The following is a 70,386-nucleotide window of genomic DNA, read 5'->3' on the forward strand; positions in this document are numbered from 1 at the left end:
GAGACGATTGCAGGGCGCGGGCTGCCAAGCCTCGGGGGGCAACCCCAGTGCCCCCTTTCTCACCAACTTCTGTCATTCTGTGACTTGTGACTAGTTGCTTCTCCACTTTATTTCACAGCGGATTAAGGGCAAGACATCTTCTTGTTCCTGAGATGATTTTAAACATTCACTGGCTGAGATTCCTACCCATAAAACTGTTTGAGATCAGCAACACAGTTCAATTTGCAACATGTATGACCATGGACTGATTTCCTTCATATATAGAGTGTCTACAAATCAGTGAGGTCAATAGATCAAAAGAAAGGTGGGCAAATGATTACTCCTAAACAAGTGTCTTAAAGCATGAAAATATTCGAACACAAAAGAAGTGTGCATTTGAATTACAGTGAGATGCCATGTGTCACTCCTAAGATTGGCAAAAATAACACGTAGTAATGAAGGAATGGAGAAGCAAGCACACTTCACCAAGAAGTGTGTACACTGAGACATTCTTTAGAAGGTAATTTGCAATATTCTTCAAAATTAAAAATATGCCTTTTTATAATTCTAGGAATTTACCCTATACACTCAGACATATGCCCCAACCATGTACAAGGCTGTTTGTTGTAGGATCCTTTACACCCAGGGGTTGATCAGTTACAGCCTGTGGGCCAAATCTGGCCGGCTGTGTGGCTTTGTAAATAAAGTTTTATTGGCACACAGCCACGCCCACTCATTCACACATCACCGTGGCTGCTTTTGAACTGCAAGGGCCAGAGTTGTGCGGTTGCAACAGAGACTGCCTGGCCTACAAAGCCTGAAATATTTACTATCTGGCCTTTGACAAAGTCTGTTGATTTATACGAAAAGTCCAGAATAATCTATGTTATCCCTTGATAGGTGCCTGGCAAAATAAATTATGGCACATTCACAGGGCAGAATAGAAGGCAGGTATTAAAAAGAGAGACTGGGGAGGGGTTACCTCTCGGGAGGGAGGGCATATTTTTCCTCTCTATATCCTTTTGTACTCGTTTGTTTTATTCTTTAAGCCATTAAAAAAAACCTGGACTTTCCGAAAGGATGGAGCGGCTGATGGCACAGGGCGAGGCCACCGTACTGTTAGAAACTCAAGTACCAAGAGTGCCCTCTGCGCAGGCATGGTCTCCGGTCTCCTAGCCTCTCAGCTGTTAGGACAGACATGAAGAGGGGCACGGCCTGCCCTCCCTTGTCGGTGTGTCCTGACCTCCAACCGCTGAGTCAAGTCTCTGGACAAGGAGAGGTGCAAAAGGAAGTAAGGGCCAGGCCACCCGTGACACCCTGGGCTGGGCACCTCCGAGGCACCCACGGGCTGCCTCAGGACCTCTGGGACTGTCCTTACTGGGCCAGTTGGCTGAGGGGTGGCACCCCACCCCCCCCTTCGTGCCAGGGCAGCACCGCTGAGCAAGCAGCGCCCCCATCCTTCGACTGCAAGGACTGCCGTGCCCTTGGCTCAGCCACCTCCCAGGGCCCCCGCCCACTCAAGGAGCCCCTATCACCAGCCCCAGGGGTTCAGAAGGAACCTCAGACAGGTGGCGACACTTCCATCTGGAATCGTTTAATGAGTCTACTTCTTACACTCATAATTATAAAAGAATAAGAATCGACAAAAATATTTTCTTTTCATAATGTGTAGAGGTGGTTCGTCTCTGGTGGGGGGTTTTTTTGTTTTGTTTTTTTTTCCTACCCGCCCCTGGCAGAACTCTTGGCGGGAGGGAACGGAAGGAGCAAGGATAACCCTGAGGCGGGGAGGGTTCCACTCCCAGCCCTGGAACCCCGATCTGGGTGGGCGGGCGGGCCAGGCAGAAACGTGTGGCCGGAGGGCTGGGCTGGGGAGGGGCGGCAGCCGCTGAGCAGCAAAGAACGGGGCTGGGCGTGGTTCAGAGCCTGCCTGAAAGCCGGGCTGGACGACTGCCCCGCTTCTGGCTGCCCCGCTTCCCTGTGCACAGCTCACGGCCTGCCGGCACGACTCCCACTGTGGGCTTCGGGTGCTGGCTGGGGTGAACCCTGTGGCCCGGCGGCAGACCCGGAATCTAGATTTAGGCACCCCTTGCTTTCTTTTAAATAATTAAGAAAAATGCCCACCCCCGAAAAGAAAAACAAAACGAAACACAAATATGAAGTGGGTGGGTGGGGAGGAAAGGCCAACCGCATGCTTCTGCGCCGGTGGCCGGGTTGGGCCTGGGGGTCCTCGGGGCAAAGGCCGGCTCCTCCGAGTCTCTTCTGGCCTCCAGTGCCCAGCGGAGTTGAGGCTCCCGCTCCTGGACGACAGGGAGAGGAGGGATGGCTTGAGGAAGTGCCTTGTGGACGTTGGCCTCATCTCTCCATTCTGGCCACGAAAGAAGCAGCAGGCAGAAACCCCAGGAGCATTAACGAAAACAGTAAAAGGCGTTGGGGCGAAGGCGGCAGCTCCCGGGGCGGGCGGTCTGGGGGGGCCGGTGGGAGGAGGCGCTGCACAGGGCCTGCGGGGCCGCTCGGTCCCTCCTGCCTCGTCCCCCACCCCACTCCTGCAACGGAGGCAGGGAAGCCACTCGTGCTGACTGCAGGCCCCGCATGTGGCGGCCCGTGGGCTCAGAGGTATTCCTGTAGAAAGTGCAGCAGTGTGACTTCATAGTGCTCGCCGGACTCGGGGCAGCGGATACTGTGTCTCTCGTTGGGGTAGATCTGGGTGGACAGAGAAAGCAAGGCTGGTGGCACCGAGGCACCCCTGCACCCTGTGCCCCGCTACCCCCGAACCCCTCCACCCCCGGGCTCAGAGCGTCTCTCCTCAGGGCCTCGGTCCCGCCCCCGCCCCCCCACGCCCCCCGGGGAGGGTGCAGAAAGGGAAGAGGTCTTGCTCCGGCACTGAGGGACCCAGGTTCGAATCCCCCCTCCACGGCCAGCTTGCTGTGTTAATTCTGGGCAAGTGACAGCCTGCCTGACGGCAGCCCCCCATGAAAGCTGAGCGAAGAATTCAGACCCTGTAGGGTCTTTGTGGCCTGGGCAAGCTAAGGTCTCAAACACAGAGAACTTGCACATACGAAAGCCTTAAGAAACTGTGCTGCTGCTCTATCCCCCAAACCCAGAGAGCTGCAAGGAACCCAGCTCCGTGGAGTGGCTGGGGCTTCATGTCTCACAGACGTTTGGTGCCTCCACCTGAGCCACGTTCATTTCACCAACAGGCCCCATTGGGGATTATACATGCTAAGGCCCCAGGACAGCCTCTCCACCCCAGGCTGTGCCAGGTGTTTTCCTGGGTCTGCTCACCACCTGCTCATCCCCAGAGAGAAACGGCAGCACGCTGGTGCCAAGGGCCATGCCGAAAGAATCACCCAGTCCCTGAGACCTGGCTGAGCGCATGTCCAGGCCCTTGGGTAGATGGTGACAGGGATGCAAGTCTTGCTTCTGGCTGTGAAATGAGGGCTCCTGCACCCCAACAGTTCTCGAAGGAGCCCTAAGGGCTCATGGGGTAGGCATGAAACCTGCTCCAGACTCTAGGAATGCATTACCCTAGGAATGCATCAAACTGCCCAGAGATCGCCCCTCCTCCACCCTTGCCTTGAGGAATCCATCCTGGATGGATCACAAGTCTGATCATACGGTCCCCAGCTCAGAGGTCCGCAAGGACTTGCCAGCTTGAGATCAAGACCTGGACTCCTGGGTCCTGCTGCCCCTGAGGCCTCACAGGCCCCACTCCCTCCGGGCCCGGGGCAGCGGCACTGCCTGGGACAGACCCCACTGCACCCACCCCTTCATGCCACCCTGGGTCCTGGGTGTCTGGTCACTTCTTCCTCCTTCTGGGCTGTGAGGGCAGGGAGAGGGTCCATCTGGCTCCCCACTGTGCTCCCAGCCCCCAGTCCCAGGCCTGACATCCGACAACAAACGTGATGCACCAACAAGCTGGGGCTGTCAGCCTCCAGGCCAACTGGTGCCCGGTGTCTGAAGAGGAAGGTGGGTGTGCTCCATCTCCCCCACTCACAGCCCCCAAGGGAGCATCTTGTCGCACCTTCAATTTCCCCTGGGGAGGCAGGGGCACAAGCCTCTGGGCCCCCCTTGTGTGCCAAACGCTTCTTCCGAGAGAACTCATTTGACCCCCACAACCTCTGGGAGGCAGGGGTTATCACGCCCATTTCACAGATGAGGAGACAAGGCCCAAGGTTAAAGGACCTGCCACCAATGGCCACACGGGAAGGGAGAGGCTATCCCAGCCGCGAGGCTCAGGGCTTCAGGCTCAGAAGGGACAGGTGAGGATCCATCCTGGCCCTGCCTGACTCCTTTGCTCTGATGTGCAGCTGCCTCTGGCCTGTGTTTGGAGAGCATGTGCAGCTGGGGGCGGGGGGACTGCCAAGCGGCGCCCAACCCAGCTCTTCACCCACAGGGAGCCCCGCCTCCCTCCTGCCCTGTCTGGCAAGCGCATGCCCAGCCACAGGTCCCTGCGGCCTGTCCCTCCTGCCCGGTGACCGTCAGTTTCCCCATTTGTTGAATGGCAACGTCTTCCCCTGACAGCTTAGAGCGCATGGAGGCGTCCAGGAAGCGGAAAGCCTGCGTGGCAGCAGCAGGTAATAAAATCTGTCCATCTCGCCTCCAGCACACCACCCCCCTCCTCCGAATCCACCAGGCCTCTCGCTCCCCACTCCCGACCCCTTTCCTGCCGGGACAACTGACTGTGGCTCATGTCCCACTGGCCCCCATGGGCCTCTGTCTACAGGGCTGCCAGAGGGGAGGCCTGACACCTCGCCTCGCCCTTCGGAACAAAACACAGCCCTCCCCTGAGGCCCACCCCTTACCACTGAAGCCCCGCCCTCTCACGAGGTCCCGCCCCTTACTGCTGAAGCCCCGCCCACCAGAGGCGGCGTCAGGCGGCTTGCCATGCCGGTCACCACACCCCGCTCCCCAGCTGTCCTCCTGCTGGCTCCAGCCACCCTGGTCTCCCGTCCTGGAGCTGCTCCCTCCTACTAATTTCCTGTCTGGTGTCTTCCACAGCCGCCCCCCAGGCCTAGATGAGTCCGCACTTACTCTTTAGCACCCTTAAATGTCACCTCTTCGGGGAATTATTTTCTGACCCCCGTCAAGGGACATCCTCCGCCCCGCCCCCAGATGCTTTCAGCATTCTGTACAGTTCCTTCAAAGCAAGGTGCCTGGCGCGCATGCGCAATCATTTCGGTACCATCAGCCTCCCTCCACCGGGCCCAGTTCCCAGGTGCCGCCAGCAGAGGGCGGCGCGGACCCGGAGCGATCAGCACACGACTGCTGAATGGTGGTTGGGACCCAGGGAGCCGGCTAAGTGTGGAGCCAGGCAGTCAGGTGTGAGGATGGGGGCGGGGCCACGGGTGCCCCGACCCACTGCTAACCACCCTGCGGGCTCCTGGGAGGAGCCACCCACCTGGAGCTGGTAAGGCTTTCCTGCTCGGATCAGCTGGGAGACGAGGAAGTTCGTGTGGAAAAAGTGCACGTTCTCATCCAGGAAGCCGTGCAGGATGAGCAGGCGGTTGGGCCTGGAAGACAAGGAGGGCGTGAGGGTCTGGGGCGAGACCCCCTTCTCCTGCCCATAGGCAGTCGCACCACAGTCCACGCTCAGCCAGGGCTGGGGGCCCAGGGTCCCGCCCCAGCCCCAGGACAGTGAGGGCGGCAGCGGCAGCTCAGCAGCAGAACGTGGCGGAACTCAAAGCCCGTGCACAGTGCACAGCTGGCGGCTCTGGGAGACCCCTCACTTCCTTCCAGGCGAGGAGGGGAGGGGTGTGCGCAGAGGCTGTGCCTGGAATGCCCTGAGCTCGGGGAAGCTTCTGGAGCAGTGCTGCCCACGGGCACTCTGAGTTGATGGAACGTTCTAGACCTGTGCCACCCATCCTCCAGGTGGCTACTGAGTGCCCGACATGTGGTAAGGGTGGTCGAGGAACCTTACTTTTTAAAATTTTGATTTATAAATAAAAATAACTTATTGAAGTGACACTCACACAACCTAAAATTTACTAATTTTAAAGGGATTTAGGGGCATTTGATGCATTCACAGTGTCGTGCAACCATCACATCTATCCTGAGTTCCACACCACTTCCATCACTCTGGAGCAAACCCCCGTGCCCACGAGCAGGCACTCCCCACCCCAGGCAACGACTGGTCATCTGTCTCCATGGTTTTACTGTTCTAGTGAATTGGGATGAATGTGAACGTAAATCGGAGTGGCCGCGGACCAGTGGGTTCTGAGCTTGGCTGCACAATAGCACACGACCGTGGAGCCCAGGCCACCCTCCAGACTAGAGAGCAGCCTTGCGGGGAGAGGGGCCCTGGCGGGGTCAGCCTGTGACGAGAACCCTGGCACTAAAGATGGGGCCCAGGTTCACCAGACAGAGCCACACCAGCAACTGGCCACACCAGTTTCTTTTTGATCGGCGAATCAGAAGCCAATGCCCAAAGCGTGACATGGGACATCAGAGCTGGTCCAACACACCTACACGTTAGAACCACTGTGGACCTGTGTTCTGAACCACGGTGTCAAAACCCACAAGACAGAGGCCGTTCAGGTTCAAAACTGACTCAGGGGGTCCATGGTGGGCTGCGTGTTTGGGCGGTGAGGGGAGCCAGCACATGCAAGGTGCGACTCTAGACCTTCCCTTCTATCTTTCTGGGGGCAGGGCTGGGGGGCTTCCCTCCCTCCTTGCTCCAAGAGAACCCAGGCACCTGCTTGCGGTGAGGAGGGAGGGCTGCGGGAGCAGAGGGGACCAAGGGGCAGGCACAGTGGGAGGTGCGGAAGCCACGCCCAGCCAGCCACAGGCGGGCCAGCTTCATGGACAGCCAGCGCTGGCAACCCTGAAGTCAGGGCGGGTGGGGGCCTTACTCATTGGGCAGCTTCTCCACGTGCAGGGCCACGGAACCCGCCTCGTAGCCAAGCTGGTTGTTTTCTGGGACATCCATGTAGCGTTCTGTGTACCCTGTGTCGTAGGCCATCCAGACTGTGACCGGAGCACCTGCGATGGCCACCTGAGGGCCACAGTGGATGGAGCGGGGGGAGAGAGAGAGAGAGAAAGAGAGAGACACATACACACAAAGGTCAGGTCCTGGGAGCCTGCACTTGGCCGGCTGTCCCGGGGCCTCCCCCGGAGGACGTGAGGAGCGGGCATGCACACGGGGGCTGGCAGGGGAGGGGCCCTCAGACGTGTCTCCCCCGTGGACCGTGCATTGTCTCGGGAGGGTGGGTGAGCTGAACGAGCGCGCCGGGGCCGGGATCGGCCCCTCCCTGGGCCCACTGCCTTCCTGCCGCCTCCGCCTCCTCATCGCCGCCCCGCGGTGCCCTGACAGTGCCGCCGGCCTGGGGGCCCCTCCCCCGACGCTCTTCACACCATGCCCCACCTCTGCCCATCCGAGGCCGGGGTCCCGGGCTCAGCCTCCCACAGAGAGCTGCTGGCGGGGTTTTGTGCAGCCGGACGCCATCCTGGGGTCAGCAGTGGCGGGCAATGAGGAGGGGGGCTCGGCCCCATGGGGCTGCTGCGGGGAGAAACAGCCACGTGGCAAGGCCCCTGCCAAGATGCCTCCCCCGGGGGGGTGGGCTCCAAGGGGCATGGGTGGGCGCTGGCAGACAGGAGGGAGGAGGCGGGGGCAGGACCCACCTTGAACACCTGGGGCCTGTGGATCAGCCCCATGAGCGAGAGGAAGCCTCCGTAGGACCAGCCGTGGATGGCAACCCGGCTCAGGTCAATGAAGCTGTACTTCTCGGCCACGAAGTGCAAGCCCTCCACCTGGTCCTCGATCTCCACCTGGCCCTGGGGGATGAGGCCGGGCACCTCTCAGTGGCCTCCTCCCAGGCACGCACCCTGCTGTCCCACCTCTTCCCTTGCAGGGAGCCCTCTTCCTCTTGGATCAAAAGCAGCTCTCTGGAAGCTACCCCTCCCTCCAGGCCCCATGCAAATCTGCTGTCTGGGGTGGCGGTCAGACAGGCCTGGCACCAACCCTGCCCTGCCATCCCCTGGCTGACTCTGAGAAAGTCATGTCCCTTCTCTGGGCCTCCGTTTCCTCATCCCCCAAACGAGGACGTTAACATGAATAGGACCGAGTCTACAGCGGGTGTGAGGATGAAACGAGATGCTGAGTGTCCTGTACTCTGAGGCCTGGCGCATGCTGAGGCTTGATGAACAGCTGGTGTCATCACCGTCATCACCACCACCAGCATCACCACCGCCATCATCCTCATCACAGTCATCATCCTGATCACCACCATCTCCATCTTCATCACCATTATCATCAGCATCACCACCACCATCACTATCATTATCAGCCTCATCACCATCGTCACCATCAACATCCGCGTCACGATCACTATCGTTATCATCACCATCACCACCATCAGCACCACTTCCACAGCCACCAGTGCCTGTCTTGCCCAACCCTCGGGACTTCCTGCTGATCAGGCCTATACTGACGTGTCCGGCTGCATCTGGGTTTTAGGCACCAGGCGTGGTGTGTGTCTACCTGTCTCCCCACAGGCCCAGCTCAGAGCTGAGCAACAGAGTGGATGTTCCCTCTGGTTCCAAAGGCCGCCCCACTTATGACTGACATCCTGGCCAGGACCGTCCTTGATGAAGGTGCCCCAGGGCCGCCCCCAAGCCCCAGGTCCCCCTTCACCACACAGGAAGGGACTGGGAAGAGATGTTACCATTTGGTTTTTCAGGGCCCCTTCAAATCGGAGCCCTCGCTGACAGGAGCCCCTGCCGTCAATCACGACCACGGCGTAGCCCAGAGATGCCAGAGTGTTAAGCCGCAAATACTTGATTCCTTTGAAGGAGTTATTGACCAGCTGCACCTGTGGGGAAGGTGAGACGAGGCGAGGGTGAGAAATACAAGCAAAACACCGGCAGGATGGGCTAGATGGGCGAGATGCCAGAGGGACGGGACGGGGGCTTACAGCCTGAAGATGGGGCCTGTGCTCTATCGTGAAGGCTATGGATGGCCCTGGGCAGGTTGTGGACGTGGCGGGGAGGGCAAGGTCAGACGGGGGCCCACTGTGCACCAGGCCTTGTGCTTGGGATGTGCTACAGAGAGGAAGGCCCCGGCCAGGCTCCCTTCTCGGCCAGGGCCTCTGCCCCAGGCCCTCCATGGAATTACTCCCTTATTTCTTCAGCCTCTTTCTTTTCTACCCTTCAGTTATCACTAAAAACAGACACAAAAACTGCTGGGGGTGGCGGGCACTGTGTTCCCCAAGTGACGTCACTTACGCTAGTCCCTTATTTAGCACGATGAATGTTCGGGGCCTTACTGTCCTCTGGGGGTAGGGGCATCCCGCTGACTGTAGGGTGTTGACAGCATCCGAGGCCTCTACCCACTAGATGCCAGGAGCATCCCCCACCCCAGCTGCGACAACTACAAATGTCCCCAGACATCGCCAAGTACCACCTGGGGGACAGACCACCTCCAGCAGAGAACCGCTCTCTTAGATGGACCTGCTTGCCAACCTGCCTGCCTGGCCTGTCCCCTTCTCAGAGCGCTGGGCCCAGGGCCCTTGGCCACCTCTGTCCCCAAGCTGGTGACCAGGGGTGAGAGTGGGCCACCGCTGGGCAGGTGGCCCAGACACACACACCGGGTTTAGGGGGGCTTCCCAGAGGGACACGGGAGTATCAGCAGGTGAAAGGGTGGCTGTGCCGGAGGGTGCGGTGTGTGGAGAGCCAGGGGCCCCCAAGGACCCTGCGTGGTCAGTGGGGATGGGGAGGGGCACTGGTGGAGGGAGGAGGGTGTGGGGAGCAGGGCAGTGCCCACCTGCGGGCCTCCATACACGAAAAGGACAGTGGGGTGCTTCTTCCCTGGCTGCACGGCGTGTGGCTTGTAGATCATGCCGTAGAGCTGCACGTCCGAGCGCGTGTGGAAATGGAAGATTTCCGGGGGCACGTAATCCGGGGGGCAGCCTGTGGAGACAGAGCGGCTGTGGCTCCGAGGGCCGGGCTGGGCCAGGGCGGGCCTGGGAAGCCCACCTCGAAGCGGGGCCCACGTCTGGCCGACGCCCACACTTCCCCAGCCCCGGAGGGTGGACCGGAGGCACCCCATCTCCTGCGCTGCCAGACAGTTAAAATCAGAGGCTGAGGGCGGAAGTGACCTTGCACCCTGTGAGCCAGCTCGGGCCAGGCCACAGTCTGGCCGGGACCAACTCCAGAGCCCCGACACTGGCTAATCTAGTACGGAGGTGATGACAGCGCTGGGATCTGATTAACGGCCAGTTTTACGGCGGGGAGGGGGCTCTCACTGATTTTCATGGTTACCTGTATCTTTGCAAAGCAACACTGGTTTTCCAATCCAGTGGTGAAGACAACTCTCCCTTTAAGTTCATTTAGGTTAAACAGGGTGTCGATTTAAGAGGAAAATAAGTAAATAGTGATGTAGGTCAGGGGTCTGCAGATATTTACTGTAAAAGGCTAAGTAGTAAGTATTTTTGGTTTTACACACAGAAGAGCCATCGTGTGTCTCTGGGTTGTAACCACACTCGTCCCTCTGTATCCTCGGGGGATTGGTTCTAGGGCGCTCCTCAGATACCAAAACCTGCCGATGCTCAAGCCCCTCATATGAAATAGCATGGTATTTGCATATAACCTATGCACAGCCTCCCGCGTGCTTTAGCTTTAAGTCACCTCTAGGTTACTTATAATACCTGATACGAAATGTTATGTAAATAGTTGTAAATACGATGCAAGTGCTATGTAAATAGTTGGCACACACAACTCAAGCTTTTCTTTTTGGAATGCTCTGCGGTTGGCTGCATCCATGGATGCGGAACCTATGGCTAGGGAGGGGCTGACTGTACTTGACTCTGCTGCTGCTGCAGCTCCAAAGCCACCACGGGTGATGCCAAAATGACTGGATGTGGCCAGAGCTGGCCCACAGGCCAGCTTGCCAGCTTCTCACAGAGGTGGCCCACAAATACGGCGAGACTGGACTTTTGGGGCAGCGGTGTCCCCGCCTGCCTGCCTGCCTGCATGCCCGGGGCTGGGGATCGGGACACCCGCGCCCCCATTGCTGCCCCACTGGCACCCCACTGGTGCCTTGGCAGGCCCCTCCCTTCCCTCAGTTTCCTCTTCTGTGAACCAGGGCCAGAGTTCCCATGCTGTCACATCCATGGTGACATGGGGAGAGTCAGGGACTGAGCTGTCAGATGGAGGGGGCTGCTTACTTATTCAGCTTTCGGGGGCGGTGATGTGACAAACAGTTTTCCAGCCCATAAAACCCACCCCAAACTCCAGGGATTCCTATTTCCTACAATGTTCTAGAAATCTGCAAGTGGCAGGGCTGGGTTCAGGGAAGGGCGTCCTCTTTAGTGAGCGCTTCCTATGAGCTGGGCGCTACGTGAGCGCTTGGTTTACATCCCACGGGCTGCCACTGGACCGTTCCGTAGATAAGGAAACATTTCAGCGAGATGAGCTGACTTGCCTCTGCTTCCGCAGCCATAATTGGAACACGGGGTCAGCCGGGCAGAGTCCTGGCACCCTGGAGGCTCCTGGGCAAACTGACAAGCTGCCTTGTGCTCCCCGAGGCCCCTCGTGACCTACCCCCGGCTCCTTCCACAAACGAAGGCTTTGGAGCGTCTGCTCTACACAGGCGCCCTTGGAGATGGCCGCCCCTGAGGATGAGGATGGCCCGTGTAGGGACCCCATCCGTCTGGCAGAGTCGGCTCCTGCACTGAGTATGTGCTCCATCCATAACAGCAGCACAGAAACCAGAGACTGTCTCGGGTGGCCCACAGGACAGTTTGGGGCCTGTGGTTACGCTTAACCCACTCTCGGGGCTGCGCCGCTCAATGCCTTGCGCTCGCCCAGATGGCCCCCTCTCACCTGCCTTATTTACCAGGCCTGCGACGAGCAAGCTGGGGCTCCCAAGGGAAAGGACTTGCTCAAGGGCCTGGGGGCCTGGGGCTACTCACTGGCCGCCTCCATCATGCTGGCCCAGAACCGGGGCTGCTTGTGCAGGGGGTCGTCATCGGGGCCGCTCAGCTTGTAGACGTGCACGCAGGGTGGTGTGCCCACGCTGCTGTAGTGGCTGATGAACATGTCGAAGTTCTGCAGGTGGGACGGGGTGCTGAGACCGTGGGGCGCCTCCCCCTCCCCCTCCCTGCTCGCCCGCCACCTGCATCAACCACATGCCATCTTCACCCCGTGTGGTGTGTTCCCCTATCTAACTCTGCTGCTGTTACCACCAGCCCGGCCTTGCAGATAAGCAGACTGAGGCGAGCGAGAGGAGCCTGTCCCCTGGCCAGGGGACCCCAGGCGGAGGCTGCTGGACCCAGCGGGGGTGGGAGTCAGAGCCAGACCTGCCCGACGCCAGAGCGTGCCCATCTTGCTTGTTCTGCAGCCAGCAAACGGCCACCGGCTGCTTGCCCGGGATGGGGGCAGCCCTGTGCTCATGTTCCAGAATGCTGCCTGATGTTCCAGAATGTTCCAAGGGAGGGAGCATCAGGGAGGTGCCCACCTGGCTCATGGAGCAGCTGTGGGAGAAGCCGGGTGTGGTGAGGCGCACGATCTCGCCGGCCGACTCGTAGCTGACCACGTAGAGATGGTGCTCCAGGGGCGTGTCCTTCGTGCCTTGGAAGTACACCAGCTTCGTCTCCTCGTTGACCCAGATCTGCGGGGGCACGGGGGCTCTTGGTGACAGGGCCGCCCTCCCCACCCCCAGGGAGGGTCCAGCGTTCTGTGGACAGGGGACCCGTTCTCCCCGAGCTGGCTTGAGCCCGCCGGCTGGACAGCTGTCTGGGAGACTTCACAGACCCCACTAGGGCTGGGCTAACTGCGTGTTCTCCAGTCTGACTTGCAATCAGAACTCCAGGTCCAGACAGCTCCTTCCAGGCAGACCCAGAGCAGCCACTGAGGGGGGCTGAGGCCCCAGTGCTGGGACAGAGGCTGAGGGAGGGCCTGTCCTGGGCCTGCCAGTCCCCGGCCCTGGTCCCCAGTGGGGACAGCCCACGTCTCTGACCCAGGTGCTCAGGGTTAAGAAGTGGTAACTCCCTGCCCCACCGGTTTCCTGGGGGAACGCCCATCAGACCCCTGGCATGGTTCTTAGGCACTATCCTCAGGAGAAGCAGGAAGGAACCTTGCTCTGGGGCCGGGAACAGGCACTGCCTTGCTGGGGCTGACCGTGCAGCACAGACGCTTAAAGAGGCATTTCAAAAAGGCACATCCTCCGAACCGGCAATTACACCCCTGGGAATTGCTCCTGAGGACTCCACCAGAGAGGTGAGCTCAAAACGAAGGCACAAAGATGCTCCAAGTGTTCTTCAGACTAAAGACAGATGACGCCCCGAATGCCCAAAAGACGGACTGGCTCCATAATTATGGCACAGGTCTCCGTGGCCACATAAAGGGGTACTGTCTAAAAAAACCCTATAAATCCTCTAAAATTATGATGCTCCTGTGGAGATGTGTGAAAATAGGAAAGATTTGCAGTGATTTCCCCCCGTGGTCACCTCTGAGGCGGGGTGGGGAGGTCACAGGGGTCTGGGGTGAGAATGGAAGGGGATTATTGAGAACGATTCAATTTTTACAACAAACACTGATGTGTTTGCTGCCACTGTACTTGAAAACTAAATGCAGGTTTTCTAGAGATGGAGGATGTCGTGGGAAAACCCCGTACCACAGGCAGTGAAGTCGTGTGCTGCTGTCGTCACAAGGACCACGTGAGAAGATATGCAGGCGGGAAGGAGGATCTCCAGGCGGGGGACCCACCGAGGCCCGGGGCCATGGCACAGGCCACATGGAGCACGCGACCGTGGTGGCCGTGGCGGCGGCAGAGGGCTCTCTTTCCCTTTTTAATTCTTAAAATGTTTTTTTTTTAAAGAAAATTTCTGGGTAAAAAGATAAGGCATGCAGAAGGTAAAACTTTCACGTTAAAGAAAGGTTTTGGGTTTTTTTTTTTTGGCCGCACTACACGGCTTGTGGGATCTTAGTTCCCTGAGCAGGGACAGAACCCAGGCCCTCGGCAGTGAAAGCGCCGAGTCCTAACTACTGGACCACCAGGGAAGTCCTTAGAGAAAGGTTATAATACTGTCTTATGTGTCTGCCAGATGCTACGCTGAGGGCGTCGAAGTATTTTAAAGCAGGGTCCTCACCCAGGGCTGTTCTGCCCCCCAGGGACGTTTGGCAGCCTCTGGACACATCTGTGCTTGGCACCCCCAGGGTGGGGGCCAGGGAGGCTGTTCCACACCCACAGTGCCCATCTCTGGCCCCGAGTGTCCACGGCGCCGAGGGATTAACTGCTGTGGAGAGGACCAGCACTATCTGATGGTCCCATCTCACAGGTGAGGAAACTGAGTCTAAGCACCCAGCTAGCGAGGGGCCAAGCGAGGCTATGAGCACAGGGGCCTCCAGTGAGGTTCAACTACAGCAGAGCGACTGAGTAGGGCCAGGTGTGGTCATACGGGAACGGACACGGTTACCTACAGAACCGGAACTCAGCAATGACAACTTTCTCTTGCTCGAATGTTTTCTAACCACTATTTCCCACTATGAAGAGCACAGCAATGTACACTTGCATGTTAACCTCTCGAGTATGCCCTGGGGTGGCCTCGTAAGGTCCACGCCTAGACCTGGGGCTGCCGGGTCAGATGAGACGTGGGTTGACGCTGCAATAGATGCCGCCTCTGCACCCCAGAAAGGCCGAGCCACGTCCCCTGGCCGCGCTGCCCAGGGGTGCCTGGCCCCCTTCTCTTGGCTTGGCAGCCCTGAACAGCACACGGGCGGCCCACCTCTCAACTTTAAAAGGGTTGGCCACATCTCCTCCTGGTTATTTGTATGGTTTAGTTTTTTCTGTCTAAGTCTTTGGTCCAGGAAGCCTTTATGCTGGTGTGAGGTAGGGATCCAGGAGGTCTGATTAAGGGGTCTCTTTGTAAAATCTGGAATTCTGTAGATCTGGACCCCGGTGAAGATACTCTGGTCACATTTTTATGATGGAGCATCTGGGTCGGGGAGTGGAAGGTACACCTCTCAGCCCTGCAGCTGCATCTTTTGTTCCCGAACCTCCCAGGGCAGGCATGGGGGTGGGCCCCTGTTGGAAGCTGCAGGACAGTTCTACGGTGGGCACCACCAGTGTCCCACAGACTCACAGACTGCTGCCCTGGGGACAGGTGGCTTCATGGAGTGGATGGAGGCTAAGTGAATGCTCCAGGTGGCACTGAGAATGGGGCTGGGCCTCACCCACCAGGATCCAACAAAGGATGCTCAGGACAGCCTGCTTCCTGGACCCAGGGTCTCCAGCTGGTGGGAAGCACAGCCCCTGTGGCCCTCAGCGTGCAGAGCAGGAGGGAGTGGCCGGGTGGGGGGGGGAGGTGGGGGGCAGAGAGAGAAGCCACAGGCCCGGGGGGTCTGGAGGGGGCGGGAGCGAGTGTGCATTGTGTCTGTGCACATATGCGTGTACAAGCATTCATGGAGGCTCGGGTACCTTGGAGCCGTGCCTTGCCAAAACCTCCCATTCGCCGCTGGTCAGTGTGATCTCCTCCTTGATGGGGCATTTAAATTCATCTGGAAGAAAGGAAAAGAGGTGAAGGGGGCCCGGGAAGCTATGATGGGGACTCAAAGCACACAACGAATTCTCCACGGAGCCCAGGCAGCCAGGTGACGGGTGGGTACACCGGCTGGGCCCCAGGGATGGTACAGGGACCCGCCACACCACGGCCCAAGGAGCGAGGTGCGGGGTTCCCACCATGTGGATGGGGCGCCAGCATTTCCCCAGAAAAACCAGGGATCTGCATTTTTATCAAAAGCACCCAATTTTCAGGACTTCCCTGGTGGTCCAGTGGTAAAGACTCCGCCCTTCCTCTGCAGGGGGCGCGGGTTCAATGGCTGGTTGGGGAACTAAAATCCCGTATGCCATGCAGCCAAAAAAAAAAAAAAAAAAGCACCCAATTTTAGAATCTTGCAGGTCAAACCACCACCTTCCATGCCCTGGACCTGTGACCGCTTAGGCCACGTAACCAGATCTTGATTAAACTCTGGGGCTGAGCAAAGGCTCAGTGGAGTTACAGGAGGTTTTTTTGGTGGGTAGGTCTTGCTTTTGAATTTTTACCAGGTAAATAACAATACGGAATGTGTCTTGCCACATATTAGAAATTATTAAGACAGTCTATGAGCACTGGCTAAAATTGTTTTCTTTCCTTATCTTTTTTTTAAAAAAATATTTATGTATTTATTTATTGGCTACGTTGGGTCTTCGTTGCTGCACATGGGCTTTCTCTACTTGCGGCAAGCAGGGGCTACTCTTCGTTGCGGTGCGCGGGCTTCTCATTGCGGTGGCTTCTCTTTGTCGCGGAGCATGCGCTGTAGGTGCGCGGGCTCAGTAGTTGTGGTGCACGGACTTAGCTGCTCCGCGGCACGTGGGACCTTCCCAGACCAGGGCTCGAACCTGTGTCCCCTGCATTGGCAGGCAGATTCTTAACCACTGCGCCACGAGGGAAGTCCCTAAAATTGTTTTCTATCCTCTTGGATTTGATGCAAACTACTGCCCACGTCACCTAGGGAGGGACAGATGTCCCCGCACAGATCCACAGGGCTGCATAGTTAGGAACTTCCAGTGCAGAGACCTGGGCCGAGTGACTTGTCACAAGAAGACCCGGGAGGGAGGGCTGTTCCTCCGCCCCTCACTCACCGGGGGCCAGACGCGCCACTTCCTGCCCACTCACACCTTTGCTGACACCCACTCTGCTGGGCCCAGGCAGGGAGCCCAGTCGCACAGGCCTCCTCTGGGGCCGGCCCTGCCGACACGCCTGCTCCCGGTCCACAGTCGCTGTGCCCTCAATTCTCCTACTGCTCCCAGGAGGCCCCCAGGAGGCCTGGGCAATGGCTCAAGCTGCTGGTCCCCCTGCCTTGCTCCCACTCGCTCTGACAGTCCTCAGTTGCCTTCTGGGCTCAAGCCCACGCTGCTCACGGCCCAGAGGGTCCTGCCGACCATGCCAGGCCCCTCCCTCCTCCCTTCCTGGTGAGCCACCTGTGTCACCTGGACACACTCCTCCTGACCGGGTCCCCGAGCCTCCTGACCGCCCTCCCACTCGGCTGGGACGCCCTTAAGGAACCCACTCCTTTGGCCTCGCCTTCTGGACCGTTCAGTCGCCTGCAGCAGGTGGAGGCCTTGAGGCAGGGCGGGGGAGAGGATGCAGTCGGGGCGCCACAGGGCGGAGGGGAAACCAGCAGGGCCCACCTCAAAGGCAGGGGTCCCCTGGGGGCACCTGCCGTGAGCTCCACTCAACAACCACCAGGCAGAACGAGAGCTCTTGGCTGCCCATTTCAAGAGGGAGGATGAGGATTTCTCCAGTGAAATCTCCAAGGCGAGGGGGTTTCCAAACAGAAAAGCAAACGCTGAAGAGCATCTCTGAGATGGCTCAGCTGGCCTATGACAGCCGTGCTCAACCCTGAAGGACCACAACGCCCAGACGGTGGTCACTCCTTGGTCCCCATCTCACCTGACGCCCCGGCAGCTTGTGGCTTCGTCTGTTCCTGACCCTCGAGCTCCTGCGGCGCCTGAGCCCCTCGGATACCCCCTCCCTCGGGTGACCATCTCCACACCGTGGCGGCCTCAGGCTCCTTAGCGGGCATGGCCTCGAAGCCCTGTGGCTCATCCAGGACAGTCCCACCCCCAGGGGACACTGGGTGGTGTCTGGGGTCATCTGTGGTTGTCACGACGGGGGCGCTCCTGGCATCGAGTGGGTGGTGGCAGGGATGCTGTTCCACACCCCACAGGGCCCAGGACACCCCCCAGAGAGTGACCCGGCCCTGATGTCCGCAGTGACGGGGAGACCCTGCTCCAAGCTCTGAGAGCCCTGGCTTGGCACTCAGACCACAGCCTCCCTACCCAGGCTCCGCCCTTGGTGCCCCAGCCTGTCCCCAAGCTGAGATGCCATCCGTGTGTGAGGACGCCCATGTTCCCACCGCAGATTCACCCTGGTACCCGGAACCTGCACGGAGCTTCAACTTGAACACGTCCAAAACCCAACTCAATAGTTCTCTCCTGAACTGTCCCCTCAGAGTCTTTCCGTCTCAGACTGGAACTCCAAAACCCTTTCAGACATCCACGCCGTCCCTCTCTCTCTCTCTCAGACCCCAGTGCAATCCACCATGTCAGCTCAGCAGTCAAGTACTTTCAGAATCGGGCCCACCTGGATCTACAGCAGAGTCAGCTCAGCCCCACTGCCTGACCCCAACTTTGTCACCTCCCCCTTCCCTCAGGCTCTGCTCCATGAACAGCCACAAGAATCATTCTAAACCAGCCAAAGGTCAATGGTAAAAGCCCTAGTCCTCCCCGCGGCCCACGAGGGCCTGTGCCACCTGCCCCGTCCCCTCCCCTCCCTCCCCTCCTCCTTCCCTCCCCATCGCTCACTCTGCTCCAGCCACACGGGCCTCCTGGCTGTCCCTCCAATAAGCCAGGCCCAGCCCTGCCCTGCTGCAGGGCCTTTGCACGGGCTGTCCCTTGGCCTGGAGCGCCGTGTTGTGGCTGCTTCTGCCTCCACCCAGTCTCTGCTCTGTGGCACGTTATCCACTGCTGTGCCCCTGGCCTCCTGGCCTCTTTCACTGTATTTGGATGATGCCTGCCTCCTCCACCAGAGCAGAGATCTTTGTTTTTCTCTTCCTACAGTGATACCCACCCCCCACACCTAGGGCGGGGCAGCTTTTCCTATAAAGAGCCAGACAGCACAGACTTGGTGTGCAAAGGGCCTGGCATGTAGTCGGTGCTCAAGAAATATTGCCGCCTGAATAAGCCGGGAGCTGGCTGTGATAACCCTGCCAGGCCAGGAATGGCACTGGGAAAGGCCAGCCTCTTAGTCATTGGCACCCACTCCCTCTGGGGCGGGACCAGGGAACAAACCACAGGCTTGAACCACAGGCGATGAGCAAGGTGTTAGTCAGGGTCGCTCACCTTCCCTGGGGCTGAAGGGCTGGGTCCAGTCGTAGCCGCGGGGCTTCAAAACAGCAGTGACTTTGTACAAGTGGCAGAAGCCGGTCTTGCACTCGTTGGCGCGGATGAAGCAGAGTTCGTCCTCTCCCTCTGGTTGGGGGAAGGGATAGAAGATGTCGTGAACCTGTCCAGGCAGAGAGAGAGAGAGAGAGAGAGAGAGAGAGAGAGAGAGAGAGAGAGAGAGAGAGAGGACGTGTCAGAGGCGGGGGCTGGGGTGGGGGGGGGACACATCCCTTTGAGAAAGGGGAGGCTCTGACACATCCTGGCTAGAGGTCAGACCCCACCGACTCTCCCTCCGGAGCTGGCTTCTCCACATCGCCAGCCTCCGCCCAGCTGGGGACCTGGGGGCGGGGACGCGGACCCCGGGGGCCCGGGCTGGGCACACACGCCCTTACATTGATCCACACGTCGGTGACCTCCTCGTACACCACGTGCGGCTGGGCGCTCCTGGGCACAGCTCTGGCGAAGGCTGCCCGCTGCTCCTCGTTCTCGGTGGTGGGGATGAACAGGGCCGGGGGCAGGAGGACGAGCTGAAGCTGCTGCTGCGGCCGGTCCAGGAACATGGCCCAGGCACTGGGGGGCAAGGCAAGAGAGGACCGCACCTCAGGGGCCAGCGGAGGCCAGCCAGGGCCCGACGGCCCCCTTTCCACACTTGTGTTTGATCAGAACGGCACCTCCTTTTCCGACCTCACTGACACCTGAGCAGGTGACTCTGCAGCACGCAAAGGGTCCCCGGCCGGCACGCCCGCTCAGGGGGAGACGGGGGCGCTGGCAGAACTGTGCAATCCAGCTTGCTCTGAAAACACCGCACGTCATTTGTAAACGTGGCCGACTTCTGCCAAATCCTCAGCCTTTATTTATCCTTTGTTTCATATTTTACTCAAAGTAGACAGTTTCTTTTTCTTTTTTTTTGTTTCCCCCAGTCGTGCTGCGTGGCCTGTGGGACCTTAGTTCCCCAACCAGGGATCGAACCCACACCCCCTGCAGTGGAAGCACAGAGACCTCACCACTGCACCACCAGGGAAGTCCCCAAAATACTCTTCTTTGGATCTCTCCCCCTGCATCACTGAAAAACAGACAAGCCATTCTTGGCTTGTGGGGTGTACGGTAACGGGCAGCGGGCTGGATTCAGCCCCCGGGTGGTGGTTTGGGGCCCTGGTTTAGAGGTGTCTGCCCCAACTTGGGCAGAAGGGTTAGAAAATGACTGCGAAGGGACACCTTCTACTTTGTGAGGGAGACACTCACTATTTGCCATCGCGCGTCCAGCCGGCCCTGGCGATGTACTCCACCTTCGGGAAGAGCGTGCTGAAGGGCTGCACCAGCTCCTTCTCTTGCGTCGACACAATCTAAAGGCAAAGCAGACTCGGGTCACAGTCCGGCCTGCCCATGTGCTGCCCAGGAGGAGAGAGCACATGTGCTGGGGGGGCACTGTGTCCCCCCCGGCTCCACATGTTGGAGCCCTAACTCCTGGTACCTCAGAAGGGGGCCTTATTTGGAAATGGGGTGGTCGCAGGTGTGACCAGTACAGATGAGGTCGTACTGGGGTGGGGGGGCCCCAACCTAACAGGACGGGTTTCCTTATAAAAAGAGACAGAGGCACCACACAGGCAGAGAACGTCTTGTGACGAGACACAGGGAGCAGGCGGCTGTCTCCAAGCCAAGGGAGGCTGCCTGGAACAGATCTTCCCTCAAGGCCTCAGAAAGAGGCAGCCCTGTCGACACCTTGATTTTGGACCTTTAGCCTCCAGAACCGGAAGATGATGAACTTCAGTGGCTTAAACCTCCCAGTGGTACTCTGCTATGACAGCCTGTTGCCTGGAAACCAAGGGCTCTGGCCTGGGCTGTCACTGAAGAGCCGGGTGGCCTTGGGTAAGACACAGCCTCTGGCCGCTGCAGCTTCCTGGAGGTGACATGGGGCTGGCAGGGCATCTCCCCGGGAGGGGCGACGGGAGAGAGGCGGGCAGGGCCTCAGCATGGCCCACACCCAGGCTCGCCACCAACCCCCGCCTGTTCAGTGGACAAAACCCACACCCGCCTCGGGACCTTGTCCATCCGACAAGGCCAGGAACCATTTACAACAGCTGGTGGGGGCTCGGCAAAGCCACTTAGGACAGATTCCTGTAGAATCTGCCGTAATGTTCTGGTCAAGAGTGCAGAAGGGGTTTGGTTAGGGCCTAATCATGCCCAAACCAAAAACCACCCCCCCAATCATGAAAATAGGTGTATTTAATCTCACGCCTTTTTTATGAAACATTACATGAGAAGCCATTTCGGCAAAAATACGCAGGGGCTTCCTGGCTCGTGTGCCTGCTCCAACCTCTGCCGCGAGGGGCGTCGCCCTCTGACATCCCCACGTGGGGTGGGCATCCCTACAGCCCTCCTACCCCTAGCCTCCTCTGCCCTCCTGGCTGTGGGGTCCTGAAGAACGACTCCCTGGGCGATGAGGACCCTTGTCTGTGACGATGACCAGCTGACAGAGGGAAGGGTGCAGAACAGATGGGGCCAGTGAAGTGATATGTGAGGAGCTGCCCAGAGGCTGGGGTGGGGCACCCCTGGCCTGAGGTCGGGGTGCCCCAGGCAACTGCTCCCCACCCCTCTGAGCTCCCTGTTCTGGAAGCTCTGTGAGCCACCGCCCTCGCACGGGCGTCCCCACCCCACGCCTCGGGGCCACCTGGAGGCAGGTGGGGCCAGGCTCACCACTCCCCGTCTCGGGGTCCAGGTTCAGAGTGACCCCGCCCGGAATCCGGAGCTCCAGGCAGAACCTCTTCGGGTTCAGTTGGCCAAGAGAAGCACCTGCCATGCAATGGGGGCGAGCGGCCTCCGGACCCGTCTCCCAGCGCACACCCTGGCCCTCCTCTCCTCATCCAGAAGCTTCTCCCGGGTGCCCAGGCCCCTCTTACCTTTCCCTGACTGTCTGTCTGAAACTCAGCCAGTTTCAAGGCGATCTTGGGATTCTTGCTGCCTGCAGAAACGAAAGCGAGGTGCATCTGGCAGGTGTCGCCAAGAGGGCTGAGAGTAGGTGTTGGGGGCGGCGGCTGGGGGGATGATCCTCACAGGCAGTGACACAGCTGGCGTCAGGGGGAGGGGAGGAGGCGCCAGGTGGCCAAAGGTCTCTCTGTAGGTGCGTCACCCTCTCTGGCCCAGGCACAAAGTCCCCCAGGCAGGACTGTCTGACTTTGGGCCTGGACCTTAGTCCCGACAGTGACGTGGCAACGTCTCTGCTGTTTAAGAACATAGGTCAGGCCTGGGCTGGTGCGAGGGCCCTGAGGGGGACACAAACATGAGGAAGATGCCTCCCTGCCTCTGGAGAGCTTGAATGCTGGCTGCAAAGGCAGCACACGCCCGTAACAAAAGCACCAATGATGCAGAAAGGTGGCCCATGTCCCAGTGACACAGTCAGTCTTCAGCTGTCGGGAGGCAGGTGGCCTATAGGCTGGGGTGACCAAGACATGCCCTCCAGGGTGGGATTTGGTTCAGGCCCCTGTTATTCCTACGACGGATCTCAACTCTGGCCCCCGTGGCTCTAGCACCCCAGCAGGTAATGTCTCGGTGCCTCTGTTTCCTCGTCTCTCCAACAGGGGAAGGGAAGGACCGACTTCCCCATTCACACCAGGGACTGGAAGTTTCCCTAGGAAGGCTCTGCCTAGCATGGCCCACAGTTAGCAAGAACGAGTCTGTCGTAGGCTTCCACAGAGGTCCCAAAGATGCTGAACCTGACCTGCACATGTATTTTGTGTGGCTAAATCTTTTTTTTTTAAATTGGCCGTGCCAGGTGCGGCATGCGGGATCTTAGTTCCCCGACCAGAGATCGAACCCGTGCTCCCTGCAGTGCAAGCGTGGAGTCTTAAGCACTGGACTGCCAGGGAAGTCCTGCTAAGTATTTTTAAATGATTCGAGCCACGTTTAAGAATTGGTAGATTTCTGGGACTTCCCTGTATTTCTGGGCAAACCCTGTATTCTCACAAGGCAGTGAGTGTCTGATGTGCCCCCGGAGGGGGCCCACACCTCCCACTGGGATCCCCAGGGCTCCTACTGTCTCCTGGGCCCCGAGGCAGGACACCAGTCACCACTGACGGTGGTGCTGGCCTGGCTGTTGTTCCCGAGTGCAGCCTGTTTCTCCAGGTCCATCCCTGTCTGGGTCTTGTGGGCCCATCCTGGTTGGTGCCTCACCGTGTTCTATGAGGCTTCAGAGCACTGCCGAGCCGCCCTCATGTGTCCTGGGCCCTCACCTGTCCTGGGCCCTCACCTGTCCTGGGGTACCGGTAGGAGTCCGTCTTCCTCTCCTCTAGAGCGGGAGAGGGCACGTGAATGATCTCCACCTCGGACTCGTCCACTTCCTCGTACAGGATCCGCAGCGTCTTGCAGCCTTCTGAACCTGGGAGGGGGCAGGGCAGCTGCTCAGGGTGCTGGGTGTCTCCTCTGCCGCCCCGCACCCCCCTGCCCACACGGGGACTCTTCTCTACCATGGCAGGGCCCAGACAAGAATGGTCCCTGGGGCCGGAAACCCAGCTCTGCCGTGTACTAGGCCTGAAGCCAGTCACATGTCCTCCTGGGGCCTCGATTTCCTTCCCTGTAAAACCGGAGCAAGAACGGAGCTCTTCCCAGCACAGGAAGGCAAGGGAGATGGCCATGTGGGGACTTACGGGCTGAACCACACGCCCACCCAATTCCTACATTCATGTCTCAACCTTGGACCTCAGATCGGGACTGTATTGGGAGATGGAAGTCTTTAAAGAGGTGATTCGGTTAAAATGCGGCCCTGAGGGTGGCCCTGATACAGTATGACTGCTGTTCCTATAGAAAGAGGTTAGGACACAGACACGCAGAGGGGAGACCACGTGAGGACAGGGGGGAGACGCAGCCGTCTGTAAGCTGAGGAGAGAGGCCTCGGAAGAAGCCAAACCTGCCGACACCTCCATCTCAGATGTCCAGCCTCCAGGCTGTGACGTCTGAGCTGCCCCATCTGTGGGACGTGGTCACGGCCGTCCGAACAGACTAGCACTTGGGGCAAGGCTCAAGAAGGGGTACAGGGAAAGTTGTCATGAGAAGTAAGCGAATCACCGGGAGCTGACAGCCTAGCAAGGGGCGTGGGAACTGGCAATGCCAACATCAAGGGGACGGAGCCCACGGCTGCTCCTTTCTCGGCTGCCGAGAAGGGTCCCCATCTGCTTCCTGTACCCTCGCCTGACTCACTAGGACGGACCAATGAGATCCGCCGACCTCGGCCGAGCCCACCCTGCCTTCAGGTCTCCACATCTGCTCTATGGGGCGCTGGTGGCCACAGGGCTGAGGCCGCGGAAGTGCTGCAGCTCAGACTCAGTGCTAAGGGCTCCTATGTCTGTCCACAGGGCATGGGTTGTTCCGGGGCCCTGAGTTTCCTGGCCAGGAAAGACCCTCTTGGGTTGCTATGGTCACGTAGCTCTACGGGCGCATGCCATGAGTGGGGCTACGGCAAGCGGGGTAAACGTCCCTTGGCCTCAGCATTCAGGGGCTCTATCTGAGGGGTTCTGAGCTGTTAAGAATAGCAGAGTGAGTATCTTGATGTCATTGAGACCAGTGGACGGCAACCAGGGGCCATTCTGTGTCCCCAGGGGCCATGTGGCAATGTCTGGGGACATTTGTGGCTGTCACAACTCAGGTGACACACTGAGTCACCACGGCCCCCCACAGAGAATGACCCAGCCTCCGTGTCCACAGGGCCGAGGGGGAGAGACCTCATTTTACAGGCCGGAAGTCGAAGGGTGGATGGTCACCTGCTTCAGGCACACAGAGCCACAAGCTGAGTGACCTGACCCAGGACTCTGACTCCTGACCTAGAGCCCTTTTCCCCAGAGACACGGACCACGGGCACACACAGCGCTGCGGTGGTGAAAGACCCCGGCCCAGACGAAGGGGGAGCACGTGCGGCATCCCCCCCAGGAACGTGCCGATCCCGGCCCCATCTCGGCAGCACCAGCAGCCCTTAGGCGCCTGACGCTGGCAAGTCACCCTTTTCCTGAGCGCCGGCTAGAATGTTCGGCGCTGGTTCTCTCCATTGCACGGTTTTCATGCCTAGCTTCTATTCATGGTTGGACCATGACGTTTTCTTTTCAAATCGATTTAAGGAGAAGGCACGCTGACGTAAAGGCAGGGGTGACTAGCAGATGAGATGGCACTCGGCTGCAGCGGTGGATGGCCAGTGCCTGGTCCCTGGGATCCTGGCTTGCGTGGCCACTCGCCCACTGACGCACACAGAGGCGCTAAGGCCAGGGAGGACTCTATGCGCAGCGGAGGCCTGGCCCACTCCTGCTCATGCAGCAGAGGGTGTGATGGTACTCACGCACCCCAAGAAATGACTCTCCCCGCGCTCAGGAAACAGACTTTGGTCCACTGAACAGGGGAGATAAGACACCCTTGCCTCACGCACAGCACAGAAAAACAGATACAAAGTGGCCAGCTGATCTGGCTTCTTTCCAACTTGTTGGCAAAATCCGTCAAGATTTAAGATGCGTGTAGCTTCAATTCAACTCTCTTACAGCTGGGAATTTTCTCTAAGGCAGGATTTTTGATACTTGGCGCTGCGGACATTAGGGCCGGGTCATTCTCTGCGGGGGGCCACCCTGGGGTGGGGTGTGGAGCAGCACCACTGGCCCCCACCCCCTCGATGCCGGGAGCACCCCAAGTCATGACAACCACAGACGTCCCCAGACACGGCCCAGTGTCCCCTGGGCGTGCGGGGTGGGGCAGAACCACCCCTGGCTGAGGACCATTAACACACTCCCAGGAGGTCACAAGGATAAATGCACGAAGATTTCGCTGCAGTATTGTTTACAACACCAAAGCAAAACCAAAACCGGAAACTGGCAACAGCCAAAGTGCCCGTCGGTGTGGGCTTCTTAAATAAACTGTGGTACATCCACGCCCCCAGGACATCCACAGTTAAAGGATTCTCTGAGTGCTGACTGCAATGGACTGAATGTCTGTGTCCCCACAGAATTCAAATGTTAGACCCTACCCCCCAGTGTGATGTATCGGGAGGTGATTAGGCCACGAGGGTGGAGCCCTCACGAAGGGGATCAGTGCCCCTATAAAAAGGAACCCCAGCGAGCTCCCTGCCCCTTCACCATGTGAGGACAGGGTGATACGACAGCATCCATGAACAAGGAAGAGGCCCTCACCAGACACCGAATCTGCCTTGGACTTGGACTCCCAGCCCTGACAACAGTGAGAAATAAATGCCTGGTGTTTATAAGCCGCCCTGGCTGTGGTATTCTGTCACAGCAGCCTCAAAGGAGTGAGACACGGATGTTGATGGGAAGGTTGCTGAGGTTTATCTTAAATGAAAAGAGTAAAGAGCAGACTAGCATGTACACTTTGCTTCTGCTAACAGAAGAAGTGTTTCTAAAAATGGAAAGGCGCTTACCCTCCCAGGAGGCTGTGGGACACCACCAGTAGCCAGTGAAGCGGTCAAATTCTTCCTGGATGACGAAGGTGGCTACACCCGCGGATCTGGGGTCGTCAAGGACACTGGACAAGCCTGGAGGGGGAGGGGGCCGGGCGAGAGATGAGGAGTCTGGTTTAGAGCAGGGCTTCTCCCCTGGCACGGCTGACATCAGGGGCAGACCGTTCTCTGTGGGGGCATCCTGGGCGTTGTGGGGTGTGCAGCAGTCTCCCTGGCCGCACCCACTCGATGCCAGGAGCATCCTCACCTCGCTGTGACAGCTGAAAATGTCTCGGCACATGGCCAGTACCCCAGTCTCCCCTGGCTGAGAAGCTCAGATTTAGTGAGAGGGCACCAGGGCCGTGGGGCAGGACAGGAGGCAGGGATCGACGTCAGAGGCCACAACCCATGCCATCCCGCAGATATATCTGCACAGGGGGGATGTCACTGTCGGCAAGCAGGGGCCTGAGGGGAAGGCCGGGTCTGGTGAGTTCTGGGCTGGAAGCGTGGCATGGGGACAGGAGAGCGGAGGCAGGAGGGGCTGAGGGGTGCAGAGGCGCACAGGTGTCCAGCGTGGAGGTCAGGCCCCACTGGCCGGGGCGATTCACGCGGAGGGAGATCCTGAGCCAGGCAGCTGGACTCTCTGTGGGGCCAGGGGGGGAGCCACGGGAGGGGGGCCATGGGATCACGGTCTGGGAAGGTGCCTGGCGGTCCGGCCGGGAGAACGGTGACGGGGTCGGGAGTCTTCCTAGAAGCTGGACGGGTGGCTGTGACGACAGACCACACCAGGGGTGCCGGTGGTTCCCGTCCGCCCCGCCCTCCTCCCCTCCGCCCCGCCCTCCGCCGGGCCTCACCCTTGTGGCAGAAGGTCAGCCGCTGCTCCTCGCCCGTCTCGATGTTGGCCACCCACAGGTCGCTGTTGTTGATGAAGGAGAAGAAGGCGGGGTCGGCGGGGCAGATCTTGGGGTCCATCCGGGGCCCGGAGCACTGGGTCTTGATTTCCAGGGGCTTCATGGGGGACACCTGGGGACACACAGAGACCCAGCTCAGGGGGTCAGGAGGCCGCCACCTGCCCCGCCCCCCCCCCACCAGTGAGCGGGCCTCACCATGAAGCCGTTCTTGCCGCCGTCGCGGCAGTGAAAGAGACTGTTGCTGGCCTGGAAGAGGAAGAGGCCACTCTCGCTGTGGAAGTCGTAGGAGGTGATGCCGAAGACGCCCAGGCGCTTCCGCTCCCGCAGGAGCTCCTCTTCCCGGGAGTAGACCCCGTGGTGGGGCGTGGCCTGGGGACACATTGGGTGGGGCCGGGGGGCGGGGCGGAACACCGGCATCAGCAGCTGGAGGCCCCAGCACCCTGGCCACAGAGCGGCCCAGACTGGCAGGGCTGCGGGGCTCACCTGTAGTTCCAACCTCCTCATCCCCCACCAAATCGCTCCAAGACAGACGAGGCCCTCCTCCGTCCCCAGGGCCACCCTACACCCTACAGACCCCGGCCCTCCCTCCCTGGTCACAGCCCCTTCCTGCGAGACCACTGGAGCTGAAGCCACCCACCACCAGCTGTTCCTGCTCTTGGCATGGGTAGGGGTGGGGCAGATTCCAGGCCTGACCACCCTAACGCCTGACCTTGGGCAGGGCGGGCAGGTAAACTATGGTAGACACCATGCAGCTGCCCCAAAAAGAATTCTGAAGATGATGTGGAAATTCAGAGGAATGTTAAAGGGAAGAAATACATTTTTATATTTATTTTTTTTATTAAATTTTTTTTTTTTTTTTTGGCTGTGCTGCGTGGCATGCGTGATCTTAGTTCTCCGACCAGCGATCGAACCTGCGCCCCCTGCAGTAGAAGCGTGGAGTCCTAACCACTGGACCGCCAGGGAATTCCCAGAAATGCATTTTAATTAAAGAGCAGAATCCAAAGCAAAATGAGCCCCACGCTGCGAGGAAAGCCGTGGTAAATAGGAGTTAGTCAGCTTGGGACAGGGGACAGGCAAAAGAGAGAGGGGCTGCACGGGTCCCGTCCCCTGCGTACTGTCACATTTTATTTTTGATCAAAAATAAATCAACATATACCAGTGCACAAAGAACTCTCGCCGCTCACCGGCCATCTCCCCCTCTGGAAGCGAGGTGACTTTGGGCGACATCCATTATTAGCTAAATTTGTATAAAAGGGTCTCAGCCCAAGTTACTTGCACGTGAGGCATTTAAGAGGAAGATGTGCTTCTGAAGGGAGCTGTCACTGCAAGCTACACGCTGGGACTCGGGTGTGCACCGAAGGGAGGGGGAGGGCGTGGCACAGGTGTCCAGGGCCAGGTGCTCCTCTCCGAGGGGCTGCCATTAAGCAGGGGATGGGCTGGGACCCCCTCAGGGGGTGGGTGGGGTGGGTGCAGGGCCCAAGGAAGCTGAGTGAGGCCGAAGAAGGGGCTGCCGTGCGCCCGCCTGCCTTGCCCACCAGGAGGGCCCGACTCCCATGGCTCACCTGGAAGTGATCCAGCATCTGCTTCCAGGACAGGAGCAGCAGCGCTTCCTTCCGGACCTTCCTGGGGATCTCGGAGTAGAGGAGGGAGTTCTCTCGGCTGCCGTAGGGCATCCCTTGGGAGGAAGAGAGGAAAACCAGAATGGGTGCCCTTGCCAGGGTTGGGGCGAGGGACTCGGGCGGGACCGGCCTCGGGCCCTGACTCCCCGTGGCTGGGCCCGGCTGGTTCCGCCTGCTTCTACAGCACCCTGACGGCGCACCCCTCCCCAGAGAAGCCATGGACCCTGGGTTACACCCGCCAGCAGGGGCAGCAGGCAATCCCACCTGAGATGTTAGTGCTGAATACCTCAGCCTCAGTTACTGCAGAAATAGCGCACAATGGGACTTCCCTGGTGGTCCAGTGTGTAAGACTCCATGCTCCCAATGCAGGGGGCCCGGGTTGGATCCCTGCTTGGGGAACTAGATCCCATATGCATGCCACAACTAAGAAGTCCGCATGCCGCAACTAAAGATCCCGTGTGCCGCAACTAAGACCTGGCGCAGCCAAAATGAATGAATGAATGAATGAATGAATGAAATAGCACACAAGAGGATGAAAAACGGGGGGTTGGTCAGTGATTCCCAACTCTCCACAGATTGGGCTCTGGTACAGGAATTAATTGAGGGTCAGAGAACGGGCAAAGCTTCAGAAGGACTGGGAAACATGTATCCAATCCAGCCTCTCTCATTCGGTGCTGCTGACGCCGGGACTGGTCATCCTCTGGAGGGCCGTCCCAGGCACTGGGGGGTGTGAAGCAGCCTCCCTGGCCCCACCCACTGGATGCCAAGAGCAGCCCCAGTGTGACAGCCACAGATGTCCCCAGACCAAGAGCAGCCCCAGTGTGACAGCCACGATGTCCCCAGACACCACGGAGCATCATCCCCTGGGGCAGGAGCACCCCGACTGAGAACCACTGAGCTAATCTAACCTTATCTGTAAAATACAGTAGCTGCCTAGTGAGACCTCTGTGTGGATTAAGTGAGGTAAGAGATAAAAAGCACTCAGCACAAACAGTGGCAAATAAAACAAGGACGTATCTTCTAACCAGGCTTCTTTTGGCCACGCCACACCGTGTGTGGGATCCTAGTTCCCTGACCAGGGATCAAACCCATGCCCCCTGCAGCGGAAGCACGAAGTCCTAACCACTGGACCGCCAAGGAAGTCCCGACTGGAAGTGCCTTTGCCTCGATGGATGACGGTACCACGGCTGTTAAAGTCAACGGCGGGAGCAGAATGGTCCTCTTGGGAAGCTTCGGGTTCCCCACTCTCCGGGCAATGAGGTGAGGGACCGGGGCAGAGCCCCCCGGCAGCAGACGGGATGCTCGGCGGTGGCCCGGGAATGCGCTGTGGGCAACAGCGGGTCACAGAAAGCAGGCGCCCCGCTTTGACCCCTCTCAATCCCAAATTTCTCCAGGAGGAAGGCTCAGTTTGGTGCTGGCCTCTCTTCCTCGTAGGCGCTCTCACTTCTAAGGGTGGGAGAACAGGCGGGCCGCCCCCCAAGCTTGGCACCTCCAGAGCTACATAGAGCTTCATAAATAATACCTATTCCACCACAGTAACTCTTATGGGTAGCTTCTCAATATGGCAAGTGACTCGCGTCTTCCACTCATGACAAAGTTTCCTCGTGAAATATAGTTAGTAAAAAAAGAGTGAAAATGCAAAGCTACAAGTGGGAAGCATTCCAATTCGACTTCTAAGGACTCTCTAAGCTGCCATAGCCGGAATCATTCCCAGCTAGAAGCACGAATGTGACGCCACCCGTCCCAGCTGCCGTCGGGGCCATCTTCCTAAGTTCACAAGACAAGTTCGGACGAGAATCCTGCGGTGCAGGATTCCATTTCTTTTTTGGCCACATGGCTTGTGGGATCTTAGTTCCCAGACCAGGGATGGAACCTGCGCCCCCTGCAGTGGAAGCGCGGAGTTTTAACGACTGGACCACCAGGGAAGTCCCTGTGATTCCATTTCTGTGAAACGTCCAGAACAGGCAAATCCAGAGACAGGAAGCAAGTCAGTGGGTCGCTACGGGCTGGGGGAGGGGTATAGGGAGTGACTGCTAATGGGCACAGGGTTGCTTTCTGGGGTGATGGAATGTTCTGGAATTTGACTGTGGTGACGGTTGCACAATACTGTGACTGTATCCAAAACCACTGAGCTCTCCACCTTTAAGAGAGGGAATTTTACAGGATGTGAATTACATCTTAATTTTTAAAAAAGCAAACACCACGCAGCGTGGTGGCTGGGAGGGCCAGCGTGGAAAGCTGGGAGGGAGCAGGTGGCTGCTCTCGGCCGAGCGCCGTGGGCTCTGGACAGCCCCTGTCCGCAGGCTCTCTGGGAGCTGAGCCTTCCAAACAGGAAATCAACGGTGCAGCCTTGCCAAGGACATCAGAGCTGCCTCCTCCCACCAACAATTCGTAAGCAGTGACACGAAACAGCCCATTCCAGCACATTCCCTTGAGGAGCTGCCCTCGGCAGGCAGCTGTGACGGTGCGCACGGCGAGGGTTTGGGACGGCTGACCACGGTCGCTGACTCCTGCTGTCACGGTCCCTCCTGTGCCTCCTCTTACCAGCTCCACTCCATCTCTGGGGACAGCACCCCACCCCAAAGCCCACCAGCACGGCAGGTGGCCCAGGCCTGGGCAAACACCGCGTGGCCTGGATGAGGGGCCACGTGGGGCATATCACCCTGGACCTGGACACAGGACACGAGGGGCCCCCTAACGGACCCCCAGTGCTGTCTGGGGCCCCGTGCCCTCCTCCACCGAACGCAGGACACCCGTTTGCAGCGGGGAGGAGCCGACCCACTAGAAGCAGCTGAGCCCTGGAACCATCTTTCGGGGATGTGCCCGAGCAGCAGGCATATTCCCTTTTCTGCTCCATCCCACGTGCACTGGGCTCCCAATGAGCCTTCCCAGAGGACGGTGACTGGCAAGCCTGGGGTCCGCCCAGGAGGCAGGGGTCCGCCCAGGAGGCAGGGGTCCCAGGGGAGCAGGGGGCGGGCTGGGCATCGCCCCTAGAGGTCCTTTCTGTTCAATCCATAAATGCTTCTGGCTGCCAGATTCCCCCGGCGCCAGGCTAGTGCAGACGGGTTATAAATACACGGGGGTTCTGGGGAGACCTGCCCCAGGAACTTGGACATGGAGTGAGGTCAAGGATACCCCGAGGGTGTTGAGTGATGCAGGCTCAAGGGTGAGCAATGTCACCCCAAGAGAAGCAGGATGGCTTTGGGCTGTTCTAGGCACTTTTTGGAGCCGCAGTGGGTCCACAGTCCTTGTCTGGAGCTGCCCCCTACAAGAGTGGGCCCTCAGCACCTGCTACAGACGGCAGGGACTGCCCACCCCAGGCCAAGGATGACTGGATGTCTGAGCCAATCATACTCGCTGTCCCAGAAATTCAGAGAAAGCTGGCCCGTTTCTGCTGGTGGCTGGAACCAGACGTGCAATCGCGGGAGTGTTGCAGTGGAAGGTAGGTGGGCAGTGAGGGTGGATCCACGGAGAGAAACGTATGAGGGCAGATGCCTGGACTCCACATGGTTGGGCTTCTCAGTGCTGGTCATGAGGCTGGGGGGGTTCCCTGACACACCCGTGTCCTTACTATGAGGGGCCCTTGGTGGCTCAAAGTAGCTCGGAGCATTTCTGTCCCTTTCGGCAGTTCTGTGGTTGGCTTAACGATGGCTACGCTCATGTCCTAATCCCTGGAAACTGTATGTTACCTTCCTGGCAAAATGGCCTTTGCAGATGGGATTACGTTAAAGACCTCTAGCTGGGGAGATTAGTCTGGATTATCTCAGTGGGCCCTAAATGTAATCTCATGCCTTATCAGAGGGAGAGAAAGAGATTACAGACACACAGGAGAGGAGGAGGCGATGAGACCATGGACTGGACGCAAAGACTGCAGTGACCCATGGACTGGACGCAAAGACTGCAATGACACAGCCACAAGCCAAGGAATGCCGGTGGCCGCCAGAAGCCTCAAGAGGCAAAGAACGGATTCTCCCCTAGAGCCTCCGGAAGAAGACTGGCCCTGCGGACACCTTGACTGGCCCAGAGAAACTGATTTCAGACTTCTGCCTTCCAGAACTGAGAGAGAATATGTTTCTGTTGTTTTAAACCACTGAGTCGGTGGGCATTTGTTTCAGTAGCAGCCCCAGGAAACTCATATAAGTACCGTGACCAGGACGGCACCTTGAACTTGAGAGAGCGAGAGGCCCAAGAGAGACTGCGTTGGGAGAAAGGGATTGGGGGCCACAGAACCACAGGAAAAAAAAGAGAGAGGCAACAGCTCACCACTGTCCCAGAGCCTTGGCCACTTTCGGTCCTAACAGCCAACTCTCCCTTGGGTAAATGAAACTTGAAGCATGCCCTAATCTCTCCTAGGCTAGAGATGGCAAACATTTTTCTGCAAGGGGCCAGAGACAGTAAGTATTTTTGGCTTTGAGGACCATGTGACCTCTGTGGCAATTATGCTCGAAAGTAGCCATAGATGGTCTGTAAACCAGTGGGCATGACTGTGCACCGGCCAAACTAGATTTCTAAAAACAAACAGCCGTCGCTTGCCGACCCTTCTAGACCATTCCCCTCTCTGCCTCTGCTTGCCAAACCGCCATCTGGTTTCCACATGGGCCTCTAGGAGGAGAGACGGCATGGACTGTGGGAAAGGGAGAGCCATCTGGCGTCCACCTCAGTCGCTCTCACGGTCCTCGGCGTGGGGTCAGCCTCAGGCAGGGCATGACCTTCCCTCATTCATTCACTCCGTCACTCGCTTCCAGTACTGACTGAGGGCTGACTAGGGGCAGGCTGAGGATACACAGGGAAAGCGCTGGCCTCAAATGTCCAGCACTGAGGTTAAAAACCTGCCCTGGACCAACAATAACGTGTCAGGCTACTTACAAAGGGACATGCTTGGCACTGGTCCTTTCTGCCTGGAAGACCTTTAGGCAAAATTCATTTGCTCAACAGATATTTGCTGTCCCCCTACCAGGAGCCAGGCCCTGGCCCAGCTGCTGAGGCCACAGGTGTACACGAGGCCTCATCTGTGCCCCAAAGGCCGGCAGGGAACACAAACACATAAATAATTGCCAATGACGTAGAAAGTGCTGCTCTCAAGGCACATACCAGGAGGCAGACGTGATTAGCCGTTAACGTGCTTAGCCGCCAGGGATCTCGGGCAGGGGGAGCAAACCCCAACTGTCAGCCCACGACGCACACGGTTATGCCACCGTGGCGCCCTTCCTTGAGCCTCAGGTTCCTTCTTAACGCGTTGCTAGCCGGCAAGCATCTACTGGAGTTACTTTCAACTCCCACTGCGGGGAAGTCAAGTTATTCACTAGCCAGGCCCAGCCCAGCCCAGGTGGCGGGGAAGTGACTCAGGGGGCGGGCCCCGCTGACGAGGGCTGGAAACAATCTCAGGGCCTCAGACCCACAGGCCAGGCCCGAACCATGGTGCTGCTGTAACACAGATGGGGCAGGACCGCCCTCTGCTCTGGTCACATACACATCTGAGCCCTGTGGGGGACCCTTGCCCGAGACTTTCACTGTAAACAGATGTCATCCATGGCTGGCATCACAACATGGGCAGCACTACGTCATTCATGGGACAGTTTGCCCAGGGCCAGGCCCTCTATTGGGACCTTCTAACTAATTGGAGTGGCCAACATCTGGAGACTAGAGGACTCAGTAACAGCTGTCCCAGAAATGCTGCCCGGCTCGAGGGCAGCCTCGGGGATCCGAGGGGAGCCCGGGGGCTTACCCAGGTAGTAGAGGCGGTGGGAGTGGGGGCCCGACTCGTCCGTCTTCTGCACAAACTGGAAGTCGTGCGGAGCTTTGTTGACGATGAGGCCCGAGTTCTTGCGGCTGCCGTGGATGATGCTCCGGAGCCCGTCCCACGAGTGCTTCTGCACCTGGAAGCGGGAGGCTGGGTCCTCCATCTCGACTGCGTCGCCCCGGTCGGATGTCGGCGCCCCAGTGGCCATCCTCTCCGCCCCCTCGGAATTCAGCGAGAAGCTAAGAGGAGGGAGGGACGGGTGAGAAGACAATGAGAAGGTTGGGGGGGCAGTACCTTGGTTCCACTTACAAGCTGCCTCCCATTAGACTCTCCGACTCCCCTGGCAGGGCCTCAGCCCCGTGCAACCTTCCCCGCCCCCCTAAGTATTTCTCAAATTGTTCCTCTTCTCTCCATCCACGAATCCTGAGATCCAGGCCACCATCACCTCTCAGCTGAATGACCGCAACCGTCTCTCAGCTTGACTGCACATGCACTGCAAATCTGATCCCCTGACTTAAAGCCCTTCCTTGGTTTTCCACACCCTCCAGGGTTAAAAACCAGCGCTCACCACGGCCTTTGATGGTTTCTGCCCTCTGACCTCTGCCAGGCCCTCACACCTCACCCCCCTTCATTACTAGGCCTCAGGCAAACTGGCCTTCTCTCAGTTGCCCGAACAGGCCAGACTGCTTCCTGCCCCAGGGCCTTTGCATGTGCTATCCTTTCTGCCTGGAACACTTTTTTCCCTCTTTCTACTGGACTAACTTCTAATCAGATCTCAGCTTAAGTATCTGTCGGGTCCTCAGATGAACTTCTGTACCAAAACCTGTCTCTCCGTTCACCTTTCACCTGCCACCTGGTTGCCCTGCCCTCCGAGCATTCGTCACAGTGGCTGTTCACGGGTCCCCTTCCTGTCTCCCTGCGTCTGTCCCGTTCACAGCAGCGTCCCAGCACCTCACATGGCCCCGGCACACAGGAGGCATTCCTCGGAGAGCCACAGAATCACGGTCTCCCCTACAGCCCACTGGGAGACACGCTCGCTCCCGCACCAAGAACTGAGCATAAGCAGTGGGTCTGCAAACCTCCTCACCGGTGCTGTCAGCTTGCTGGCCAGCAGGGGAACCTCTCGTGCCTCACCAGAGGTGCTCAGAGGCCCAGGCAGATATTCGCTGGACATCGGGGGAGCTCCACGTGAGAGGATGGATGTGCAACCCTCCCCCAGAGGCCATCCCACTCTCTCCTCCCCCTCCAGGGGCAGCAGCTGCTGTGCAACGGCTCCCCCCTACCCCACCCCCGCTGCTCAGTACACTTCTTGACTGAACAGGGCTGGCCAGACAAATATTTGTTTTAGGGAAATCTAAACATGGCCACGGTGACCCGGTTCTGGAAGAGCCAGGGTCATCTAGCGAGGCCAGCCAATGTGAGCGGGCCAGGCCCGATTTCCTGCGAGGGCACTGAATGGCTGAAGGCCTCGCCAGACGCTGGGATTCCTCATCCTCTGGGATTAGCGGCTTTGCGGGCACAAGTCTGTGTTCCCTTGTAGGAAGGGACGGCTTTAGAGAAGTCATGGACAGAGCTGGTGCTCCCCCTTCCAGTGGGAGCCTTAAGACTCCCAGAAGGCTTTGCCCCTTGCCAATACGAGAAACTGAAGTGACCACCACAGGACAAAGGACCCCTGCCCGCTCTGAGAGGCAAGGGGAGAAAGAGACACGAGGCAGTTCCCATGGCTCCTGAGCACCCACTGCGGGCTGATTATCAGAGTGCCCTTTCCAACCGCGGCCCCCGCTCAGTCCTCCCTGACCCAGCCGGGCTGGGGAAGAGCGGTGGCGGGGCAACAAGCTGGCGTGTCCTGTCCCCCAGACACTTCAGCTCCTCCCACGGCGGCTTTGAAGACACGGACCTCAGGCCATCAGAGGCTTCGGGGCCCTCGGGTCAAATAAAGCAAACCCTGGAAGGACGGAAGCCTTGCCGAGGGGCACGCGTGGCCCATCCCGGCCTGCCACAGAGCTGCGGTTCACCTCGAGGGCGGCAGGGGCCACGGGCAGTGCTGGGCAGGGGCCAGGCCAGGACCGGCTGAGCGCTGCGGAGCACACACGGGCCCAAGCGCTGCTGGCACCAAGCCCAGAAAACCAAGGCAGTGGATGTCCTCTAACCCGCCAAGCCCCCCCACCGACTCGGCTGCCACAATTCAAGCCCCGCTCACGGCACAAGAACAGACCGTGGCCTCCAGGTCTCCCACGGGGAACCCCAGAAGCGGAGACGCTGGCGGAAGCACTGCCGGAATCTCATGGCTTCTTTCCACAGCAAAGAACGATAAAAATGATCTTGCCTCCGATCCACGCAGAGAGCCCAGGAAGCAAAAACACGATCCAGGAGATGAGAAATGAGATGAAACATCGGGAAAAAGTTCTAGGAATCTTCTAGATGTGGCCAGGCAGCCTGAGCTCCCAGGCTAAGGCTTGCTGCTACACCCTGGCCCTCCGCTCGCCCCTCTCCTCCCCAGACGCAGAGGGAGCCTCGGAGGGGGAACAGGTGAATGCAATGCAGCCCATAGGAAGCAAGCCTGTGCCGGCCCCGTCTCATTCAGTGCCAGCTGGGGCTCGGCTTCTTGACTCAAGAGTTTACACAGCTGGGGAAATGAAGGTGGATTCTAAGACACTTAGGCCAGGTCCACCTACGCTCTCCTTCTGCCAATCAGTAGGACGCCTCGCAGCCCACGATGCCGACAGTGCACACAGCTCAGGGCCCGCTGGTGCGGTCACAGTCGAGGCCCGATGGCATTCTGTGATCTGTCTGAGCCAGTGCTTCACGGGCTGGGACCACCCGCTCACAGGGGCACCTGGTGGAGACCCAGGCGGGGCCAATGATGAGGGAAGTAGATTCTCATAAGGCACAAGGGGAGGGGAGGGGCGGGGCCCGCCACACTCCGGAAATGCCTCAGAGTGGCCCTCAGGGAACTCGCGCATGCCTGCGGGTGCGGGTTCCCTGGAAGCAGCAGGCCATCCTCTGCCCTGTGAAGGCCATGCCCTGGCACTGCCCGGGCCTTCAGCTTCTTTAAGTCAGTATGCAGCCCAGCCCGTGCCCACGTGGTACTTAGCGCACATGAGAGACGAGATTTGGGGTCCCATCACTAACCGACACCCGAAGGCACGCACACCACCCGTTTTCAGAGCCCACATCCGGGAAACGAGTGACTGTGCTTATCGTCAGCCCTGTCTTCCAGAACCATCTTGCATTCCCTTCCTGCCTCCCCGATCCTTGTGCTCCCTAAAAGCAAATGAGCCTGAGGATCAGAAAACTGATAGTGAGAGAGGTCGGCTAGGTTGCCGAATTCCTGTGGTCCCTTCATCCCGTGCTGGGCCCCACACGTGGAACTTACAAGCGCCCGGGCCTTGTGTGGATGATAACATTGAATCCTCACTGCAACCCTGGTTAGTGAGTTCTGGGCTTGTCCTCATTTGGACTGGAAAGTAGGCTCAGAGGTCACGTGGCCCAAAGTCACCCACGAGGAGGGGCAGGTGCCCAAGTCTGTTGGACCCCAAACCCACATCCTGACCATCTGGCCAGCGGTTCTCACCTGGGGCTGATCCCGTCCACAGGGGACACAGGGTGATGTCTGGGGACATCTGTGGTTGTCGTGACGGGTGGGTGATGCTCCACACCCTACAATGCCAGTGCGGGCACTGAATGACCCAGCCCCAGTGTCAAAAATGCCAAGGCTGGGGCTTCCCTGGTGGTGCAGTGGTTGAGAGTCCGCCTGCCGATGCAGGGGACACAGGTTCGTGCCCCGGTCCGGGAAGATCCCACATGCTGTGGAGCGGCTGGCCCGTGAGCCATGGCCGCTGAGACTGTGCGTCCGGAGCCTGTGCTCCGCAACGGGAGAGGCCACAACAGTGAGAGGCCCGCGTACCGCAAAAAACAAAAACAAAACCAAAAAATGCCAAGGCTGAACAACCCCTCCCTAGCCCACGCTGCCACCCACGCAGAACAGCCAGACGTGCACCCTGGGGAAATGCAGAAACGTCGGGGTGGCCAAGGTGCCTTCCCAGACCTAAGACTCCGCTGGAAACTCGGGAACCTCTACCGCGTCCCCACCGACCAGGCTCGCATGGCACGCCCCTTACCTTCTCCAACGTCCTGTGTTTGTGTTGTCCAGCCGCACCTTCTTAACCTTCCGCATTAACCACTCGGCTGACCTCAGGGTGGGTGAGCCTGCGAGGGGGCAGACCAAGGGGCTGCAACTCTGGCAGTGTGGGGTTGTGGGCCCCCCTCCCCGCTCCCATTCCTCGAGGCCACCCTCCTGTCTGTGGGGAACACCCAATGCCAAGGGCCTCCTCATGAGGCAGATGGTGCAGGCCCTGTCCTGAAATTCGAAATTCAAACACCTGTCCGGGCATTTGCCAGAAACCGGGAGGTTCTCCCAAGATGAAAGTCCCTGAGAAGATGAGAGTTTCAAATGATTCAGGGGCCGCCACCCACAGCACTTGCTGGAAATCAAGTAGACCCAAATTCCCCACTGTGGTTGCTCCCTGATGGCCTTCCTGACTCCACCTCCTTGACCATGATCTCCAGACACGCTGGCCTTAATCTCCCCTAAACACGCTGACTCAGTCCTACCTCAGGACCTTTGCACTTACCGTTCCCTCTGCCTAGAACACCCTTGCCCTGCTTTTTGTATGATGTGCTCCCTCTTATCCTTTGGGTCCCAGTATCACCTCTTCAGGGGTCTTTCCTGGCACCAAGTCCAAAGTTGTTGCCTTGTTATCCCCATCTCAACACCTGGGCCTTCCTGCAAGCACTCATTCTAAAATGGTAGTTCTCAATGGGGGTGATTTTCCCCCTCTCCCCGCCCCCCTGCCCAGGGGACCCTTGGTGATGTCTGTAGACATTTTTGGCTGTTACCACTGACTGGGGGAGTGGTGCCATGGCATCCAGTGGGTGGGGCCAGGGATGCCACTCATCACCCTACCGTGGCCATGATGGCCCACCCCAGAGAATGATAGAATGACCTGGTCCCAATGTCCACAGTGCCCAGGGGGAGAAACTTTGTATTCATTGTTTGGGGGAAAGAAATGGAGTTAGATCCTTAGGCTCACACTAGACACCAAAATAAATCCCCAATGGTTCAGATGGTATAAATCAGGGTGGCCCCCAGCGTCTGTGAGTCGCCTCCTGTCCCTCCCTCTTGGTTTGTGTGTTTAAATGTGTGCAGCATCCTAGGACCTCTGAGGGTCAGATGGTCATGGAGCGCAGAGTCTCTTGGGGGGGAGGGGTCAGCGAATCCCCTAAGCCAGGGGGTCTTGACGATGGCTGGTATTCCCAGGACACATTTTTGGTTGTCACGCTTGGGAGGCATGCTGCTGGCATCTGGTTGGTGGAGACCAGGGATGCTGCTAAGTCCCCCACAATTAGCAGGATGCCCTTCCCCCGCCAGAAAGAATAATCTGGCCCCAAATATCGCTAGTGCTGAGGCTGAGAAGCCTTCTCTGGGTGGGTGAGCACCCTGCACCAGGATGTCAGCTCCATGGAGGCAGGCCCCCATCTGTCCTGTTCCTGCTGTGGCCCCGGCAAAAAGGAAGCTCTCAATACAGCAAACGTCTCAGGTTGAATGAACGAGTCCCTGTCCTCACTTGAACACTGAACAAAGTCAAAGGGACCCCTGGTTTGGTGGGGCCCACCCCCTTCTTGACGAAACAGGTGCCCTGATGGTTAAAGGAAAAGAAAGCAGCGCCTGGTCCCAGGACAGAGATCTGATGGAAGAAGTGAAGCAAAATGTCACCATAAAGAAGCACTGATTTCACCTCAGTCCAGTAGTGAGAACTGTGGGCTCTGGTGTCAGAGAGGTTTGGGTTCAAATCGTGACTCTGCCACTACTGGGTTATGTGACTTTGGAGAAGCCGCCTAACCTCTCTGTGCTTCAATTTCCCCACCCACAAAATGCGACTGCAGGGCTTCCCTGGTGGCGCAATGGTTAAGAATCCGCCTGTCAACGCAGGGGACACGGGTTCGAGTCCTGGTCCGGGAAGATCCCACATGCCGCAGAGCAACTGAGCCCGTGCGCCACAACTACTGAGCCTGCACTCTGGAGCCCGTGAGCCACAACTGCTGAGCCCGCGTGCCTAGAGCCCGTGCTCCACAACAAGAGAAGCCACTGCAACGAGAAGCAGCCTCTGCTCGCCGCAACTAGAGAAAGCTCGCGTGCAGCAACAAAGAGCCAACTCAGCCAAAAATAAACAAATAAATAAATAAATTTATTTTTTAAAAAAAGTGGGACTGCAGTGCCTACACCTAGGACTACTGTGAGGATTAAGCGAGATTGCACGGGTAAAGTAGCTGACACAGCAGAAACTGCGGGCCAGCTAATATTGTCATCTAACCAAGTTACTTAAAATTACACCAAGGGGAAAATTGGACTCAAGTTCCTTTCAGAGCCAGAATCCACACCATTCACAGACTGAGCGCCAGGCGCCGTATAAGGTGTGTGTGTGGTGGGGGAGGGGGAGATGCAGCCACACATCCACCAAATCCAGCTGGAATCAGTGCTCCCTCCTTTTTCTCCCCCAGTCCTTCCAGGGCTTCTGTCCGTGGACATCTAGCATATGATGCTGGATAGATAGAAGTCTCCAGAAAGAGCACACGAAGCTGCAGCCCCTGGCCTGGGGCCTGGCTAACTGTCCCCAAGACCAGTGACCCCAGGGCTGCAGAAAACCACTTCCTGCCAAATTCTGTATCCAGGAGCAGGCAAATGAATCCCAGCAGCACACACCCAGCCTTCCCGGCCACCCCAGCCCAGCACCACTGACCTTCTAAAGGGTCCAGAGAGCCTCCATTCCAGCTGCGGACGTGGGACACAGACCTTGACAGAGCAAATGTCTTATTAACGCGGTGATTTAATGGAGGGACCGGCTAACTACTCATTTTCCTGCCACTGGGGGAGTTCCTGATGGTCGGGCCCGATTTTCTGTACCCAGTAGTTCCTAAGGATGCCTCACAGCCCTGAAGCGCTGTCTGAACCACAACAGGGAGGCAAGTCCTGCCACGGGGCCCAATTCGCCCAGGATCCAGCAAGGGACGACAGGGATTGGTGGCCACAGGGCACCCCTCCTGGGCTCTAGTCCCAGCTCCTGGAAAGGTTTGTTTTTGCCGCTGAGGCAAGTGACTTCCTCGCGGTGGCGGGGAGGGGGGACAGGGATGGGCTCAAAGGGAACGGGCCACTTCTGAAGGCTCAGCTGCCGCATGGATGGGGAAGTGTCAAGGCTGGTCGGAGCCTCTGTGCGAAGAAGGTGGGTGGCTGGACTGGTCTGGGAGCGAAGCTGAGGGAAGGGGCTGGACCTGTGGAGATGTGGGTGGCGGGGAAGCCGAGCGCTGGGGAGGGGTGAAGGGGTGGGAGCAGGTGAAGGAAGTGGTCTCTGGTCTCATATAGATAGCGTGGGTTTGGATGGGGAGGGGGAGAAGATGGGGACCTCCAGAGCCGACAAGGAAGGGAAGGCGTTACTGGGTGAGGCCACCCCCGGAAGGGGTCAGAGCCAGGTGGTCTGGGCAGCAACGGGATGGGAGAGGAGGTCGGGACAGGCCGGGCGTTGGACAGGCTGAGAGGTGGCCCTGCCGGGGGAGGGGACGGGCGGGGAAGGAGTGAGGAGAGGCCGGGGCGGAGGGGAAACGGAAGCGGGGACTGGAGGAACCGCGAGTCTAGGCAATGGCGGGGCCGGGGTGCGCGGAGGCCGGGACGGAGGACACCGGGGAGGCCGGTCAGTGGAGGATCCAAAGTCGGGACTGAGGTGGGGCCGGTCAATGGCGGGTTCAGGGTCGCGGCCGAGGCCGGACGGGGCGCGCGGGCACTGCTTACCGGGGCTCGGGGCCGGCGCGGGGCGAGGGCCGGGCTGGGCAGGGCGTCCCGGGGCCAGCAGCGCCTCAAGCTCGCGGCTCCATGCCCGGGACTGCGGCCCAGGAAGTGGCGGGTGCAGGGGACAGCAGCGGCAGCGGACACGGGATACCCGGCAGCTCAGGGCCCTTTGACCCGGAAGTCGAGCGGCCCAGGCGGCGGCCTGGGATTGGCCACCTCCCGGCCGGCACCAAGGAGTCCGGGGCGCTGGGGGTGAAGGGGTGGAGGAACGCGCCAGCACGGCCGCCGCGGCAAGTGGGGTGAAACGTCCCAAACGTGGCGTCTTCCTGTGCGAGCAGGGACGTTGGGAAAGACACCCCCGGTAACTTGGTATCGCCCGGCCTAACCGATAATACTTCTACTAAAGGCTCTTAGAAAAAAACGTGTTCGTCCGGGCGTTGGTGGTATAGTGGTTAGCATAGCTGCCTTCCAAGCAGTTGACCCGGGTTCGATTCCCGGCCAACGCAGATATATTTTATGGCTTTTTCTTAGTTCTACCGTCCACTTAAAACTTTCTCGTCAAACATCGACCTACAGTTTGTGTTACTTTGCAATAACTTTTTAAATTCCATAATATCTAAAAAAGACCAGAGAAATAAGAAAAAAGAAAAAGGCACCGACGCTGAATTTCTACTGAAATTACTTTGAAGCAAATTTTAAAATTCTACAGTAAAGATGTAGAAATGTTTCCACTGGGGATCGAACCGGGGACCTTTCTCTTGTGAGGAGAACGTGATACCGCAGCACTAGGGAAACATGTTAGGGTCGCCCTTCTTAAGCTTATCATAAAAAATGTTACGGAGATTGTTACATTGTAGCTCTTGCAATGAACATTATTTGTTTCCTTCCTTCACGGTGATTTCCGCTCTTCCTGAATATCCATCACTCTGCTTGATGCAATGGAAGCTGGAAGGAGGAAAATACAGAATAAAAAAAGTCCAATAACCTCCTTCGCAACACGCACAAACACACTATTAAAACAATCCAAGAGAGAAACTGCTCTCAAACCCACCCCGAAGCCCAACAATGTTTCATTAGTTCGTCTCACAGATAGATTTTAAACTCTTGCCTGTCTACAAATGTTGACGTTGTTGCTTCAGCCCAAACCACTTTCTACAAGAACTTTCTGTAAGACCGCTGAAGGACGCCAGGTGCAGCAAATTGCGAAGGGAAAAGAAAAAAACCAAAACAAGCCGGACATGGAAAGAAGATAATTTAAATGACTTCTCATCTTATAACCCAGAGTTAACTCATTTTGGACCAATCTTTTTTCTTTTTTTTTTAAGGAGAGATAGTAGAAGGAAGGGAGGTAATGGTAAGGAGTTAGGATCAGATTGCTGTAAAATCTGTTTTGTTTGTTTTTTCCCCTTACAGGGCCAGGATTAGAAGGAGAGTGAGGCAGTGACCTCAAGTGCAAAAATTAAGGTGGCTCTAAAAAACTCAATAATCAAGATAAATAATATTTTAATGCATTATTCTAAAATATCAAAATAATGGCAAAAAGCAACCCCATGGTGAACAAAATATCAAAATCTTAAAGCAAGACAGGTTCTGACAGTGTCTTACCAAGCCATATTGGAGTCTGAGGCCGGAGAAAAAACGTGGGCCCTCTACGTCTGTTTTTTTGTTTTGTTTTGTTTTGTTAATTTATTTACTTGGCTGCATCCGGTCTTAGTTGCGTTGCACCGGGCCTAGTTGCCCTGCAGCAACTAAGATCTGCCTTTTAATAGAGACCATGATTTAGGCGTAATTCCCCAAAGGAGAAAATGTCTGTGACACTTTTCTGGAGAAGTTCTGATACGACAGTGAAACTTTTCTATAGTTAGATGTGAAATAACAATGGTAAACATTTCAAAGGAAACCTTAAAAGTCCACGACTATTTAAAGAAAGTAGGATCTTTTTGCGGGGAGGTGTCTGACCACAGAGCAGGAATCACTGCGGAAGGACAGACATACAGACACAGGACAGGCCCCGCCCCACAGAAGGCAGCATCTTAGTTCCCTAACCAGGTATCGAACCCGTGTTGCCTCTATTGGCAGGCGGATTCTTAACCATTGCATCACCAGGGAAGGCTGGAGGGTGGGGGGTCTTAACGACTGGGCCACAAGGGAAGTCCCATATGTCTGTTTTTATGCATTTTTAATGGTTATTTTCCCCCAGGACATCGTTGAAAATATTGAAACTTAAAAATAGGTATATTTTGGGCCTCCCTGGTGGCGCAGTGGTTGAGAGTCCGCCTGCCGATGCAGGGGATACGGGTTCGTGCCCCGGTCTGGGAGGATCCCATATGCCGCGGAGCGGCTGGGCCCGTGAGCCATGGCCGCTGAGCCTGCGCGTCCGGAGCCTGTGCTCCGCAACGGGAGAGGCCACAACAGTGAGAGGCCCGCGTACGGAAAAAAAAAAAAAAAAAAAAAAAAAAAAATAGGTATATTAGAATTCACAACATTAAGAACTTATGATTTTACTTTTCTTTTTTTTATAATTTTACTTTTCTGTGTTTAATGGAAGCAAACATATCGATAATATTCTCAACATATGCTTTTGGAGGGAGGAATTAACTACTAAAAATCACATAAAACATACCAAGAAGCATACAGTTTTCCTTTTGCCTCAGATCCCAATATGGTTCAGCAGGGCACTGTGACACAGTAATATATCTTGAAGATATTCTGTTTTAGTTTTCTACTGCTGCTGCAAAAAATTACCATAAACACTGGCTGAAAACAACACAAATTTATCATCTGACAGTTCTGGAAGTCAGAAGTCCAAAAAGAGGTCCAGAGGGGCTAAAATCAAGGTGTCCACAGGGCTGCATTCCTTCTGGAGGTGCTGTTCCTTGAGAATCCAGGAGAATCCATTCCTTGCCTTTTCCAGCTTCTACAGGCTGCCCACACTTCTGGGTTCATGGTCCCACATCACTCCAACTTCTGGTTCTGTTGTCACATTTCCTTCTTTGATTTTGACTCTCTTGTCTCCTTCTTACAAAGACCCCTTTGTTACATCAGACCCACCCAGATAATGCAAAATAATCTCCCCATCTCAAGATCTTTAACTTAATCCCACCTGCAAAGTCCCTTGTGCTATGGAAGGGAGCATCTTCACAGGTTCTGGGGAGTAGGATGTGAACATTGTGGGGGGCATTATTCTAGCGACCACACCTTCCCCCCGTCATTAAACATTCTTCTGTGACATCCTTTTTGACGGCTGCATAGTATTCCATCTATTCATTCATTCATGCATTCATTCATTCAACAAGTATTTACTGACACATACTATGTGAACTGGGGAAAGTGGAGTGGGTAAGGCAGAAGTCACGCTGACCCGGAGCTGGTGATGAGTGGACTGATCTGACAGATTTTTTTTTTTTTTTGGCTGCACCGCGGGGCATGCAGGGTCTTAGTTCCCTGACCAGGGATCAAACCCAGTCCCCTGCAGTGGAACTGCGGAGTCCTAACCACTGGACTGCCAGGGAATTCCTTCTTCTTTTTTTTGTTTTTGTTTTTTCCTGAGGGATATCTGGAACCTAATGTTGACCAGACTTACCAATTCACCCCTACTAAGAGGGCTGTAATCAAGAAAAACAATAACAGGGAATTCTGTGGCGGTCCACTGGTTAGGACTCTGAGCTTTCACTGCGAGGGCGCGGGTTCAATTCCCTGGCCAGAAATACATACATATGTACATAGAGGAAAAAGAAAAACAATAATAAGTGTTGCTGAGGATGTGGAGAAACCGGACCCCTTGGACTTTGCTGGTGGGAGTGAAAAATGGGGCAGCTGCTGTGGGAAATGGTCTGGCAGTTCCTCAAAAGGTTAAACAATTATCATCTGAGCCAGCAATCCCACTCCTAGGTATCTACCCAAGAGAAGTGAAAACACATCCATGTAAAAACCTGTACACACATGTTCATAGCAGCATGATTCACAATAGCCAAAACGTGGAAACAACCCAAGGGTCCATCAATGGATGAATGGATACCCAAAATGTGGTCCATCACACGATGGAAATATTATTCAGCCATTAAAGAGGGGAAATGTATTGGTGACTTCATGTTAAGTTCAGCATCTGATCCAACCGCCCCCTCCTCCTGGGAAATACTCAGGGACCCTCCTCTCCTCAATGGCCCCATTGATTTCCTTCTCTCTCCCTCGTTGGCCCAGGGCTGGGTCCTCAGGTCTTTCCCCTCCCCTGTGGCAGCCTTCTCCTCCTCCACTTCTAGGACGTTAACCCCTTCTATACCCCGATGACATCGAGGACTCCCCTGAGCTCCAGACTCGGGATCCGACTGCCCCTGGATGTCTGCGCTTGGAGGGCTCATGGGGGACTCACACTTACCATGGCCCTAACTGAGCTCCTATCTTCCCCAACCTGCTTGCTAAGGACTTAATGTTTGTGACCCCCTAAAGTTCATATGTTAAACCTAACCCCCTATGTGATGTCTGAGGAGGTGGGGCCTTTGGGAGGTGATTTGCTCATGAGGGTGGAGTTCTCATGAATGGGATTAGTGCCCTTATAAAAGAGACCCCAGGGAGCTCCCTCACCCCTTCCTCCAATGAGGACACAGCAAGAAGACATCGTGTGTGAACCAGGAAGAATACCCTCACCAGACACTGAATCTGCTATCACCTTGATCTTGGACTTCCAGCAATTCAGAATTGTGAGAAATAAATGTCTCCTGTGTATAAGCCACCCAGCCTATGATGGTTTGTAACAGTAGCCCAGACGAACTACGAAACCGCTTCTCCCTCCATCTCCTGCCCCAGTGGAGGACAGCTCCTTCCTTCCAGGCACTCAGCCAGAACCTGCTCTTCCACCCCCACCCAATCCCTTAGCAAATCCAATTGGCGCTGCTTTCAAAATATACCCAGAATCTGATCACTTCTTCCCTCTTTGATGGCCATCTCCCTGGTCCTCCCTATCATGGCCCACCTGGACAAGTGCAGTCACCTGTTGTTTCCCGCCCACAGCCTGCTGTTTCCCACAACAGCCACTGCACCTGTGAGTACCGGACTCAGGTTCCCTCCCCTCCTCTGCCCACAGCCCTCCAGGGCTCCCACCTCCTTCGAGGTAAAAGCCCAAGTCCTCCCCGAAGCCCACAAGGCTCTGCACGGCCTGCCCTCCCCTCCTCCCTCTCTCCCCTCACTCACTCTGCTCCAGACACACAGGCCTCCTGGCTGTTCCTCCAACACACTAGGCATGGTCCTGCTCCAGGGCCTTTGCACATACTGTGCCTGCTGGCTTTTCCCAGTCATTTCCAGGGCTCACTCCCTCTCCTCCAAGTCTTGGTTTGAATGTTACCTCCTCAGAGGTGACTTCCCTGAGCCCTGCTAACTTTAATCTTCTCCCCCAACCTTGGCACCCATAAATTCAGTGCCTATCAGTTCATTGCTCTTTCAATGACTTATCAGTCTCTGAAATAATCCCATTTGTAGATTTGTTTACTTGTTTCTCCTTTGCCTACTCCACTGGGCTGTGAGCTCAACCAGCTCAGGGTTTTTGTTGTTTGTTTGAATCTATTTTGTTCTCTACGTGTCACTACGGGCTCAGTAAACATTTGTTGAAATTATGAACAAATGAACAGCTGGCCAGTGGAGAGAAAATGCCTGGGAGTGGGGATGGAGTAATACAGGTGGGCTTCCTGGTGGAGGGGGAGAACCTCCAAAAACATGTTCTCTCCCCCATAAGCCCCATCGAGGCCTGAGAGCTCACTTACCTGCAAAACAACACACAAAAAAACCTTCCTTTAAAATTATCTCTTGTGTCCTTCAAACCCACTCAAGGCAGCCAGTGAGCTGTGCGTTGCCCAGAAAGTCGCTCCCTTTCTCTGAGCCTGTGTTTGCCTGATTGAGGTTGGGTACATCTTCCTGGGGAGACTACAAACTCAGGTTCCTTGGATAAAAAAGAAGATAATTCTGGCATTCCACTAGGTGGCAGCAGGAGCCCAGACCCCGGGCATCCCACAGTATCTCCGCCACCCCCCCAACATTACCCCCTGACTGCCATCCACCCCATCTTCCCTTCCAGCGCCACTCTGAGCCCCAGACCTCAGCACCTCAGAGTCAGACACCCCTAATATCCCCCCCCCCCCCAGTATTTGCAGAAGTGTCCTTGTCCCGAAGCAGGTGGCCTCAGCAGGCAGGGTTGCTGGCCTGTCCTACCAAAGTGTCTAGCTTTCCAGGAGCCTTCAGGAAGGTTGGGGGGAAGAAAAGGAAGAGGAAAGAAAGAAGGGAAGGGGCTAAGGATTTAATGTTTCCAGTCTGGGAAACATTTCTTGCAAATGCTGGCTGCAACAGATCCCTTTGTATGTCTGGGAATAGCATGCATAGAATAATGGAAATGTGAGACAATGTCACATTTTAAACTCATTTAGTTCTCCCAACAACCCCATGATACTGGCGCTATCATCAGCAGCAGCCCCCTTTTAATGGGTGAAGAGACCCAGGCATGGAGAAGTTAGTAACACGTTCAAGGAGACACAGAGAGGTTAAATAACTTGCCCAAGGTCACACAGCTTATAAGTAGCAGACTAGAGATTCGAAGCCAGATGGTCTTGCTCCAAAGTCCATGGCACAAGACTAGACTGTGTACTACATAGTTGAAGTTCAAGGTAATCAAGATAACTAAAAATAAAATAAAAGTCATGGAATCAGAACCAGCCATCGGAACATTCAGCCTGGGCCATACCAGGGTCATTCTTGAGTATATTAAGACAGTGTAGCCCAAAAGCTTTCTGGGCAAAAGAACAGAAACAGCCCAATTGTCCACTCACAGCCATAAAATGAATTAGGAGGCCCTTTGTGTTCTGAGCTGGGACAGCTTGGGGAGGTGTATGTCCTACACCACCATTTATCAGAATAATCACGATCCAGAAAGGATACAAATGTCTATGAACACAGTTGGGTGTATCCACGGAATACCCCTGGAAGGAATCCATGAAATGGGCAGCAGGGGTGGCTGGCCATGACCTTTGGGTGAGGCTCCTGGAGGCTGGGGGCTGGGAGCTTGGGCAAGACTGACTTTCTACTCCTCAACTTGTATACAAATTGAGATTCCGTTGTGGAAACCATTCCAAACATACAGAAAAGCTTGCGGGACAGTAGAATCACAGCTCTAATGCAAAAACCTCTTTTCTTCAACAGCTCATTTAAAGAATGGCACCACCCTACCCCGCCCCGGGGAATTCCCAGGCCGTCCAGTGCTTGGGACTCCGCGCTTTCACTGCCCAGGGCGTGAGTTGGATCCCTGGTCGGGAACTAGGATCCCGCAAGCCGCACAGCGCGGCCAAATGAATAAATAAAATAAAATATAGAGTGGTACCCCGCCCCCTCCCCGGCGCCCCCGATTTCAGTGGAGTTAGGGAAGGAGCTGAGGGGATGTGCTGATGTAGAAAGACACCCCCCCCTCCCCCAGCAACCTCGAGATATTTACAGTTAAAAAGAGCAAACAACAGATGGGTCTCCCCTTTGCATGGGCAGACGCGTGAAAATAGACGTGCTTTGGAAATTGCTAGAATCCAATAGGAGACAACGAGGAAAGTAATTTCTGGCAGTAACTAGACTAGACGGCCTTCTATATAGATAAAATTCAAGGTCATCAAGATAACGAAAAATAAAATAAAAGGCCATCGAATCTTTTTCACAAGGTGGGAGAGAGCCTCGTTTTTCATGGCACACCCTTATGCACTGTTGAATTTTGATGAGCCACGTGTCATAATTAAAACCCATTAAAATGGTAAGAATATAGGATATTTGCTTTGAGTCTTTTAAAAACAATAAATAAGTCATTTCTGATACAGTTGATGTCCTCTGTGAGCTGGGATCACCTTTTTAATTAATAAAATCACGGGCTTCCCTGGTGGCGCAGTGGTTGAGAGTCCGCCTGCCGATGCAGGGGACACGGGTTCGTGCCCCGGTCCAGGGAAGATCCCACGTGCTGCGGAGTGGCTGGGCCTGTGAGCCATGGCTGCTGAGCCTGCGCGTCCAGAGCCTGTGCTCCGCAACGGGAGAGGCCACAGCAGTGAGAGGCCTGCGTACCGCAGAAAAAAAAAAAAAGAAAGAAAGAAAATCATGTTGGTTAACTCCTACCTAATGAACTGGTTAACTAGTAGTTAAATAATGATAGTTAAGGTGCCAGGTCCTGAACTAGTTGTTTTAATCACTTCCTTATCAGAACCCACATTTATGGCGGGGGGGGGGAACTCTCATTATGCCCATTTTACAGATGGGGGAACTGAGTCTTGGCAATTTAAGTTACACAAAAAGCAGTGTATGGGGGGGAGGGGAGGAAGGGACGGAGGGAGAGGGGGAGAGAGAGAGAGAGAGATTAATTTCATAAACAACCTCACTCACTCTTTTTTTGCTGTTGAGAAATACTTCTAAACTATTTGTTCCCTGGGTGTTGGAACCACAATGATCATGTTTGAATGAATCAATTCTTTGACTGATTACCTGGGGAGGTTTGTAGTAGCTGGGAACTCCACTGCTCACCTTATCTTTGCAATTTTCATCGATTTATAAAATGATGCCTTTTCCTCCGCAGCCCATGTGGAGTCCCCCCGCCAACACACAATCCCTGGTGTTTGAGGGTCCTTAAATTCTATCTCACACACCACCATCACCACAACCATAACTGCAGATAACATTAATCAAAGACCTCGTGGTGCCCTTCTAACGTATTTCATCCTCCAGCGACGCTGTGAAGTGTGAGCATTAATACCTTTTTTTTTTTTTTTTTTTTTTTTTTTTGCTGTACGCGGGCCTCTCACTGCTGTGGCCTCTCCCGTTGCGGAGCACAGGCTCCGGACGCGCAGGCTCAGAGGCCATGGCCCACGGGCCCAGCGGCTCTGCGGCACGTGGGATCTTCCCGGACCGGGGCACGAACCCGTGTCCCCTGCATCGGCAGTCGGACTCTCAACCACTGCGCCACCAGGGAAGCCCTAATACCATTTTATACATAGGGAAACTGAGGTTGAAAGAGATGAAGTCACCTGTCAGCCAGCCGGGGAGTGGTGATTCTAACCCTGGCATTCTGACTCCGGAACGCAAGTCTCGAAACCTGTCCGCAGCTAGCCCAGTATCTATAAATATAGAAAGGGCCCTCCTAATCAAGAGACGATGACAAAGTCGGCTTGTTATTTTTTTTTATGGGGCTGCAGGAATGGTAGATAAGAGAAGAAGCAGCCCTGGGCTGTTGACAGAAGCTACAGATCAGGGAGTCTGGGCACGGGGGTGGGGGCCATACATGGATGAGACTTGCCTCCCTGCCTACTTCCTTCCCCCCATCTCTGCCTCTCACCTCCCTGCATCTCCAGGGCACTTTGCTGTTGAGGGTTATTCTTAGCTCCGCACAATCAAACCGTCACTGTCTGAAGGCCAAATGTGGGGGGAGATGGGATGCGGAGTGGGGGGGAGGGGGTGTGGTGATGGAGGGACGTGAGAAAGCTTTTCTATCCCCCATATCTGTCTCCCCCACCCCGACACACACACGCACACACACACACCACTGGAATTTCCCCAGGACTGCGTTTCTGTCTCACTCACTCTTGGGTATCCTGGTGAACTCAGCCTCACTGTGTGATACTGGGCAGGTAGCTTTCCTTCTCTGAGCCTCAACTTCTTCATCTGTGAAATGGGGGTGATAGTAATAACACTCTCTCGTGGAGGGTGATGGGAGGATTAAATAAAATAAAGGCTAACTATGGGGTTGGCACAAAGTAGGTCCTTGATACAGAGCATCCGTGGCGATTTTTATTTGGCCCCAGGGCCCCTCCGGGTGGGGACACTGTTATGAAGCCTGCTATTGACTGGGAGTGTCATCACACAGACACTTGTCAGTGCCTCAGATCCAACATAGGGATCCTCATCCCTGACGCCGTCTGGAGCCCACGACGAGAAAGAATCCGCCACCCCATCCGTCGACCGGGCTGGACCATCACGTGACAACTCCCACCGTGAATCTTCAGCTGAATTTTCCAGCTCCTTTACTGCCCTCTCTGTGTGCACCAGGCCTACTCCTCAGCCCCACCCCTGACACGGGTGGAGAGGCTAAAGCACGGATGTGCCAATGAGCACAGCTGTTGCTTGCTGGGCCCCGCCTGTGATGCTGGGCAAGGAGGGTCCTGTGACCACCTCAGCGCTCTCATCTGAAAAATGGGGGTGACCATAGCACCTGCCCCCTGGGGTTGTCGCAAGCACTGAACGGCTCACGGCAATGACACACAGGAAGGGTTTCCCACCGCAGGCCCCCGGTCCCCAGGGAGTCAGTGGTGCCTTTTCCCCTGCTGCTCAGCCCAGCCCCCTCCCCAGTTGTGCCCTGACCTGTCCCCACTCAGGCAGGGAAACACCGCGGTCTCCAGATTGTCCCTTCAGATGTCTTCTTGCCGTTTCTGCTTTTCCCCAAGCCATGCCCACCTGTCTTAGCCACTGCTCTGTCCACAGTACACAGCCTGTTGTGTTCAGGAAAGACATTGTGTGAATGAATGAATGAATGTTTCCTGTCTTCCTTCTAGAAATCTCTCTCCTTTGTTTGAGGAAGTAAGGCCAACTTGCCCATGAGTCTACTACATTCAAAGTTCATCCCCTAAATTAATTCATACCCTAAACTAAGTTCATCCCCTAAGCTACTATATCTTAGTGGTTAGGAACACAGGCACTGGACCCCTGAAGCCTTGGTTCAAATCTCAACCTTGCCTCAGCTATTTTTTTTGGCCATGCTGCACGGCTTGCAGGATCTTAGCTCCCAACCAGGGATCGAATCCATGCCCCTTGCCGTGGGAGCATGGAATCCTAACCACTGGACACTGGACCACCAGAGAATTCCCTCAACCTTGCCCCTTAATTGCTGTGTGACATCAGATATGCTACTGACCCTCTTGGTGCTTCAAGCCACCATCATGAGTGGTTTTATGGGACTTCCCTGGTGGCACAGTGGTTAAGAATCCACCTGCTTGGGCTTCCCTGGTGGCGCAGCAGTTGAGAGTCTGCCTGCCGATGCAGGGGACACAGGTTCATGCCCTGGTCCGGGAAGATCCCACATGCCGCGGAGTGGGTTAGGCCCGTGATCCATGGCCGCTGAGCCTGCGCGTCTGGAGCCTGTGCTCTGCAACGGGAGAGGCCACAACAGTGAGAGGCCCGCGTACCGCAAAAAAAAAAAAAAAAAAAAAAAAGAATCCACCTGCTAATGCAGGGGTCACAGCTTCGAGCCCTGGTCCAGGAAGATCCCACATGCCGCGGAGCAACTAAGCCCGTGTGCCACAACTACTGAGCCCACGTGACACAACTACTGAAGCCCGCATGCCTAGAGCCCGTGCTTGGCAACAAGAGAATCCACCACAATGAGAAGCCCGCGCAACACAACGAAGAGTAGCCCCTGCTCACTACAACTAGAGAAAGCCCGAGCGCAACAACGAAGATCCAACACAGCCAAAAAAAAAAAGAGTGGCTTTATGTCAGGGTTAATCTATGTGAGGGGAGGTGTGCCCAGTCTGGTGGGCCCAGAGCCCTTTGCTAGATTCACAAACCATGACCTTGAATTTGGGGGGTGGAGTAAGAGACATTCCATTAAGGAATGGGGCCCACTGGTGTCTCCAGGACATGGGGGAGGGTCGCCGATCTGAGCAGGCTGCTGCCCCCACCTCCAAGTTGCGGCAGAGACAGGTGGGCAACAGCTCCTGGGGACCAATGCTATAACCATTTCCTAGATGGCAAAACTGAGGCTTGGAGCCTTTCTGTTTTTTCTGAAACAGCCTTTCTGAAGACAGCCTTTCTGTTTTCCGGCCCTCTCCTGGCTGCGGGAGTGGGGAGGAGCTGGGCCGCTGGGGGAGGATGGAAGCAGGGCCGGGGGTGCGGGTGAGACAAAGCAGGGTTGGGGTCCATTTATTAGCTCTAATCGCTGTCTCCCTGGCTGAATTAGACCAAATTACAGCAGCCCGCCCTTAAGGACAGCGGGCTCCCAGCATTGTCTGTGGGAGCGAGCAGGCGGCGGTGGGGAGCGGGGGGGGGTGCTGGGGGGGCCTCCTCTCGATAATGAAGCCCCCCAATTAGCCAGGCAAGGAGGCGGGAGAGCTGCAGCCCAGCCCCACCTCACAGGGCTGCGCAGTCCCAATGAATTCAGCTCCACGAAAGCCAATTAAAGTCGGCAGGGGGCCCAGTGGGCTCAGGAAGGAGGAGGGAAGAAAGGGGGGGGAGGGAAGGGGACCACGTGATCCAGGGTCCGGGCACCTAGGCTGGGGCTCCCAGGCCCATGGGGACCTGTACCAGTGGGGGCAGCTGAAACCCCCCAAAGCACAGAAGGGGCTGAGCTCTGTCCATCGTCATGTCTGTTCCCCCCAGACCTGATTAGGAAGACGGAGATTCACACACACACACACACACACACACACACGTCCCTGTGCCACTCAGAACCTGAACTGGCGGCCAGCTTTCCTTGGTAAACTAGGGTCAGCTGGTCAGTCCCTTTGGCCATCTACTCGTGGGGTCCAGGGTCCGCCCCTCCAGGTTGGGAGGTGGCGGTGGGAAGGACTCTCCCAGGGGGAAGCAGGCCAGGCCTCCTGGAAGCCCTCCAGGATTGCTGCAGGCCCTCTCTGGGGAGTCCTCAATCCCAGGTGCCCCACCCCTCTTGGAGCTTTCCCCCTCTTGGAGCCCACCTCTGAGACCCCCTCACCTTTGGAGCCCCCTCCCCTTCTCTGAGCCACTCTCTGACTTCGCTTCCTCTCTGTGAGCCCCCTTCCCCACTCCGAGCCCCCTCTCCTCCCTGAGCCCCGTCCCCTCGTTCCTCCTCCTCTTGAGCCCCCCGACCCCAGCCTGCCTCCCTGGGGACCTGGGGATGGAAGTCCTCAGCTGGGCCTGGCTTGAGAGGCCCCATGATTCTTCCTTGGCCAGGCTTTTGGGGTTTGGAGGGAAGGGGGCTCCCATCTATTTCCCCTTCTCAGTGTCAGAGCAGGCTGCTTGTAGGTCTGCAGTCCACACTGGGTGGGTGAGATGGGGTGGAGGCTGCCATTTGGGACCACAAGGTGACTGTCAGCCGTGGGTGGGTCCACTTCAACGTGAATGATGGCATGCAAGGAGTCAGCCGCTGCCATGGTGACCCCACCCCCAGGAGCTGCCTTCTGTACCGACACACGCCCCTTCACCCACAGCACTGGCTGCCAGGGAGACACAGAGACAGAGACTCAATGACAAGAGACAGAGAGTCATGGGAAAAAGCTGGGAGACCCGGGATTGGGGAGAGAGACAGGGAGAGAGGATGCTAGCTTGGCCATAAGGCCAAAGAGCTGCATCCACGCAGGGCTCTCCCTCACGCTCATGTGCACACACGCTGGTGCATCGCAGCCCCCTCTCACCATGCTCCATGCCCAGGTGCCTGGGTTTGGGGTCTTGCCGCTTTCTCCCCTGCCCCCATTCGCATCGGTGCCTGTCGATCTTATCAGCGGTCCCCAGCCATGCACATATAGGAAGCTCCTGCTAGGAGCATCATCTCTTCTGTTTGTCTCCAATGATTGCTTTACCTTTATGCCTATTTCTCTCCCTTTCTCTGCACTCTCTCTCCATCTCTGCTTCTTCTTGTCTCTCTCTCTCTGCCTTCGTTTGTTTGTTTTTGGCCGTGCACCACGCAGCATGCAGGATCTTAGTTCCCTGACCAGGGATCGAACCCCCTGGACCAGGGATTGAGCCCTTGCCCCCTGCAGTGAAAGCATAGAGTCCTAACCACTGGACCACCAGGGAAGTCCCTCTTTCTCTCTTTTTACTCCTACCCTATCTCTGTCTCTCCCCATCTCTGGCTTGAGCCCCTAACCCCGGACTGCTAGGTGCTAGGGGTCACAGGAGGTGACATTCAAGCACACACCTCTGTAACAAGGAGCACCTGCGTGACCATCTGAAGGTGGGGATGGAGCCAGATGATGTGGCTTCAAATTTAGCCCAGGGCTTCCCTGGTGGTGCACTGGTTGAGAGTCCGCCTGCCGATGCAGGGGACATGGGTTCGTGCCCCGGTCCAGGAAGATCCCACATGCCGCAGAGCAGCTGGGCCCGTGAGCCATGGCCGCTGGGCCTGCGTGTCCGGAGCCTGTGCTCCACAACGGGAGAGGCCACAACAGTGAGAGGCCCGCGTACTGCAGAAAAAAAAAAAAAAAATGTAGCCCAAATGAATTCAACACTCCATGCCTTATCTTCCCCATCTATAAAATGGGCATAATAAGAGTACCTGCGTCTAAAGGATGTCAGGAGGGAAAGGCAGTCCATGCAGACAAGCTCTATGGTGTAGACTGAGTGCCTGGTGTACACTGAGCACCCACCACACTGCTGGCATCATCATGATTATTGTGAGTTTGATCCTCACGGTGATGGAACTCATGGAAAGATTTTAGGTGAGGGAGAACAGGACCAGATTTACCATTTGAAAGACTTCCTTGGAGCCCCCTCTGGGGAGCCCAGAGTGTTCCATACAAGCAGCTGGATGGTGGTTACACTGTCTACACACACGTATGATCTCAGTGTGCTGAACACACAAGATCTGTCTGCTTCACGTGTTCAGGTGATGTCTCCATCAAAAGTAGAAGAAATACCATAAAAGGTCCCTCTGGTGACTTCATACAATGACAGGTTGGGGGGCAGCAGGGAGGAGATGGGACAAGTGTCTCTAGAACCCCAATGTCCCTGCCCTGCTTGGCCACTTTTGTGTCCCCGTCCTGAGCTTGGCTGAGGGTTGGAAGTGTCAGAAACCCACAGTGCAGGGGCCTGGAAGCCTGGAGCCTCGAAGACTGGCTCCTTCCCTGGCTGTGTCACCGATGATTTGGGGCGATTGGTCCACACTCGCCAGCTCGCTGCTGGCTCTGCACTCGGCCCCATCCCGGCCAGAGGACCCAGGCACAGAGCTCTTGGGGCACCAGGCTATGGAGAGTAGGTGAAGGGTCCTCCTTCCTGCCTTTTTGCGCCTAAAAAGCTAACCTTATGTACTGGCTTCAGTGTGTCCCCCCAAAATCCACAGCCACCTGGAACCTCCAAGTGTGACCTTATTTGGAAATAGGGTCTTTGCAGATGTAATTAGTTAAGATGAGGTCATGCTGGATTTGGGGTGGCCCCTAGATCCAATGAGTGCTGTCCTTACAAGAGGAGGGGGACCTCCAGGGAGACACAGAGGAGAAGATGATGGTTAAGATGGAGACAGAGATTTGAGAGATACATCTACACACCAAGGAACACCAAGGATGTCAGGCAAGCACCAGAAGCTAGGAGAAAGGCATGGGACAGTTTCTTCCCAACACCCTCCAGAAGGAACCAACCCTGCCGACACCTTGATTTAGGACTTCTGGTCTCCGGAACTGTGAGAGGAGAAATTTCTATTGTTGTAAAGCCACGGAGTTTGGGATAATTTGTTACAGAAGCCACAGGAGATGCATACACCCTGTTTTCCCCAAAGTTGTAGATGTTTGTTGTAGAATCTTTAGAAAATACAGATTCGATTTAGAAATTATAGTTGGGCACACCTGGGCTTCCAGGCTGACCCCCGTCTCTAACTAGCTGGGTGCTCCCGAGGGCAGGTCATTCCACCTCTCTGAGCCTCAGTTTCCTCATCTGCAAAATGGAATAACCAAGCCTGCTGCAGAGGGCAGCTGTCCAGATTAAATAAGATAAAACATGTTCTAAAGGACTTGGTGCTGAGGACACAGCAAATGCTCAGACAGTAAAAGCTGAAAGTCCACAGGTGACAGACACTGAGGTGAGCAAATTTTAAAAATAAATTTTAACAATCATTATTACCATCTACAACCAGAAGAAAATAGCAGCCACTCCTAATTCCTTTCCCCACTGGTAACTTTTTGGTGAATATTCTTTTAGATGAAAATAAAAATGTACTCCAGCACCACATGTGGGCTATTTGAAGAAACCAATTGTGCAAAAATGTTATGCGTCCTGACAGGCTACTTACTAGTCCATGATATTAAGCTTATTAAAGATTATTGCTAGTTTTAAAAAGAGTGGTGATGATGCTAGGATAATACTTTTTAAAAAGAGTCCATATCTTTGAGAGATCATTAAAACATTTGTGAATTCTATGTAATGTCTGGGAATGACTACAAAATTGAGACGGGGATGGGAACTCACTATTCTGTCTTCTTCCCTTTGTGTGCGTTTCAAAGTGCCCATAATCAAATGCTTTTAAGATACCATGACCCATTCTTTCTACTCCTACGTATTTACCGAAGAGAAAAGGGAATTTATATTCATATGCAGACTTGTTGTACCTGCATGTTCACAGCAGCTTTATTTGTAATCAACTGTTGTATTATAAATAAAGTATCTGGTCTTTGTCCCAGGTTCCTGAAAGATAACTTCTAAATCCTTGGATTTTCCTTGAGCAATAGGAGTGTTGGTTGCTCTGGTGGGGCGTGACCACACCTGAGTTTATGCAAATGAGATGACTCAGGATGGAGATTGATCATGCAGGAAACACCAACCTTAAGATGTCAACCTGGGGGCTTCCCTGGTGGCGCAGTGGTTGAGAGTCCGCTTGCCGATGCAGGGGACACGGGTTCGTGCCCCGGTCCGGGAAGATCCCACATGCCGCGGAGAGACTAGACTAGGCCCGTGAGCCATGGCCGCTGAGCCTGTGCGTCCGGAGCCTGTGCTCTGCAACGGCAGAGGCCACAACAGTGAGAGGCCTGCGTACCACAAAAAAAAAAAAAAAAAAAAAAAGATGTCAACCTGGGCTTCCCTGGTGGCACAGTGGTTGAGAGTCCGCCTGCCGATGCAGGGGACATGGGTTCGTGCCCTGGTCCGGGAAGATCCCACATGCCACGGAGCGGCTGGACCCGTGAGCCATGGCTGCTGAGCCTGTGTGTCCGGAGCTTGTGCTCCGCAACGGGAGAGGCCACAACAGTGAGAGGCCTGCGTACCACACACACACACACAAAAAAAGACGTCAACCTGACCTTAAGGGATGGGGGGGAGGGTGGCTGCAGATTAAGTTCAATCTCATAGCCAATGATTTGGCTAATCATACCTATATAATGAAACTCCAGTAAAAACCTGAGCACCAAGGCTCAGCAGAGCTTGTTGGTCCGTGAATGCATCTGAAGTGAAGACAATCTTGTTGGCGACTATGCCCTTAACTTGTGGGGTCTGCCTTAACTCCAGGTGGTTATGTCAGAATTGCATTGTATTGTATCACAAAAAACCTGGAAAAGTCAGATGTCATTCCAGGTGAATGGATAGACTGTGGTACATCTACACAATGGAATACTACTCATCAAGAAAAAGGAACGAACTATACATCCACACAACAGCATGGATGAATCACATACAGTTATGCTTAGGGAAATAAGCCAGACAAAAGAGTACATATGATTAGATTCCATTTATAGAAGACTCCAGAAAGTGCTAACTCATCTATAGTGACAGATAACAGGTCAGTGCTTGCCTGGGGATGGGGAGGGGTAGGAGGGAGGGATGACAAAGGGACAGGAGGAAAGTTTTGGGAGTGACAGATGTGTTCATTATCTTGATGGTGGTGATGGCTTCATGGATGTCAATACCTAGCAAATTGTACACTTTAAGTGCAGCTCATTCGATGTCAATTATATCACAAGATAGCTGTTTTTAAATGTATCTATCTGTTCTTTTTTGTCCATCAGTAAATATTTATCAAGCACCTACTGTGTGCCAGTCTCTCTTTTTGGAGCTAGGGGATATAGCTGTGAACAACAGAGATCAAAACTCCTGCCCATGTGATAGTTTAGCTGGGGAATACAGGCAACAATAATGAAATTTAAATACACATTCTTTTTTTTTTCTTTTGGCCACGCCACATGGCATGCAGGATCCCAGTTCTCTGACCAGGGATCAAACTTGTGCCCCCTGCAGTGGAAGCATGGAGTCCCAACCACTGGACTGCCAGGGAATTCCCTAAATACACATTCTTTATACAGTCAATCCTCATTATTTTCAGGTTTGGTATATGCAAAATCACCTGGTTGCTAACATTTATTTGTAACTCCAAAATGAATACATCTGACTTTCACAGTCATTCGTGGACATGTGCAGAATGGTGAAAAAATGTGTCACCCACCACGCATTTTCCCTGCTGAGGCTGAACCAGGCAATGCCCGTCTTCTGATTTTAGCTCAGATTGTGGGCAAGTGTCCTTTTCTGGGTGATTTGAGTGTTGTGTTTTTTGTGTTGGTGGCAGTGGTGGTGGTGATTTGGCTCTCTAAAGCAGCCCCAAGCGTCGTGCTGAAGTGCCACCCAGTGTTCTAAGCTTATGGGGAAAATACGGGGGAAAATACGTGTGTTAGATGAGCTTCATTCAGGCATGAATTATAGTGCTACTGGTTGGGAATTCAATGCTAATGAATCAACAATATATATTAAATGAGGTGTCCCTAAACAGAAACACACATAAAACATGGCTATGTATTGACTGGTTGATGAAAATCTTGTGACCCAGAGGCTCACAGGAACCTAAGCTCGTACTTCCCCCAGGAGCAGTGGTCCAGCATTGGCTAGTTCCGTGTTTGTGGCAACTTTCTAGAACAGAACCCCTATGAATAAGTAGAATCAACTATAATACAACAGGAAGGAGTAAGTGAAGGAAGAAAAATTAAGTGGGGCAAGGGGGGAGGTTCTTTTTAGAAGGTTTCAGGGAAGATACATGTGTGAGGAGACCTGAGTAGAGGGGATGAGTGAATCGTGTGGGTCTCTGGGGAAAGGCAAAGGCCCTGAGGGATATATGTGTGTTTCAAACACACACCAAAAGAATCACTGTACACACTCTTTTGGAATCTGCTTCTTCCCTTAATGTAGGAGAAACATACTCTCATGTCAATATGGGACCACTGAGATTTGTTTTCAAATTTAGCTATTTGCCAAAGGAAGATTTATCACACCAAACACCTCTCGTGCTAAGTCACTGTAGACAACAGTATGGCAGTTCCTCAAAAGATTAAACTGTATGATGCAGTAATCCCACTCCTGAGTACGTACCCCCAAGGAATTGGAAAGAAGGGCTCAAACAGATATTTGCACACCCATATTCATAGCAGTATGATTCACAATAGCCAAGAGGTGGAATCAACCCAAGTCGTCCATTGACAGATGAATGGATAAACAAAACACAGTATATACACAAGAATGGAACGTTATTCAGCTTAAAAAGGAAGGAAATTCTGACACCTGCTACAACACTGATGAACCTTGAGGACATGATGCTGAGTGAAATAAGCCAGACACAGAAGGACAAATATTGTATGATTCCACTCACAGGAGGTTGGATGATAAAATGGTGGCTGTTGGTTTCATCTCAGCAGAGCTCCCGGTTCCCCTAAGGGCCCCTGAACTTGGGCAGTCACATCAGTGGCTGGTTTTATTTTATTTTATTTTGTAAACTTTTTATTTTATCTTGGAGTGTAGTTGATTAAAAATGTTGTGGTAGTTTCAGGTGTACAGCAAAGTGATTCAGTGATACATGTACTTGTATCTATCCTTTTTCAAGTTCTTTTCCCATTTAGGGTGTTACATAATATTGAGCGGAGTGGCTGGTTTTAAATTCGGCCCAGAAAGAGTTAAGTTCTTAAAAAGAACTGTGTTTCCCAGCCCTTACCTGCCCCTCCCCACAGGGACTTAATTAGCACACAAGAGAGACCTGGAGTGGCCTAAAAGAACAGTGGTTTGGGAGGAAACCTGGAAACATTCTTCCCAATTGGAAAGCCATTCTCCCCAGGACCCAGATGTCCCCTCTAGGGACACTGTATTAACCATGACTTTTAACTTCTGATGCTTTGACATCTGGGGCCTCACAGACCCTGGAAAATGGCCCCTCCCAGGGCTAGCTAATTCCTAGAGATAGTTAACAACTTGACCATGAGTGTACTTTTCAAAAACCAACCAACCAATCCAGGGCCCACACCCTCAACCCCCTCCTCTATGGGGCTCTTATACTCTGGGTCACTATCCCCCTGCCCTAATGACCCCAGGGCCAGGAACCAGACAACCAGGCACAGCCCCTATGCCCCAAAGCCCATTGAAATTATTCAAAGTAGCCCATCCTAAGCCTGCATACCCTGCCTTGCCTGTTCATTCTCTAGTAAACCACAATAAAGGTTCTGGCCCATACTCTCTCCCCCTCCCTCTGCTTCCTGACTGACACTGGTGCATCCCCATTTGGCCCTGATTGGCATGGAGTGACCCCTCCTCTTGGGAACTGTAACACGCTCTTTTCAATGGCAGTTGTCTCCTGATCTGTTGGCCTTAATATGCCTCAAATTTTCTGTTAATGCCATATATATAATTTTTTTTTAGCCACGCCATGCATCTTGCAGGATCTCAGTTCCCCAACCAGGGATTGAATCCGGGCCACGGCAGTGAAAGCGCTGAATCCTAACCAGTAGAACACCAGGGAGCTCCCCGATGCACTATATGTTAAAAATTTATTTATTTTTACAAAATTTTGGTCAAATACACATAACATAAAATTTATTTCTCATTGTAACCATTTTTCAGTGTATGGCCCATGGGCATTAAGTACATTCACACTGTTGTGCAACCACCACCATCATCCATCTCCAGAACTTCCTCATCTTCCCAAACTGAAACTCTGGTCCCGTGAAACACTAATTCCCCATTCCCCCCTTTCTCCAGCTAATACGATACATATATTTTTTTTCTTTTTTCTTTTTTTTTTTTTCGTTACACGGGCCTCTCACTGTTGTGGCCTCTCCCGTTGCGGAGCACACACTCCGGACATGCAGGCTCAGCGGCCATGGCTCACGGGCCCAGCCGCTCCGCGGCATGTGGGATCCTCCCGGACCGGGGCACGAACCTGTGTTCCCTGCATCGGCAGGTGGACTCTCAACCACTGCGCCACCAGGGAAGCCCATACGCTATATTTTAAAACAAACACACCTGCAGGAGTTGTCCCACTCACGTGGGAAGCAGTGGTACCCAAGATGTAGTTACAGCAACATTCTAAAGCCACAAAAATTCCCCCTCATAGGGAACTGGCTAAATCAATTATGATAGGTCTATACGCTGGGATGTTGAAAAAAATGAAGGGGCTGTGAAATAGGAAGCAGGATGCTTTCACTAAATAGATCTGGAAAAATCTCCAAGATGGATTGCTAAGTTAAAAAAAAAAAAAAAAAAGCTGAGCACAGAATGTGTAGAGCGTGCTGGCTTTTATGTATTAAAGGGCTGGCAATACTGCATCAGATATTTGGAAGTTGCTATGAGAGACATCTTAAAAGCTCTCATCACAGGGAAAATACTTGTTACTATGTGAGGCGACGACGGATGTTAGCTAAACTTATGGGTTGCAGTGATCATGTGGCAATATATTCAAGTGTCAAGTCATATGTTGCATGCCTTACATTAATACAAGGTTCTATGTCAATTACATCATAATAAAACTGGGAGAAAAAAGCAAAGGGAATTATACCGCCCCCCCCTCCAAAAAAAGGATGGAAGGAGTAAGAATACGTTTTTCCAAAAGCTAAAAAAATTCCTTTCTGGGAACTGGGCAAATGCGGACAGAGCTGGGACCCTGGTCACTCATTATATCTCCCTCTCCCTCTCTCTATGTGTAGATGAATTATACATTTTATATAAAATTCTGTTATATTTTATATAATATATTCATATATTCCACATGTATTTATATTCTATATGTATATATTATTTTATCTCTATATTACATAATATATAGGAATATACATTATATATCGAATAATACACACGCCAAGAGTGAATATTTCTATGTATATTTGTCCCAATAAAACTAAAATCGCAGAAGACAAAATAAACCAGTATCAATGGTCCGTCTGGAAGAGGCATTTGGGTGACAGGGAAAGATTTGCCAACACACACTCTGGAATTTTGTCCTACAGTGTATGAATTGCTTTGCAAAAATAGATCCTATTTTTAAAAAGAGAGTGGTAGATCTATGTGTCCTGATTTGGCGTGATGTATGAGATAAGCTATATTTAAAAATCAACGAGGGAGTTCCCTGGTGGTCCAATGGTTAAGACTGCACGCTTTCAATGCAGGGAGCGAGGGTTCGATCCCTGGTTGGGGAACTAAGACCCCACGTGCCGCGTGGTGCAGCCAAAAAATAAAAATCAATGAAATGAGGTTTTGTAAAGCAAATCTGTGGGAGAGGAAGAGACTGGGGAGAGAGAGACAGGGAGAGAGATAGATCTGAGTCCCATCAGAAAATGCCCATGACATCCTTCATTCTTTCTGAAAAGTTACTGGTGGGGATGGAGCGACCTCCTGCCCCTTAATTTAAATGCTTTAAACAAATAAGAGAATATGTTAACCTTTTGAGTAGTTTTAACACCCTCTCCCCATGTGTTTCTATACCTTGAAAACCTTTGCTAATAAACACGTGTTGCTTCTGTAAGCAAGGCTGGTAGGGTTTGTAGGGTCTGTAGAGTCCCCTTGCAAGTGTCACTGGGTCGCATGAATCATGCTGCTATGAACATATATGTATGGGTTTCTGTGTGGGCATATGTTTTCATTTTTCCTGAGTAAATAACTAGGCGTTGAACTTCTGGGTCATATGGTGATTCTATGTCAACTTTTGGAAGACGCTCCAGACTGTTTTCCATCATTTTCTCTTCCCGCCAGCCATACACGAGGGTTCCCATTTCTCCACAGCCTCGCAGACTTGTTATTTTCTGTTTTTGTCCTCAAGCCATGCTGGTGGAGGTCCTGCAGGTTTCAACTTGCGTTTCCTTCATGACTGTCGATGTCCAGCATCTTTTCTTGTGATCCTTGGCCATCTGTATACCTTCTTTGGAGACATGTCTATTCAAATCCCTTGCTTTTTAAATTCTTTATTCTTTTCATTGTTCTTTTTTTCATTCTTTCATTTATTTTTATTTTTTTAAATTTTTATTGGAGTATAGTTGATTTACACTGTTGTGTTAGTTTCTGCTGTACAGAAAAGTGAATCATATACATACATCCATATATACATATACATATATCCACTCTTTTTAAGATTCTTTTCCCATATAGGTCTTTACAGAGTATTAAGTAGAGTTCCCTGTGCTATAGAGTAGGTCCCTATTAGTTTTCTATTTTATATATAGTAGTGTGTCTATGTCAATCCCAGTCTCCCAATTTATCCCCCCACCCCTTTCCCTCCTGGTAATTTTCATTCTTTTAATGTTCCCCATCCACCTGCCTGTTAGGGAACTCTTCTCCTCCCCACTTTACAGATGAGGAAACTGAGGCTAGGAGAAGGGCAGTGACTTGCCCACAGTCACAGAACAAGAACAAGTAGCAGCCAGAGATGGGAGCCAGGGTGGGGGTGGGGCTCTGGGATGGGGACCCCACCCAAGGAAGAGGGATAGAGGGGCCTCCATTCAAGAAGATGAAATGAAGACCCAGTTTAGGCAGAGGTGGGTCTCAGAGCAGTCCCTCCTCACCACCCATCCCTAACATGCATCCTGGGTGCACAGAGCCACACACCCATGTGTCAGCTCATGGCTCATGCTGGCTTGTGGGAAAAGGTACACAGGCAAATGCAGGCACACCAGGCACCCACACACGAGTGTGTGCATGCACGCACGCACACACACACACACACACACACACATTCCTCTTCAGATTCTTCAAAATCAAAGCCCCTGTGAGAACCTAACTCAGCCCAGTGGCCTCCCTGCCTTTTCCTGGCTGGGCTCCAGGCCACTCGTGTGAATACGTGTGTGCGTGTGACGGAAAGACAGAGAAGGGGTAAGACCCACCAGAGGAGCAGAGGCAGACAGACGCGGGGAGATGAAGGGGGCAGGAGGCCCTCCCTCTGTCCCCTGGCTGAGTTGGCATCATGCCGCGGTCCTGACAACAGGCCCTGGAGAGGAGGACCGTTATGATGGAATTTTCCAGAAGACAAGGTAGAGGCTCAGAGCGGCCTAGGGGTTGCCCAGCTATTCATGGTGCGACTAGGGGCCCTTTTGCAAAATGGAGGCTGAGGTCTAGAGCATCAGTTCTCCCGGTTTGGGCTGCACACTCTTTATCTGCTTTTTAAGTGGTTTCACATAAAAATCCAGATCTCCAGCTTCTCTGAGGAAAAAAATGGGCGGATCAGGCCAGGTTGGGCTTGCTTTTCTGCCTGGCGACACGTGGCCGTGAGCAGAGGCTGGGGTGGACCAACGTGGCTGGCTGTGGTTGTGTGTGTCCTTTGTCACCGATGTCGCTGTTTCTGCATGTGCTCGTGTGTTTGTGAATCCGTGGATCTTTTTTTTTTTGACCACGGCGTGAGGGTGTGTGAAGGGGAATTCGTGGCCCGTGTGTATTTGATGTGGTTGCTCTGTCCCATCTGTGCATCTGTAGCCTGTAAGCGTGTGCCTGGCTGTGTGCGAGACACCTACTTGAGTGCGTGTCCTTTTCAGTTCTCCGTGCGTCTCAATGCTGTGTGTGAGTGTGTGAGCGTGAGTGTGTGAGTGTGCACGTGATCTGTTCATTTGTGTCCATTGGTGAGGGTCTGTGCCTGTGTCCTGGTGCGTGTTTGTGCTAATGACATCTGTGATCATGGGGGTTGGGGAGAGGGGCCATGGGGTGTCCCTGAGTGGAAACCCTTGGGTGGTGCTCTCTGGGGTGTGCAACTGTGTGTACAAGGGGGGCCCTGCTCCTGGGGCCCAGGGTCCCGCCTCCCTGCCCCTCCCAGCCAGCCCAGTGCATTTTCCCAGGACATCCCAGGCCTGAAACGGAGAGGCATCCTCCTCCCACTTTTCTTCCCTCCCCTCTCCTCCCTCCCCACTCTCACTTCCTTCCCCTTTCTTTCCCTCCCATCCCCTTCCCTCTCCCCACCTCTCCCCCCTCACTCCCCTCTCCCAGCTCTGCTTGAAAGCAGCAGGGGAGAAGTGGCCGCAGGCTGCCATCAGCTCCAATAGGCTTAAGTGGCCCATTTCCTGGGCCAGCTGTGCGCCCACTGCGGATACCATTAGAGTAATGAGCCCACAGCCCCTCCCCGGCCCCAGCACCCTGGCAACCAAGGAGGGAGTGTCCCCAGATCCACGTGGCTGCTGGTCCCTGCCTTGTGCACTTAAAGGGGATGGGGGCAGGGAGGTGGGAGGGAGAACCCCAGAGAGAGGCAGAGACAGAGGTGGAGAGGAAGAGAGAAGGAGAACCAGAGACACAGAAGGTCAGAGACAGAGAGATAGAAGGAGACAGGGGGGAAGAGATGGAGATAAAGACAGACCAGGGGCTTCCCTGGTGGCGCAGTGGTTGGGAGTCCACCTGCCGGTACAGGGGACAAGGGTTCGTGCCCTGGTCCGGGAGGATCCCACATGCCGCAGAGCGGCTGGGCCCGTGAGCCATGGCCGCTGAGCCTGCGCGTCCGGAGCCTGTGCTCCGCAACGGGAGAGGCCACAACAGTGAGAGGCCCACGTACCACAAAAAAAAAAAAAAAGACAGACCAAAAGTCCGGCAGGCAGGGAGAGAGGGAAATGAGAAAAAGGGGGAAGAAACCGACAGACAAAGACAGACACACAGAGTCTCCAAGGGGTAGAGTCCCAGAGGACCAGGAGAGAAAGGGCAGAGAGAGGGAGGGGGCGGGCGAGGAGAGAGATATGAGAAAAAGAGAGGGAAACAGAGAGAGTGGCAGAGAGGAGAAAGATGCAAACGACCAGACCCGTGAAGAGCCATCAGAAGGGAGATGGGGAGGACAAGAGAGAAAGCCTGGGGGAATCCTCCCAGGAAAGGAGGCAGGAGTGGTGACTGGGGAGGAGACCAAAAACAGACTCAGGCAGGGACCCAACCAACAGAACCGGCCTAGGACCCACCGCCCCGCCCCCAAGTTATTTTGGCAGTAAAACCAGTAGCTACAGGTACCCTGTGTTCACTGTGTGCCAGGCCCCGTGCTAAGCTCCGGATGGGACTCATTGTGATCTTTAACTTATTTACCCAGCACCTGCTACATGCCAGGCACTGTGCTAGACCCTAGGGACACCTTGGCAGCGAAAAAACAGAGGGAAATCTCTGTCCTGGTGGTGCTGATCTTCCAGTGGAAGAGGCAAACCAATGATTCCATAAGAAACAGATAATCAGAGACAGCAGTTACAGTTGCCCAGCCTGGGGGCTTGGAGCATCCCCTCCCTCGATAAGTTGCCACATGATCTGGCACTTCCACTCCTGTGTATACCCAAGACAAATTACAACATACATCTATGTGAAAATATATACAGCAGGGTTCATAACAGCATTATTCATAATAGCCAAAAAGTGCAAGCAATCCACACGTCCATCAATGGATGAATGGATACACGAAATGTGGTGCACGCGTACAATAGAATATTATTCAGCCTTAAAAAGGGACGAAGCACTGATTCATGGGACACGTGGAAGAACCTTGAAAACATGACGTTCAGTGAAAGAAGACAGACACAGAAGGGCACACAGACACAGAAGGCCAGACACAGGACACAGAATCACACACAAACAGAAGGTGTATGATTCCATTTACAGGAAACATAGAGAACAGGCAAATCCACAGGGACCAAAAGTGGATTAGTGGTTGCCAGGGGCTGGTGGAGGGGGCATGGGGAGGGTCTGCTGATGAGGACGGGTTTTTCTTCTAGGGGAGTGAAAGTGTTCTGAATTAGATTGTGGTGATGGTTGCACAACTCTGTGAATATACTAAAAACAGACAGAATAAAAACAGTATGAATTGGGCTTCCCTGGTGGCGCAGTGGTTGAGAGTCCGCCTGCCGATGCAGGGGACACGGGTTCGTGCCCTGGTCTGGGAAGAGATCCCATGTGCCGCGGAGCGGCTGGGCCTGTGAGCCATGGCCGCTGAGCCTGCGCGTCCGGAGCCTGTGCTCCGCAACGGGAGAGGCCACAACGGTGAGAGGCCCGCATACCGCAAAAAAAAAAAAAAAAAACCAACAAAAAACCCAGTATGAATTGTACACTTTAAAGGGGTGAATTGTATGGTGTGTGAATTATATCTTAATAAAGCTGTTAAAAAAAAAAAAAAAAGAGCATCCTTGAATCCAAGCTGAAGCTCATGAGAATGCCTTGAACACCAGTTTTTCACAGCCCTGGAGACAAGGTCTGGGGAGGAAGCCCCAGGAGGCGGGGAGGGAAGTGAAACAGAGCAGGGAGGGGGCAACGCAGAAGGTGTTCCTATAGGACATACCTCGGAATTGTCTCTCCCTTTATCCATCAATACCTGAGGGTCCCTTCCTGGGGCAATGGCTCCCCCACATGCTAACCAAGTTCAGTGCCCACCCAGAGAACACTCACAACTTACAAGGTTCAGGAACTGACAATAGGTGACGTCTGAGGTGCGCTGAGGGGATGTGGATGGGGCATCAACTATGCCTAAGTTAGAAAATTGGGAATTGTCCTGTGGGTTTGATCTTCCACCTCTATCCATACGCTAAAGTCAGTGGGCAAAAGTTTGAGGAGAAGCAGGGTATGTGCATCATCTCACTGAATCTCCCCCAAGATACTTGTGAATTACAAAGGGAAAAATGGTAACTTTCCAGTGGAGACTCCTGGCTGGCACCACTGTAACCAAGTGATCAAGGTTAACATCATCAATGATGACACACATTGACATCATGTACCTCCCTCTATCAGTTGCCCTGAGAACACATCATTTCTATGGCATCCTTCTCCCAAATGCTTAACTTCAATCTAATCATGAGCAAACATCAGACAAACCCAAACTGAGGGACATTCTACAAAAATATGTGACCAGTGCTCTTCAAAATTGTCAAGGTCCTGGAAGACAAGACTGGAGGAGATGAAATGCCATGCGGGAGCCTGGACAAGCATCCTATTAATATTTAATAAGATTAAGTTAATAATTATAGTAATAGGATGAATAATCCAATGATATTAATTCCATTAAGAGGAAAAAATGGTGAAATTTGATTAAGATCTATAGTTCAGTTAAATAGTATTCAATAGGACAATCAGG

General features: G+C 54.8%; 1 protein-coding gene and 1 pseudogene across 3 annotated transcripts; both read right to left on the bottom strand.

Moving 5' to 3' along the window:
- Nucleotides 1–1,552: 1,552 nt before the first annotated feature.
- Nucleotides 1,553–42,577, bottom strand: DPP9 (dipeptidyl peptidase 9). 2 transcript variants are annotated; one of them, XM_082621814.1, is made up of 22 exons: nt 42,429–42,576; nt 41,386–41,438; nt 38,707–38,794; nt 34,571–34,824; nt 28,789–28,901; nt 27,422–27,595; nt 27,170–27,338; nt 26,298–26,411; nt 23,142–23,270; nt 21,796–21,857; nt 20,141–20,241; nt 19,291–19,468; nt 18,857–19,019; nt 15,392–15,471; nt 12,431–12,583; nt 11,886–12,021; nt 9,737–9,882; nt 8,640–8,786; nt 7,597–7,749; nt 6,828–6,970; nt 5,378–5,489; nt 1,553–2,679 (listed from the first exon to the last, which is right to left on the bottom strand). In XM_082621814.1, the coding sequence occupies exons 3-22, from the start codon at nt 38,760–38,762 to the stop codon at nt 2,587–2,589; spliced, it is 2,676 nt and encodes an 891-aa protein (XP_082477940.1). In that variant the 5' UTR covers nt 38,763–38,794; nt 41,386–41,438; nt 42,429–42,576; the 3' UTR covers nt 1,553–2,586. The 2 variants fall into 2 exon arrangements, with proteins under 2 accessions (XP_082477940.1, XP_082477941.1); XM_082621815.1 differs by lacking the exons at nt 1,553–2,679; nt 5,378–5,489 and adding an exon at nt 7,340–7,474 and having other exon boundaries at nt 6,839–6,970; nt 42,429–42,577.
- LOC309805289 lies at nt 42,425–42,933 on the bottom strand (annotated as a pseudogene). Its single transcript has one exon. The product of its transcript is annotated as an uncharacterized misc_RNA (transcript).
- Nucleotides 42,934–70,386: the final 27,453 nt, after the last annotated feature.

The sequence above is a fragment of the Mesoplodon mirus genome (assembly GCF_964341445.2).
Source record: "Mesoplodon mirus genome assembly, chromosome: 5".
Classification (NCBI taxonomy): Eukaryota; Metazoa; Chordata; class Mammalia; order Artiodactyla; family Ziphiidae; genus Mesoplodon; species Mesoplodon mirus.

Bases quoted from the DNA above. Each gene is read 5' to 3' on its own strand.
- DPP9 (XM_082621814.1), bottom strand. From the start codon at position 38,762: ATGCGGAAGGTTAAGAAGGTGCGGCTGGACAACACAAACACAGGACGT. The intron at 20,242-21,795 runs GTAAGAGGGGCC...CTTTGCCTTTAG, and splicing joins AGACAGACAGTCAGGGAAAG to ATTGTGTCGACGCAAGAGAA. The intron at 12,584-15,391 runs GTACCCGAGCCT...GTGCCCCCGCAG, and splicing joins TGGCAAGGCACGGCTCCAAG to ATCTGGGTCAACGAGGAGAC.